General features: G+C 51.2%; 5 protein-coding genes across 11 annotated transcripts in view; 2 read left to right on the forward strand and 3 right to left on the reverse strand.

Moving 5' to 3' along the window:
• The first annotated feature begins 1,235 nt into the window (after positions 1–1,235).
• SIN3A (SIN3 transcription regulator family member A) lies at positions 1,236–33,159 on the forward strand. 2 transcript variants are annotated; one of them, XM_064668474.1, is made up of 21 exons: positions 1,236–1,262; positions 9,897–10,118; positions 11,534–11,710; positions 13,101–13,207; positions 13,701–13,983; positions 15,924–16,175; positions 16,856–17,008; positions 17,868–18,026; positions 19,290–19,379; positions 20,743–20,861; positions 22,371–22,581; positions 24,110–24,226; positions 24,939–25,177; positions 26,430–26,613; positions 26,756–27,329; positions 27,840–28,009; positions 29,061–29,234; positions 29,915–30,007; positions 30,330–30,424; positions 30,622–30,829; positions 32,223–33,159. In XM_064668474.1, exons 2-21 carry the CDS (start codon positions 9,930–9,932, stop codon positions 32,451–32,453), a joined length of 3,825 nt encoding a protein of 1,274 aa, XP_064524544.1. In that variant the 5' UTR covers positions 1,236–1,262; positions 9,897–9,929; the 3' UTR covers positions 32,454–33,159. The 2 variants fall into 2 exon arrangements, with proteins under 2 accessions (XP_064524544.1, XP_064524545.1); XM_064668475.1 differs by lacking the exon at positions 1,236–1,262 and adding an exon at positions 2,265–2,518.
• A 2,138-nt stretch (positions 33,160–35,297) lies between these two features.
• On the forward strand, positions 35,298–45,808 carry MAN2C1 (mannosidase alpha class 2C member 1). The gene is made up of 26 exons (XM_064668476.1): positions 35,298–35,478; positions 35,849–35,974; positions 36,540–36,663; positions 36,893–36,963; positions 37,099–37,276; positions 37,740–37,929; positions 38,255–38,361; positions 38,514–38,624; positions 38,987–39,079; positions 39,202–39,318; positions 39,777–39,872; positions 40,159–40,304; positions 40,763–40,886; positions 41,066–41,187; positions 41,732–41,817; positions 42,291–42,461; positions 42,745–42,827; positions 42,998–43,092; positions 43,218–43,322; positions 43,513–43,669; positions 43,973–44,116; positions 44,211–44,320; positions 44,846–44,925; positions 45,042–45,187; positions 45,365–45,468; positions 45,553–45,808. The coding sequence occupies exons 1-26, from the start codon at positions 35,387–35,389 to the stop codon at positions 45,668–45,670; spliced, it is 3,096 nt and encodes a 1,031-aa protein (XP_064524546.1). The 5' UTR covers positions 35,298–35,386; the 3' UTR covers positions 45,671–45,808.
• An 809-nt stretch (positions 45,809–46,617) lies between these two features.
• Positions 46,618–49,954, reverse strand: NEIL1 (nei like DNA glycosylase 1). Its single transcript, XM_064668482.1, has 9 exons — positions 49,499–49,954; positions 49,283–49,402; positions 49,044–49,122; positions 48,437–48,536; positions 48,167–48,291; positions 47,709–47,736; positions 47,295–47,368; positions 46,920–47,136; positions 46,618–46,758 (listed from the first exon to the last, which is right to left on the reverse strand). The coding sequence occupies exons 1-9, from the start codon at positions 49,927–49,929 to the stop codon at positions 46,739–46,741; spliced, it is 1,194 nt and encodes a 397-aa protein (XP_064524552.1). The 5' UTR covers positions 49,930–49,954; the 3' UTR covers positions 46,618–46,738.
• A 153-nt stretch (positions 49,955–50,107) lies between these two features.
• COMMD4 (COMM domain containing 4) lies at positions 50,108–52,305 on the reverse strand. 3 transcript variants are annotated; one of them, XM_064668485.1, is made up of 8 exons: positions 51,821–51,949; positions 51,672–51,743; positions 51,524–51,589; positions 51,239–51,278; positions 51,001–51,120; positions 50,681–50,761; positions 50,402–50,578; positions 50,108–50,294 (listed from the first exon to the last, which is right to left on the reverse strand). In XM_064668485.1, the coding sequence occupies exons 1-8, from the start codon at positions 51,821–51,823 to the stop codon at positions 50,254–50,256; spliced, it is 600 nt and encodes a 199-aa protein (XP_064524555.1). In that variant the 5' UTR covers positions 51,824–51,949; the 3' UTR covers positions 50,108–50,253. The 3 variants fall into 3 exon arrangements, with proteins under 3 accessions (XP_064524555.1, XP_064524557.1, XP_064524556.1); XM_064668487.1 differs by lacking the exons at positions 51,672–51,743; positions 51,821–51,949 and adding an exon at positions 52,215–52,305; XM_064668486.1 differs by lacking the exon at positions 51,672–51,743 and having other exon boundaries at positions 51,821–51,908.
• Positions 52,306–61,806: 9,501 nt separating this feature from the next.
• Positions 61,807–67,309, reverse strand: part of C12H15orf39 (chromosome 12 C15orf39 homolog) — a 9,369-nt gene continuing 3,866 nt past the window's right edge. For 2 of the 4 annotated variants that reach the window (XM_064668489.1, XM_064668490.1), the window contains exons 2-4: positions 63,923–66,979; positions 63,520–63,557; positions 61,807–63,329 (exon numbers count right to left, since the gene is read on the reverse strand). In XM_064668489.1, coding sequence (XP_064524559.1) covers positions 63,520–63,557; positions 63,923–66,932 — 3,048 coding nt within the window. In that variant the 5' untranslated portion in view covers positions 66,933–66,979 and the 3' untranslated portion in view covers positions 61,807–63,329. Of the gene's footprint in view, positions 63,330–63,519; positions 63,558–63,918; positions 66,980–67,309 lie in introns of all 4 variants that reach the window. The other 2 variants (XM_064668491.1, XM_064668492.1) reach the window with 2 other exon arrangements.

Raw genomic sequence — 67,309 nt, forward strand, 5'->3', positions numbered from 1 at the left:
GAGATCCCATCTGTGCCAGAGGCAGAGGAAAGGGTTGTAAGCCTTTTCCATGGAAGAACAACCCACAGACTCACCCCCTGTTCCTGACTATTCCCAGGGCTGTGTTTCTTGTCAAAACGAGCATTTTCAGTCCTCTTGCACAACACGAGGTTTTGTTCCATCCATTCCTTCTCCCTGTGCCAGCAGATCCTGCTCAGCACAGAAATGTGGATTTCTCTGGAAATGGTCACTTCATGCAGACAGCCATAAATTACTGGAAATAAAAGCTTTGTGTTGGTTGAAGAGCAGTGGGAAAAATGGGCTGCTGAGCACAGGCAGACTGATGCCTGCAGCATCTCCCCTTCCTGGTGTGCCCCAGGGATGGGGATCAGCCACCACTGGCAAAACTCGCAGCATGGACAATTCCAAGAATGTGAAATCCGAAGTGCTGCTCAAGTGTGGAAATGGGGATTTAAAGCCATTGCAGGGAAATCCCAAAGCGGTGCTGCCATCCCTGTGCCCACCTGTTTCATTTGGCTTTCTTAGCTGCATGCACACCTCCTCGCTAATTATGATTGCTTAAGTGCTTGTAATTTTGAGTCCTGGGAGTTTGGGAAGCGTTTAACTCCGGAGCACTTAATTTCCCAGCCCTTCTCCTTCTTTGCCTCTGGTTTCCAAGGCTCAGGCTCGATCTCCAGCGGCACAACATCCCGTGAAGGTTCAAACCCCGCTGACCAGAGCCCTTCCAGCAGCTAAACCGAGCTGCAGCTCCCGGACACATAGGAGAGATCCTCCTCTGCTGTGCCTGCTTGTCCTGGCAGCACCCGGCTGCCTGCTCCCTGACCAGGCTGAGAAAGGGAAAAAGAGATGGAAAGAAAAAAAAACCCGAGAGATTTAAACCTCGTTTGATGCCTGAAATACATATTTTAACAGAAGCGTGGAGCGTGTGTGTCCGTATTTCACCCGTCCTGAGCACGCTCTGGATGCCCAGATGAGCACCAACGGGCGGTGAGGCCTGGATCCTCCAGCCCTGGTGTGGTGAACCCGGCAACTCCCTCGACAACTTTCTAAAAGGAGAAAAACACGATAATTAAACACATTAACCCTCCACCTCGCGTCTTAGCGGAGGGGACCGCTCGCCACCCCCGCGGTGATCCGCTCCCTCACGCCGCCCCCCCCGCCCCCGCCGTGGGCGGCGCGGCCGTGACGATCGGCACGGCGGGGCCAATCCGCTCCGGGGGGAGTTCCCCCTCCATTCAGGGCTGCTCGCCTGCGCGTTGAGGGTATGTAACAGCTGCTTTCCCCACACACACTTTCCCAGTTTCCCCCTCTCCCCCTTCACGGGAATCGCTTCCCACGGGGCGGGGGGGGCCGGGAAGCCGAGGGACGAGGGACGGGAAGTGCGCGCGCGCTCCGGATCCCGCCGGCGGGAAGCGCGCGACGTATGGCGGGGGGGGGGAGCGAGTCACTGAGTGTGTGTGTGGGGGGGGGAGAGCGGCTGCCGTGCTGGCCACGCCCCCTCCCCGCCACCCCATTGGCCGCGAAGGCGGATGGTAACGCCCCTCGCGGCGCCGCGCGCGCGCCGCCCACGCCCCCCCCCCGGTGCGTGCGTGCGTGCGTGTGAGTGTGTGTATGTGTGTGTGTGTGTGTGTGAGTGAGTGTGTGTGTGCGCCGTGTCCCCCCCGCACGTGTAACCGACCCGCCCCACGTGGGGCGCCGCCATCCCGGAAGTGAAGGGGTCGGGGACAAAAGGCGGGCGCCGCGACGCCCTCCCCCTCCCCGCCTGGGCCCCGTCGCCAGCTTCCCTCTCCAGTCGCCCAACGGCTCGGCGGCGGGGCCGGAGGGAGCAGAGGTGGCGCCGCTCGCGCGGGCCGCGTCCGCGATGTAAACATTCCACAAAAGGGCTCCCCAGAGAGGGGGGCGTGGCCTTGCCCGTGGGAGGCGGGGCCAATCCCGCCGCGTGGGCGGGCTCCCCGCTGTGACGGCGGAGCTGCCCCGCTCGCCTATTAGCCGGCGCTTTCGGCCCGCAGCCAATCGGACGGCGGAGGGGGCGGGACGGGGGCGGGGCGCGCTGCTTATACGGACATTTTTCTTCGGCGGTCGTTCCCCCCCCCCCTCCGCCCTCCCTTCCTCTCCACATCCCCTTCCTGGGGGCCGCGGCCAATAGGGGAGGTCTTGGTGGGCGGGGCCAGCGCGCCCATTGGCCGAGAGGGTGACGGGCGCTCGTCTCGCCCAACGGGCGCTCGGGGCTCCCCCCCTGCGCGAGGAGGGGCGGGATTTCCCGGGGAACAGAGAAGCGGGCAGCGCTCCGCCGCGGCGGCCGACAGACGGTTACTCCATCTTACCCCCCCCCGCCGAGCCCCCCGCCCCGCCGGGGCACCGGCGCCGACCCCGCCCGCCCCCCCCCTCCGGGAGGAGGGGCGCGGGGACCTCCCCCCTCACCGCACCGGGGACAGCCCGCCCCCGCCGCCCGCCCGAGAGGGGCCCGCCGCCCCCGGACCCTGAGGGAGACTCGGCCGCTGCCAGGGCCCGCTTCGAGGTAAGGGAGAGCGGGACGGCGGGGAGGGGTGGCCGCCGGGCCCGGGGCCGGCCCCCTCCGGCGATCCATAGGGGGCGGGGCCCGTTGCCGGTGCGGCGGCGGAGCGTGGTCGGGGGGGGGCCGGTCGGTGCCCGCGGCGCGGCTCCCCGGGGAGCCCCGGCCCGCGCGGGCGGCCGCGCGTCCTCCCGCCCCGCCCCGCCCCGCCGGGGTGTCCCGGCCCCGGCATGGCGGGAGCGGCGGGCGGAGCGTGCGGCGGCCGCTGGGCGCGCTGCGAGCCGGGCGCCGCCTCCTCCCCCCGCCCCTCCGCCCGCCCTCCGCCCGGTGCCGCTCCCGGGCTGCGGCGGGACCGCCCCCGGCAGCGCTCGCCCGCATTGCACGGCCCCGGTACCGGCCGCACCGCGCGCCGGAGCCGCCAGCGGCGCTCCCGCTCGCCTGGGGGGGCGTTCCGAGGGCGGGCGCGGGGCTCCCTGGGCTCCGGTGCTCAGCCAACTTCCTGGCGGAGTTGCCATGAAAGGGCTTTGCCGGACAATAACTCCCCGCGGCGGTCCCGCGCCGCCGCCGCCGCCCGCTCCGCGCCGGCTTCGGCATCACCGAGGGTTCCCCCGTCGCTTTCCGCAGTTTTTCAGCTCCGTGCTGCAGCGATTCCTAAGAACCTGTTGGAGTGACGTGTGGATACGCGGAAACCCGAGAGCTCCTCGTGCACCCGTTAATTTTCCAGAGATTTTAATAGCGAGCTGTATCTCTCTGCACATCCTCTCCGTTCTGTGCCTCGAACTTGCCAGATGCTTGCACTTGGTATTTTATCGCCTTTTTAATTCTTCAGGCTACTGTAGATGCACAAAAAACTTCAGAGTTTTTTTTTTTTTTTGGTGGCAGGAGGCTGGTGAAGTTCAGGCAGCTTTAAAAGTATGAACGTGCTTGGTGTCTGCTTAACTGAATCCTTTTCTGCCTTTTCCTGGCCTGGGTACAGAATGAGTTTTAATAGTTGTTATTTGTGCAACTATACGTGTGTGTTCAGTGCACGGGTGGCAAGGTTACATCCCAAAAGAAATCCGTTTATTTGCACCACTGAAATAGGGCAAAACAACTTGTTTCAGCGCTATTTTAAACTAATTATCAATGGCGTCTTGAGCTGTGCCTGGATTTTCAATCTCCCACGCTGTCCAGAGGAATCTAAACCTGGGCTGTGTGCTAAAGCCTAGCTTAAGGCTGACCTAACACCTCATGTTTTTCTTCTAACTTGATACTTTCAGTTGTGCTAGAAGGTGTGGGGTCAGTAAACAAGTGAGAAATGCCCAACTTAATTCAGTACAAATCTATCTGCACTGCAATCTTCCTAACTTGCAATTATTTAAGGAAAATACAGTTTCAGAGAGGTATACATTATTCTATAGGATTAACAGTACAGTATTTTCGATTAGAACGGCATTTTATTTTAATATAGTAATTTTAAAGCACCTGTAGAAATTCCTTCATCACATAAAAGTATCTTGGCAGCCTGGTGTCAGTCTGTGCTGGACAGAAAAACACTTTTCAGGGTCTTTTTTCCCTGACCAGGTGAAGTTAGCAGTTTTTCACACTGGTGCGCTCTTTGCAAAAGGAAACTGCTTTCTCACCCCAGCGTATCTCGTCCTCATCCCTCCCACCTTCTGCTGAAGACACGTGGTCTCAGCGTTAATTTGTTTGAGTTGCTTCAATGTGATCTTTCACCGAAGCAAAATGGCTCTAATTTGCTCAAGTTTGGGGAAACTCTGGATGATTTAGGCTGCTTTTGTGAGCAGTGTGGGGAAGGGGATGCTTTCCCCCTGGCCTGAGCTGGGATTGCCGTGGGAGCCCTCTGCACAAGGCTCCTGGCACATGTGGGTCTTGGAGCTGGGAGCATCGTGTTGGAATTGGCAGGCGGATCATTTACGTTTCCAGGATTTATGAATCGTTTTCTGTCCAGATTGCTGTTCTGGTCTTCTCCAGCATTGGAAAACTTTTGTGGCTGTTAGAGCTGGAGCAGGAAGAGCCCCATAATAGTTGTCACTTCAGCCCGTGGTGTGCTTTTGGGGATGTGTTGCTCTTTTCCAACCCCATGGGATCTTGTCTCTTTTTATTTGGATGAATGAAACTGTTCTGTTCATCTTCTCTGTGCATGGGGAAGATGCAGTCAGGGAACAGGGCAAAACAATGCTCTAAGATCTGTAGAGCTCAGTTTGGATCGTGTTTGTGCGGTGGGGTATGACACCCAGGCCATTTTTTGGCAAACCACAGATCAGTGCCTTACCAACTTGTTACCCGTCTGGACAGAGGCGAGTGGGGTTTATTTGTGTCCCACCTGCCTTGTGGTGAGCACTGGCACAGCTGTCACCATGTCACCTTGCAGAACATTCTCCTAACTCCTCCAAAAGCTTCATGTAGTGCTTTTCCAGCACTTTCTTCCTGGGGATGCTTCTCATTTCGTTTTGGAATGACGCTCTGGTCGTGGTCTCTGTAGTGTGGCCAAGGGGTTATCCCCGTGGTACAGGCAGGGGATATGGGCTGTGTGGCACCGTGCAGAAAAGTACAGGAGCGATTGCTGAACAAGCTGGGTCATGTTGTGGGAGTCGTGTGGCTGGGTTAGCGCTGCCGGAACCTGAGCTGGCTGCTTTCCAGCAGGCACTGTGATGTGCTCCCATATAATCCTGCGGGTGACATGTCCTGCAAGACATCCGTGGCTGTTCCAGGCTCAGAGTTGAGACTTACACTTGCTGTTCCTGGCTTTTGAGTCCTTTCTCCTTCAAAAGGAAAGCCTTTTAAAAAGCCCTCACGTGTTAAATGCATCCTCTGCAGCTCTGTGGTTTCCGTGCCCTTTTTCAGAGGGGTCCTTGCTCCACAGGGACCAAAATCCTCTCCAGTACTCTTTTACAACTTGTTCGTGAAGATGGTGTTCATCCACAGGTGTGTTGGGGTTCCAGCAGGTGCTGAGGCAGCACACCTTCCCGTTTTGCTTTCTTCCTAGTCTCTATTTGCCTTTCTTTTTACTTTACTAGCTGATCTGTAATGCCAGAAGACCTTGCTTCAGGGGAAACCTGAAACAGAAGTAATGGAGATTTTGGGGATATTATGTGGTAAAAAGCTGTGGAGCGGAGCTGCCACTGGAAAGGCAGTTTTGTGAGGGAAGAGGGGAGTACCTGGGCTCTCGTGCCTCTGTTGCTGCCATGGAGCAGTGAGCGAGCAGTGGGAGAGCCCTGCAGTGCTCCACCAGCTGAATCCAGCATTGTCCCCGCTTTGTTCCTTCTCTTTCTGTGTCAGTACTGCCACTCCTCTCCTTTCCTCAGTACCAGAGGGAAAGGGATGTGCTCCACTTGCCTTTTGGTCCCACTGGCTTGTGTGAGGCAGATGGATGGGGAAACCCTCTGATGAAGTTGGCAGTGTAGAGTTGCATAATTCTGGAGATGTTAATGAGACCCAAAGTACATTTTCTCAATTTTTTCCTTGCTTTACCAGCCGAGGATCCTGTGTGTGTCTGCCTAATGCATCTTACCTGTAGCATGGAGCTGGTGAGCTGGGAGGTGGCACAGGTGGGAAGATCTAGGAGTGTTCCTATGCAGCATCCTTTTTCTGTGAAGGGGAACAGTAAAAACCTCAGAAAAGAAAAAAACCCTGTAGTTTTCATTCTCCCCTAGGCAGAATGTAGTGTGCTGTAAGTGGAGTTAAAAGGGAGTTTGGGTAGAAACGATGCTGGAGGAAGGAGATGCAGTTCTTTACTTTGCTCAGGTATTGCTAAGTTCTCCTACATGCCTCCTGTTAATGCTTCTAATGAAGGAAAGTCCCTGAATTTTGTGGCTTACTTTCAGTCCTTGCTGTAATCTGGGGGCTTTTTTCTTTTTTCCACCCCCAAATTAAGATCACAGATGGTGCAGTGTGAATTGGGGGCTCTCTAAATCTTCACGTCAAAGTCCATAAGGGGATGCCAGTGGTGTGTGCAGCATTTCTGATATGACAACATAAGCGAAGTACTTGTAATCTGGAGGGAAAATGCCTGATACAAGTCTCTCCTGTAGCTGGGCTTTGCCATCGTTTAGGAAGCTGAGAGAAATCAGTTGTCACAGCGAGTGGAAGTGGGCGGAACTGCCCCTTTGAGCATCAGGCTTTGGCTAAATCAGTTCAAAATTACATGTCTAGTCTTGGGTTTCATCTCCGCCTTCCTTCCTCAGCAGGCTGGTGGACTGTAGGAGGGGTAGGACTTGCTGCACAGCAGCTCTCTCCAGCTTTTGAGCAGAGGAGATCAGTGGGAGATGCCAGGTCAGAATCAGCTGGACTTCAGTGAGGAAATGAATGCACTTTGGGAACATTCAGCATTATAATTCCGTCTGCAGGGTGCAGATGAATCACTGCTCTGGTGCTGGTTTGCTTTCCCCTCTCTGTAGAGTTTGGGTGGTCGTGGATGCAGAGTTGTCATCAGTAGTCTTTGTTTAGATACAGCAGAGCTTCAAGATCATCTCTGCTCTCATTAATAAAGCCTGTCAGTTAGCAATCTTCAGTAAGTACTGGTTTGCTGTGAGCCAGTGGATGCAGACTCTTGGTAGGAGTTTAGCATGGTGTTATCTAGGAAGATTGACTAGTGCTATTGACAATTACCTGTAATATTTACTCTATATTGACTATAATACAAAACTTCACCACTGAAGTTGGTCCAATGCTTAGACAGAAGCAGAGTCCAAGCTCAGTTGGTGAAGGTGAGTGGAATTCAGTGGGAAGACAAACCTACATGTGCTATAATTTTCACTTAACAGAAGTTTTAATACCGACCATACAGTAAGCTGGGTTTTTGGAAGATGCTACACTTGGTCTGCAAGAATCAGGAGCTTCAAAAACTGATGTTCATGCTGCTGCTGTGTGTGTGGTGATGGATCCTTGGTGCTAGCGTGATTCCCACAGCCTCACAGGCTGAGAATTTTGATGGCTTCATGGGGAAAAGTCTCTTCAGGTAGCCTAGGTGGCATTTTAATCCTCAGGAGAGCACGTGAGTCTTCCAGCCATCTTCTGCCCTCAAACAGCCTGTGCTTTAGAGGTTGGTTAGTCCATCTGAAGGAAGACACGTGTAGTGTTGCTTTGGAAAGTGAGAACCCAAGGGTTGGACACTGAACAGCCACCACACCACATACACACCACATGTATCTATACATGTATCTTGAAAGTGTAAGGGGTGACCCAGCCTGGGAGATCAAAAGCAAGTGTAAGGACTGGCTGAGGGGACAGTGTTTAGGCAGAAGGGTGTCCACGTTGGTGAGTGGGTTATAAATAGCTGCCACCAAAGCTTTGCCCAGACTTTACTCATGCAGTCAGCCATTGTCATGCAAAATCTTGGCCAGCTCTGCTGGTGGGAGGCTGGTATGTGTCCAGATTTGCTCAGTTTAGTCCCAGCCTTATTAGCATAAAACTATGTTTTTGCAAAGCTAAATGTGGGCTGTGCCTGAGGGGAGTAGCTCCACGTTAACCTGCCTGGCTCTTCATTTGTCAGCAGTGACCAGTAAAAAAGACAACCAGTGCAGGTACCATTAGCAAAGTGTGCTTCTGGAGTGTGCTGCTCTGCTTGCTGAGTGTATGCTGGAGGTCAGGCCTACCTGGGGTTTTTAACTTGTAAATAAGATGCAGTTAGTGAGCTTTCCCCCTTACTTGGGGCAAGGAGTCCCCTGCCTCTGCCTGCAACCTGCCAAGTAATTTTGAGGACTCTTGAGTCCTCAAGACTTGAGGAGTAACTTCAAAAAGAAATTAAGTCATCATCTTTCTTGTCCTACTCCATCCAAGTGAAAGGAGGGACTAGTAGAGAGGGTTTAGATTGGATGCTGGGAAGAAATTCTTTCCTGTGAGGGTGGAGAGGCCCTGGCACAGGTTGCCCAGAGGAACCGTGGCTGCTTCCTCCCTGGAAGTGTTCAAGGCCAGGTTGGATGGGGCTTGAAGCAACTTGGGACAGTGGAAGGTGTCCCTTCCCCTGGCAGGGGGTTAGAACAAGATGGTCTTTAAGGTCCTTTCCAATCCAGATTTTTCCATGATCGATTTTTTTAATGCACAGAGGGGGAAACCCTTCCATGAAGGCACGTGTTCTCAAGCCCAACTTATCCATTCTGCACCTCTGTCCTCAAGCCCAGCTTGATCCATTCTGCACCTCTGTCCTGCTGGTTCCTGTTTCCATATTTGACATGCACTGAGATATTAGTAAATTATTTTTGGTGACAGATTTAGACTGTGAAGAGCTGTCCTGACTTGGTAGATGTGGTTTGGCTTAGTTGGCTGTTGTACCATTAATCTGGGGGGGAATGTCGTTCCCTGTTGTTTATCCATGTGTTTGCCTTAGCAGTGAATGTGTCTAACTGCACCAAACTGAAAAGGCCTTGGTTTGGGAAGGTCCTGAAGCAGAAGACGGGGGTGGATTTCACTGTGGTTTCTGTCCCTCAAACACCCTAATAGGCTGCCTGTGCTTTGATGAACAGGATGGCAATAACTGTTAATGGACAGAAAACAGCACTGGACTGGAATTTGCTTGCAGAAAAGAGTAGATGTGTAGTTAAGTCCAACAGAGCCAAGAATTCACGGGCCCTTTTGGAGCAGGACAGTGGCAGAATGACCTGTCAGATTTGGAGTGAAATGAAGTTGCATAAAACCAGCTCGGAGTAGGGCAGGAACATGAAGAAAAGTACTGGGGAGTAAGTGAGAGAGCTGCTGATCTGTGCTTATTGGCACCCCTGGCAGGCATGCAGGAATCCAGCCACTGTGCCTGCTAGCGCTGCTCCCCTTTACACGCCTTGGCTTGGTGCTGCTGAGTGTGGCCAGGGTGCTGGCAGGACCACAGGTGTGTGGCATGTGGTATCCAAAATACTCCTGGGGTAGTGGACCTGTGGCTTTCCCTGAAGTTGCCTGTATGTATTAAATGCAGAACTCTTTGGGGCTTTGCAAGTGACTTCAGAATCTGATTACACACCCTACTTTTTGCCTCCTTCCTCCCACGTTTGAAAGCATCTCTCACAGCTGTCTGTCATTCTATCTGGACTGTCCAGGAGGGGTTTTTTTCTGTTTTCAGTATAAAATGTGTGTAGGTAACACATCCTTCCCCAGTCTGTTGTGTTCAAACACTGCATTCATGAGGTTTGCGTTGCTCGAGGTCTGCATGTGTTTAAGATGCCCCATGTGAGCAATATCCTTTAAGTGAGACTGAAGAAATCATTAACTCTGAAAATATGACAGTAAGGCTCTACTTTTCGTGATAAGACACGATTGCATTTTTTTTTTTTTGTGCTGAAAGCTGAATCTTTAATTCCACTTTCCCATCTCAAGATATCGGTACCCGAACAGACAGAAACTCGCCCTACCCGCTCGGGTCGATTCCCTCTGCTAACTGCTCTGTTTTTAACAGGTTTTTGTAGTGCTTGCCGAGCATGAGTTCAGAATGAAGCGGCGATTGGACGAGCAGGAGTCACCTGTGTATGCGTCGCAGCAGAGGCGTATCACCAGCAGCACCGAAGCTTTCCCACACCAGCACCGCGTGCTCGCTCCGGCCCCGCCGGTCTATGAGGCGGTTTCGGAGACCATGCAGTCTGCCACGGGGATCCAGTACTCGGTAACTCCCAGCTACCAGGTGCGTGTGCTCATCCCTCAGCCGCAGAATTCTGTATTTGAGACAAAGTTTTATTTTGGTAACCAGGGTTTCCTTAAAAAAACGAATTGGGCAATGTACTCATCACACGTCTCGTTTTCAGCACTTTGGCTTCACTCACAAAAAAAGTTGGCTTTCTTGAATGCGATTCTTCCAGTGATTCTCTCACACCCTGATCTCTGAGTCCCAGAGGCAGGTTTGTGGAGGGCTTTTCCTCCGTTTTTCTTTTTTTTTTCAGCATTTTTCTTTTTTTTGTTCTTGTAATAGACATACAGTATCTTGGGTGATCTTAAGCTTAACACACTAGGTCAGCATTTAGATTGAAGACTTTCAAGAAAATTGAAATTTTTCAGAAAACATTACCCCAGAGTCATTAGGTGGCACTCTTCCCTCTCTTGCCGTCTTTGCAAGGAGCTGGCAGCTGGGAACAGGGAAAAAATTGTCCTGGTAGAGTGCACTGGAGATAGCTCTCACTGAAAGAGCATGGAAAGGCTGTTTGTGTGATATTTGTCTTTGCCATGTGTCTGGCGTGTTGCATCTTCCACACTTGTGTTGCTGGTGGGCTGCTCTCCCTGTCTGGTGCCTGATTTTACACACAGCTTCATTCCTGCTTCTGTAGAAGGGATGTTCACACTGATAGTAGCAGCCACAGAGCTAAGGAGCTACAGGCAGACCCTTGCAGGGGCTGGAACAGGGTGTGTTGATGCTGGTAATGCTTCCTAAAAAGAACTTGAATGGATCTTGTTCATGAGGACAAAATAAAGTATATCCCATCTAAAAGAGGCTTGAATGGAAAACTGGGTTTGTGAAAATGATTTTCCAGATTGAAACTTTCCTGGTTTTAGGTTTGAAGGAGACCCAAAAGCGCATGCCTTCTGTTCCTTTCCCTGTTTTTCTAGGGGAAATACCAAGCTGAGTTTTCCCTTGAGCCTGCTGATGCCAGAGAGCCAGAATTTGACTTGACTGAATGTCAAGAGTGTAGAAGCTTGTAAAGATTCATTAACTCAGATTAGTACTTGTGATGGGAAAGGAGAGAACCTTGACTCTTGTCAGATTAAAAATCACATTTTATCCTCCTTTTGCTGGCCTTTATGTCACTGGACAGCCAGTGAGTGTGCAGGCTGGGGACAACCCGTGTTTGGAACCTGCTTGCAGGAAGGGCTCTCCTGTATTTGGAGTGTAGGATGAGAGTTGTCTTGATTTGTGTTTAGGTCTCTCTGGGTCTTCATTGAGGAAAACATAGCTATGTTTCAAGCAAGGTCATTAGCAGTCATGGCTAAAGCACAAACTGACTGTCTTCTGCTGCCTTAAAATTGTATTTCTGCATCTGGGAAGCCTGACCCTGCTCTCTTGCCACAAAGCCGTAGCCATACCTGACATCCTCTTTGTCTTGCCAGGTGTCAGCCGTGCCACAGAGCTCGAGCAGCCACGGGCCGGCCATCGCCACCGTCCACAGTGGGCACCACCACCCCGCGCCGGTGCAGCCCCACGGGAGCCAGGTGGTGCAGAGCCACACACACCCCACGCCCCCAGCCGTGCCCGTGCAGGGCCAGCAGCAGTTCCAGAGGCTCAAGGTAAGGCCAAGCAGTGCTGCCTGAAGTAAGACAACCTCTCCCTAAATCATTGGGCAGCCAGGGACCTTTTTCCATCCATTTTACCCCCCTGCTGCTCACCTTCTAAAAGCTTTCTTGACTAGGAGTAGATTCTTCTCGTGTTTGGAAGTCTGTTGAGTGCAGAAATGGACTTCTCTTTCTGCTGAAACCCTGTTGTTGCAAATACCATATTAAAAAAAATGGGACTTGCTAGAAAAAGATTTGGGGCAGGAAGGAAAAGGAAAAAAGTATTGCTCAGAGTATTTGTATGAATGGGTTAAATTGCCAAAACATTTGGTGCTTTTCTGAACACATGGCATATGTGGGTGGTTGTGTGGGAGTAATTTGGGAGTAAGGAAGGCTCTATTCTCAGATTACATGCTGTAAAATCCTCAAACAAGAAGAAAAGTCCACCAAAAATAACCCTTCTAAGTAGCCACATTTGGAGAAGGCACATACATATCAATTGATGCCCGTTTCTTAGTCTCTTCCAAATACGGTTGTGAGTCTTTTCTGGTTTTGGTGGAACCCTTTTGCTGAATGTGGGACACTTCATTTCTACAGAGCTCTCAAAACAGTTTCTAAAAGAGTAGTTCTTTCTCCCAGTGAAATCCATGGAAAATCCTTTGGTAATGCAAGGTTGGGGCTATACACGAGTCTTTATTCCTTTGCTGTTGTTTCATTTCAGACATTTCATAGAGGTCCTGTGTGCAGCTGCTGAGCATGTGGGCTGGCTGGGGCACAGAGACCCAGAGCTCTCGCATTAGGATGTGACTGTTCTTTCAGTACCTCTGAAAATTTGCTGTTGGTACACGAACAGTTCATAAACTTCTTGCTGTTTGAGGTGTAAAACAATTTACCGCCCACAGTTGCCATTTTCGAAACCTTTCTATGTCGAAATGAAATGTCTGGCTTTTTGAGAGAAGTGCAAGCGTGTACCTGGCAGGCATCTACTACACTGAATATCTCATTTCCACTTTCAGCTTATTCTTAGACTTCCATAATAATTTCCACATATGAATGCAGGAAAAATACTCAGTCTAGTTCTGTTTGTCCTAGCAGTCACTTCAGTGATGGTAAATTTGGAATATGTTTTTCTCTGAGTAATTCTGCTGATATCTGTTGCTTTTTTTCCCCCCCTTTTTGTCTCTTTTTGGTACAGTTTTATCTCGTGGGCAGGAGTGGGGAGTGAGTACCTCTTACTCAAATGGTGCTGGTAGTACACTAACCAGGCTCACGAGCTTTTTGCTCCTTAATTCCTTGCCCAGGCTCAGGGCTGACAGCTGTGTTTCAAATAACACGTGTTTTGCAGAACAATGGGAGGTGAAATCAAGACTTCTCTGCTAATATAACCCATCTGGTCTGTCTCCAGGTGGAGGATGCATTATCTTACCTTGACCAGGTGAAGCTGCAGTTTGGTAGCCAGCCACAGGTCTACAATGATTTCTTGGATATTATGAAGGAATTTAAGTCTCAAAGGTAATGAGCTGCATTTTGCTTCTTCCTTCCAGGTTAGAAAGAGCGTACGTGGACATGGGAGTACAGGGCAGGAGCTAAATTCTGTCCTTTGTGTGCAGATTAATGCACCTGGACAATGATATAAAAGCAATTGTGTGCTTTATTTTCTGAAAATTAAATGCATCCCTTCATTTATACGAAATCTCTGCATAGAGTGGGAGTTCACAAGTTCAGCCTTGATAGCTGATTCATCTGGCTGTCTGGTTGTCTGCCCATTAATAATGGTCAGACTTGGAACTAGATCTTGTAGATTATAAAATGCTGGCTGGGCTAATAAAATAACGTTAATATCACTCTTCAGTTCAGCGATGTGCTTATAGGAATCAGTTTTGCATTGTTTCATAGGGTAAAGGTAATAAGGGAGAAAACCTAATGGAGAATTCCTCTGTGGAGAACTTTGTCCCACTGAAAGGTCCCAGAGGATGATGAGGTTGTTACCTTGTTCCTTCCTCAGCATCGACACTCCGGGAGTGATCAGCCGCGTATCGCAGCTCTTCAAGGGCCACCCAGACCTGATCATGGGTTTCAACACCTTCTTGCCACCTGGTTACAAGATTGAGGTGCAGACCAATGATATGGTGAACGTGACAACCCCGGGGCAGGTTCACCAGATCCCCACTCACGGCCTGCAGCCCCAGCCACAGCCCCAGCCGCAGCATCCATCGCAGCCTTCAGCGCAGTCGACCCCGACACCAGCACAGCCGGCGCCGCAGCCCACACCTGCCAAAATCAGCAAGGTGAGAGGCTTTGGGTGACCTACACTGATAGCACAGGGAACCTGCTGCCTCCAGCTGAAGCTGGTGTGGAGCTAGAGAGTGAAAAATTAACTTCCACGCTGCTTTTCCGTAGTATTTGTGAACTTCCACGCGTTCTGCTTCTGCTGTCGTATTAGTTCCTCATTTTCCAACTTCAAGATGCAGTCATAGCTAATTTGATAGCAATTCAAATAAACTTTTCCAAATATTAACGGTTTGGAAAAGCCTCATTGCTGTCAGTGGAGAACTGAAGGACACTCAGAGCATCTGGTAAATGGTACACATGTTATTCAGGAAGTGATTCAGCAACGCTGGGGAAAAGGTTCATAGTTGAAAGCACTGGGAACACATTAACTGCCTGCTTGTGTGTATGTTGTCTTAGAATAACTAAAGTCCCAAGAAATTCCTCATAAAACAGAGGTCGTGATGAAGATGTTCCTTTTGGTGTGAAAGTGTGTGTATGCTTTCAAATGGCTGGAGCAATTAAGCCTTTAGGAAACCTTGGTTTGTTATTTAGTGGCTTCTGCATTGCTTGAAATCTTGTTTTCAGATTGGATCATTTTTGTAAAGGAGTTGGACTAGACTATGATTCATACATCAGCTGGATGGGTGCAGGCAACATCTACAGGGCAAGAATTTAGGCAAGATGACCATGATGTTGACTGTTGGTATTGGTGTGTGTGCCCAAAACAGAGACCTTTCAATAACAAAGGGAATTTGACTCTGGTTTAGATGTAATCCAGATGCTACTGTCCAAAGGGTGTATTTTACATGACTGGAAACAGAATATGATAATAGGCATTCAAGGAGATTGCTCCAGATAAAATATCATGGATTTTAACCTCAAAATGCAGCAATATTTCAGAGTCTTAGGTAGGGAAAGAATCTCTTAAGTTTCAAGGGTTAATCCCCAAACTGCACAGTTAGCTAGCAGCTGGCTGGAAAACAAAAAAAAAAAAGGGGGAGAATATGCAGTTAGAAAGCAGCAGGATTTAGAGTGTGGCAGCTAGCTGATCTCTGGGCAAACATTGTGGGGACGTGCAACCTCCTGTTCAGAAATGGCAAAAAAAAAAACACGTGGTAAGAGGTTTGCAAAGTTGGAAACTGCAGATCATTTCAGAATGAACTTAACTGTGCCAGATTTCAAGTATTTTTTCCAAAGAAGTATTACATGCTCTCAGTGAAGAGCTAGCAGTCTCTTACTTATCACCATGGGATAAGTGGGTTTTCTCCCCATCAACCTGCAAAAAGTTGAACTATCTTTGCTGAAACTTTAAAATGAACCTGAGGGACAGGCTAAATAGTGAGGTAATGTCCCTACCAGGCAGGTAAAGCCGTAGGTGAGCAAGGCAGGACCTTGTAACAGGATATTTCTGGCCATCCTAAGACAGTTGTCTACACTGTCAATCCTGAAAATTCTGTGTAATACAAGTTTTGAAATTTAAAAGATAAGGGGGATAAGTACTTCCATTTTCATTTAAAATTGCCAGCTCAAAACTAAATTTCCCCTGGCTGTTTGGTGTCCAAAAGACACTGTTAGGAGTTTTCAAAAGAATTACTTGCTGTCTGCTCTTTGTGTCAAGAAATTCCAGTTTTCCCTTGCTGTTGCCTTTTTACATTCCAGAATTCTTCACTAGAGGCAAAATAACTTAGCGTTGGAGCAAGCCATACCTATACATTATGGCTCTGTTAAATTTTTGAGGTATTTTGTGTCTCTTGTCAGGTTTCAGTCCAAAGGAATTAACAAGGGAAATCAGCTTAATTACAGCAGCTTGAATGGTCCTGGTGTTTTGTCTTCCTGATGCGGTTTAGTCTTTGCTGGCCCACTAAATATTTATCTGTCCGTAAGTGGATTTAAAAGGGCCTTTATCCCAAACATAAAGCAATCTGCTAGTTTCTAACACAGTTTGTTTTCTTCTCAGCCATCACAGTTGCAGGCACATACTCCTGCCAGCCAGCAAACTCCCCCGATTCCACCGTACGCATCACCACGCTCGCCGCCGGTCCAGCCTCACACGCCCGTGACAATCTCTCTGGGAACCACACCATCCCTGCAGAACAATCAGCCCGTGGAGTTTAATCATGCCATCAACTATGTCAACAAAATCAAGAATCGGTTCCAGGGACAGCCAGACATCTACAAAGCCTTCCTGGAGATCCTCCATACGTATCAGGTGAGTGTTAAAAATACGAATTTGGGTCTACGTGTGGTTGTTTCTCTGCCTTGGGGAGGTAACTGTGTCTGTCCAAAACTTGCATTTGGGTCTTCTGCTGAATTAGCAGTGGCCAGCAAGTGATCATAGAGTGGTTTGGGTTGGAAGGGACCTTAAAGATCATCTGGTCCAACCCTTTGCCATAAACAGGGACACTTTCCACTAGATCAGGTTGCTGCAAGCCCCGTCCAGCCTGGTCTTGAATTCTGCTTAAACTAAGCAGAATCTTTGCAAGTTAAAAGATTACGTAGCAGCATGAAGTAATAGATTTGAGTTCCTAATCCTTGTTTGGAAATCTCTGAAATGCCTGTTTAAAAATTGGATTTGGTGTATTTCCATGAGTATGTGTCAGGAAGAGACAACGTGGCTGTAGCTGTATGTTAAAAGCAAAAAAAAACCCTTCCTTGATGAGTGTCCTACTAGTCCAGGGCCAGTTGGCCATTTAGTATACATTTTATAGTATATATAACTGTAGGTATTTAGAATATATAAGAATCATATAACGTAGTATAGTGGTTTAAGTAAGATGCCAAGACCTTTGTTGTTTCATTCTTTGTATCACCAGGGGTTTGTTTATTTTTTCTTTGTCACTTAAATAGTTTGTGCATCCTTTCTTCTGACACTTGTCTTTCCTCTGGCAGAAGGAGCAGCGTAATGCCAAGGAGGCAGGAGGGAACTACACGCCGGCCCTGACAGAGCAGGAGGTGTATGCACAGGTGGCTCGCCTCTTCAAGAACCAGGAGGATCTGCTCTCGGAATTTGGGCAGTTCCTGCCTGATGCTAACAGCTCTGTGGTGAGTAGTCTTGGAGATAGGCTAAAATAACTAGTGAAAACTGGTCTGTATGTAGCCAGAGTTCAGAAAAATGTGCTTTTGATGTTTGTTTCTTGGGTTCTGTTTTGGGGGTTTTTTTGGAGCAATCTTTTAGTGAATGTGGGAATGAGATCAGCAGGATAGCTGTTTTCTGGCTGTAACTTGTCTTTTAAATAACCTCTATTTTGAATGCAATTCCTTTGCCTAAAAGGATTGTTCTAAGACTGCTGTAACTGCAGTAAAATACATTGGTCATCTAGAGCTTGGAGGAGCAGCAGACCTCACCTGCAGAGCTGCATCCAGCTCTGGGGTCCCCAGCACAGGAAGGACATTGACTTGTCAGAGTGAGTCCAGAGGAGGCCACCAAGATGATTAGAGGGATGGAGCAGCCCTTCTGTGAGGAAAGGCTGAGAGAATTTGGACTGTTCAGCCTGGAAAAGAGAAGACTTAGGGATCACCTAACTGTAGCCTTCCAGTACCTGAAGGGTGCCTAAAAGAAAGATGTAGACAGACTTTTTACAAGAGGATAAGGGGAAATGGATTAAAACTAAAAGAGAGTAGGTTTAGGTTAGATATTAGAAAAGAATTCTTCCCTGTGAGGGTGGTGAGGCCCTGGCACAGGTTATCCAGAGAAGCTGTGGCTGCCCCATCCAGGGAAGTGACCAGGGTCAGGTTGAATGGTGCTCTGAGCAGCCTGGTCTAGTGAAAGGTGTCTTTGACATGGCAGGGGGCTGGAACTTGAATGATCGTTAAGATCCTTTCCCGTCCAAACCATTATGTGATTCTCTGATTTTGGGTGGAACTTGGCCCTAATGGTCTTATGGGTTTGTCTCTGAACAAGCTGTTGAGTAAGACAACTGCAGAGAAAGTGGAATCTGTCAGGAATGATCATGGGGGCACAGTGAAGAAGCCACAGCTCAACAACAAGCAGCAAAGACCCAACCAGAACGGCTGTCAGATCCGACGGCACCCAGGGACTGGAGCGACCCCTCCCGTGAAGGTAAGAGTGTGTGCTTCTCCTTCAGCATCCATCTGTTTGTCCCAAGAGGCTGTGGCAGAGCAAGATGTGTTTTCCAAGTCCTTGTGATTTTTGTGGTGTAGGCTGCAGTTTGAGAACTTGGAAACTAATGCTTGTCTTTTAAAGGAAGCTTTTGCAAGTCCTTGTTTCCAAGCACAAGCCTTTGCCTCTGATTTTTGCAATCTGGTGGTTGTTACCTGTGCCTGAGGGTGGGAATAGTTACTTTAATGGCTTGAGAAAATAGGGCTTTCACCACTTTATTAGGAATACATACTTCTATTAGCAGTGTTTAATTAGGGGGAGTTGTGGTATGTGGAGACAAGTGTCAGTAACACCACAAAATAAACTTGTCCAAAATTTGTAGCAAATGTTCCTAAGGCATGTAGGAAAAGAACAGCTGAGGAAAAGATAAAAGTGTGCCTGAAAGCTTTGTTGTAGTAGAACTTGGAGCAGATGCAGTGGAATCATGATTGCTCATCTTTCCAGTGATAAACCTTTTAATACAATGATGAATGATTATTCTCTCAGCAGAGTTTGCCCTTTTCAAATGACACACGATTTGTGAGAGCAGTGAGGCTTTGTAGTGTAACAAAAATGGTCCTGTGGCCAGGTGGCTTCGTGTTTATGCATGAAGGATAAGTTTGCCTGCTTTATTTGAGGGCAGTATATCTTGCTTTGTGATGAAAAACATTAGCAGGCATAATTGTATCATTTAAATCCAGTGATTTACGTCCCCTTCTGTCCTTTCTCCTCCTCTTCAAATCAAGAGCAGCAAAACAAAACATGTTTTGGGGGCAGCTTTCTGAGGATGGAGAGGGCAGGGCTGGTATAGGGAAAATAAAGGATCTTGAAGTGGAATGCGAGAGAGAAAAACATTATAATAATTCTGTGGAGGTGTAAGACTTACAGAACTGGATGAGAGATAGGAAAAAACATTTATTCTGGTAGTTTTGCAAACTAGGTAGAAAAATAAGATATGGTGTAGTGTGATTGTTTCAATCAGCTAGTTACAGAAAAGAGTGCAACAGAATATTACAAATATTTGGAGTTGCATGCTACTTATTAGTAACTTGTAGCACAAGTTTTAATAGTTGTTTCCTTCCAAAAAAAGCAAGCTTTCTTTTATTTGAAAGCACATGATGGGGTCAGGAAGCTAACACCCATTTGTGATAGATAATCAAATGATCTCAACTTGCTGAACACCCCTTTTATTTTTTTTCTTGCCCTTCTTTTTTGTCTTAACAGAAGAAACCGAAGCTGCTTGGTTTAAAAGACCAGTCTCTGGCAGAAGCCAGCAAGCATGGTGTGGGGACAGAATCTCTCTTCTTTGAGAAGGTGACAAATGGGGTACAGAGGTTGCATGTCATTGGTGTATGTCCTTTGTTTGTATACATCTGGATTTTTATCACAGTGAAGTATGTGAGGTTTACACCACCCTGATAACATTTCTCAGCTTGACCTCAGATGTATCCTGTGACCTCTAAGTCAATTTTTAAAAACTGATGGAATTTTTTACATGTGTCTTTTCCCCAGAGCTCCTTCTCCAGCTTTCCACCCGCTGCTGCTGCAGTTTCTTTGCAGGAATGGGAATTTTTTTACTGTAACCCACACTCCAAATTGTTTTCCCCTTTATGAAATCGCTGTACAGTTGATGATGTGCATGGCTTGTCTTACTGTGTTGGCACAGCTTGTACCCATCCACAACCACCTGCCTGCAGTGGGGGAGCTCAGTTTACAAAGCAGCTAATTCACATTTACATTGGGTTGGGGTTTTTTTCCCCTGAGATATTAATCTAATTAATTGCACAGTTGTTACCTGTTGCTGACTTAGCACACAGAACAAGTGAAGGAAACATGGGATGTTTCCAACTGGTACCTTGGTGTCTTCTCTAAGATGTCCATACATTTCCTTATAGCTCAGAGGGGAGTACAGAATGATCTTAAAACAATCTTTTAAGGTAACAGTCTTGGTTGCTCCCTGATGATGTGGTGAATTTTGCAGTGTACTGGAGACTAGGTAGTGGTAACCTGGAACAAATTTATTGCCTGGAGGATGTGTAGGTGTTAACATGAGTAAACCTAGAAAGCCATGCTGTGGAATTATAACCGTAATGATGAATCCCTTAATAATGATAGATCTCAGTCTGATGCATAGATCCAGCTGTTCCCATGGGAAAGGTAATGGTGTCGGGATGGATAGTTTGGTTTCCTCATTCTGTGAAGATCAGGGTTACAGAAGCAGGATTGTCTGTGATAACCCAAGCTGGAAGCAGGCAGAGGCTGGAGAGGTTGTTACCCAGGGCACAGGTCTCATACCTCTGCTCCCTACTTGAAATGTTCTCTGGAGTTTAAAGGCAGCCTGGGTGGGTTTGTGATGCTGCAGTTGTGACTGATGTTGTCCACAATTTTGTCATCCAGCTGTTAGGAGTTCTTTGAAGGACTTAATTCTTCACTTGCAACTCCTTTCTTAGAGTAATGCCCCAGAGCTGACGTTGCAGGGGATCCCCAGCATGGGAGCAGCTCTCATCAGTCCCAGTTCATCTGGCCCTATTTGCAGGGCAAGTTCTCTATGTTTAGCTCACTTAAAGCTTTGTGTGCAACAGTGAGAAGCACAGTGTAAAATCCAGGTCTCCTGCTTCTCACCCTGTTTGATCTCACCCTGACAGCTACTCTTTTTCTCTTTTCCCCTCTCCATTAGGTCCGCAAAGCTCTGCGTAGCACAGAAGCATATGAAAACTTCCTCCGCTGCCTGGTTATTTTCAACCAGGAGGTTATCTCCAGGACTGAGCTCGTGCAGTTGGTTTCCCCGTTCCTCGGGTAAGTCCAACCCCTTTCCCTACACAAGGCAAGAAGGTTAATCTCCTTGGTCTGTTTCTGTTGTGGAGCCAGGAAAGAAACACTGACTTCCATGGTCTTCTGCGCTGCCCTTTCGTATTCCTTATCTGAGAGAGAGGGATTCCCAGCTGTGTCTTGACAGGCAGCATGCAAGAGAAGTTGCTTGCTGTGTTTCTTCCTTTTCAAGAAGAACCAAAAAAATTATTCAGCAGCCTGTTATTGCAGTTTCTTCCTCTGGAATTACGGATTATGTCATTTGAGAAAAGACTGACTACTTAATTATATTGGAAATATCCCTCAAAAAAACCAGAGTGCTGATGTAAACTCACTGAAGTTTCCAAAAAGTGGCTGAATTCTGTTGTGAAGCCAAAAATGTTAAGGAACACAATGGTTTAAATAGGAACTATGACTTCCATGATTGTCAATACTGTACAGAACAACTCTTACTAATCGTCCAAAACCAACTGATATCCTCTCATCAACTTTGGGCAGCAGGATTAATGTTCCTTCTGCCTGTGAATTGAGTTCCTGGTTCCAAGGGAGAAGGCAGTAGCAACATAAATTGGGTTCAGGACCCTATTACAGTGGCTGCTGTGCAAAGAAACTGCCCCAAGATGCTTCCACTTGCTCCGTACCTCCACTGGAGTTAGTCAGGCATCAGCAGGATATTACCTTTAGGTAAGGTGCAGTATTTGACAAAAAAAGGTAAATCTGTATTTCTCCCATCTACTGCCTGTGCTCCTAACTCTAGGGATGAATATTTGCATTGGGGAAGGTATAATACAGCTTTTTTTATTCTGGAGTTGGACATTATCTTTTGCAATGGATAAGCAGTGATTCAATTAGCCTCAGGAACAGGTTCAATTCCTTGTATCGCTGGAGCTTTGCATGAGTGGATTTGAACAAATGCAGTATTTTAGACTAATAAACTCTTCAGGAAACTTTACAAACAGGCGAACTTGGGCCTTGCAGATAAAGGCTTCTCCATGATTTGTGCTTCTCTGTGTAGTCTGGTTGAAGCAATTGCTCAGCACTGAAACCTTTTGCTGTGTAGGTACAGAATCTCTTTTCAGTTGTTTCTTGCTGCTTTTGGAAAGGAATGGTCTGGTTTAAGGTCCAAACCATTGGCAAACAACTAGGCATCTGGCATAAGTTCACTACAGGGGTAGTTTGGGAGACCCAGATGTGACCCTGCCATGAGTGCACTCCTTGCAGCGAAAGCTCTGGCTGCTTTTCCTTGCTTGACACTAATCCTAAAGCACCCTAGTTGCACCAAGAGAGCAGTCCACCACCTGATCAACAACAGGTTCCTGCTTCCCACCTGGTCAGGCTCTGTGGAAGTGGGATTGAGCAGAGAGAGTCCTCTCTCACCGTATTGATAATTCAGAAGGGTGTCTTGGGCGCTGTCTGTAGCAATCAGTTCAGCATCACAGCTCAGCACTGTTTGATTTCTACTCAGCTAATTTTTCACTTCGTTCCTCTTATTTTTAGGAAATTCCCAGAATTGTTCACTTGGTTTAAAAACTTCCTGGGGTATAAAGAGTCTGTTCACATGGAGACATATCCAAAGGAACGGGCTACTGAGGGGATTGCCATGGAGATAGACTATGCCTCCTGTAAGAGGCTGGGCTCCAGCTACCGAGCCTTGCCCAAGAGCTACCAGCAACCCAAGTGCACGGGGCGGACTCCGCTGTGTAAAGAGGTAAGGTGGGAATTGTGTGGCAGAGGAAGGCTCTTGGCAGCCTTTTCAAAGGGTTGGAGCAAGGGCGAGCAAAATGGAACAGGACGGGGGGGGTTATTTTGTATCCCTGCGCAGTGTTGAAAAGGTTCTTGGGGATGTTAGGGCGTCTGGTGGTGCTGGGCATGGAGCTGGGGCCAGGCTTAGCACTGATCCAGCACTGATCCATGCTGCTCCTGCACCCAGGTGTGTGTGGGCAACACCATCCTGGCTCAGGATCATCATGGTGCGTGTCAGAGCCCGAGGTGAGCACACCCAAGGTATTCCTAGTGTCACTCCTCCAAATATCTGGATCATATCCAGAACCTGTTGCACAGGGCGAGGCGTCAGTCTAGGAATTGGGTTATGCTGGAAGCTGGCTGGGAGTTGGGATACCCACGTGGCTTTGATGGTTGGCATCAGCTCCTCTCCAGTGGTGTTTGTGAAAGGGTTGCATGGAGCATTGATAAGCAGCTGGGAAAAAACCCACTAAATAGTTATGATGTTTAATTACTGACCTAATGCTTCCACATTTTATTTATGATGTTTTACATAGTACAACCTGTGAAAGGAACATTAAGATTACAAACTCAAACACTCCAAGTAGGAAATGATAGAATTAGTTTTCTGTGTGGTCTTCATGTGATCTCAGGGATCCTTTACAAGATAGCATGTAATTCAAGATTATTGCTACCTTTTCCCCTAAATTCCCACTTAATCTGCTTTCAGAGTTGTCTCTAGGCCAGCTTTAAAATAAAATCACGTTTTCCATAGACAGATTCTCCCATGTATTCCCTCACATGCCTCTTTGTTTCTCCCTGAAATGTTGAGGTTTTAATTTAAGTCCTGACACATCTCTCAAAAACATCTTGTGTGATGCAATTACAAACTTTCCTTCCTGTGAGAATCTAATGACTCAGTTGTTCAGGCTTCGGGTTTATGAAAACTGGGCCTGGCTTTCAAGACTGCCTGCCAAAATCGTCATTTCTTTGTCCTTAGCATCTCTGAGGTTGGGGTTTTTTTTAATTTATTTTTTAATGTTCTGTTCCTATATTGAAAGCTGCAAGTGCTCAGCTGCTTCGTTATGAAAGGTGATGCTGGGGTATGTTTTATACTCCCAATTAGCCTTATTTGGAGGCAGCAACAGAATCCTGTCTGTCAGGTCTGCTGTGGTGACCACCCAGTGCTGGCAGTGGTGAATAACACACGAGAAACCAGCTGGTTGTGCTTGACTAATCCAAAGTAGCAGAAAAGCTCCTTTCACCTCTATTTTTCTTTTCCCTTGCAAGTTTTTTCCTAACAGCTCCACGTAGTGAGTTTTTCAGACTGCCTGGATGTTTGGGTTCTGGCTGTTTGGGGTTGCTCTGTGAATGCTGGGCTTTGGAAGGGGCACACGGTTTTTCCAGCTGGGGAATTAGATCGTCCCATCAGAAAACTGAGCTTGGACCTGGCTGAGCATGGCTCCCTTGGAACACTGACCATGACTCTTGTTCTCCCTCTGTCTCCCTCAAAGGTTTTGAATGACACCTGGGTCTCCTTCCCATCCTGGTCTGAAGACTCCACATTTGTGAGCTCCAAGAAGACACAATACGAAGAGCACATCTACAGGTGTGAGGATGAACGTTTTGAGGTAAATTGTTTTCTCCTTGACTGATGTCTCAGAAAGCTCTGTTCTGTGAACAGCTAATGAGCTTGATGTAAGGATAGCTTTAATGCCACATCTTAGAATCTCTTTTTATTGTGTCTGTTACAATAAAAATTTTTAGGCATAACAGCTTGTGTTCCCTTAATGCAAGAAGCAGTGGCTGCATAACCACTAAGCTGCCATTGCTGCCCCTCACTTTTTCTTGGAGCTCTTGGTTCACCCCACTCCACATTAAATTGTTGAATGGCCAGCATGGAATTGCTGCATATTTTCTGTTCATCCTGCCCATGCAGTGCATGAGAACATGCATTTCCCTGTAATCATCAGAAAAACGATACATTCAGGATGTTAAATGACTGACACCTTGACTGGAAGTGGAAGTTAGCTTGGCAATTACCTGAATCCACTCGGATTTGGTACATCCTTTTGTAGACTAACTGTCAGTTGTGTTCTATTTCCAGCTGGAAAATGTAATTTCCGAACAGTATAATTCTGGTAGCCTTTAAATTCTTATGCAGTATTATCTAGGTAGCAGATAAAATATAATTGGATTATTTTAGAGCAGCTGAACACAAAAGTGCTCTAGTACACCTTGTTAAACAGCCACGGCTTCTTGTTTCATGTCACTTGAATGTTTGCCTCCGTGAAGTATCATGTTTTGTCTATTCAACGATGGCTAATGCGCTGTTCTCTCCAGCTGGATGTTGTCTTGGAGACCAACCTGGCAACCATCCGCGTTCTCGAGGCAATCCAGAAGAAACTGTCGCGCTTGTCTGCCGAGGAGCAGGCCAAATTCCGGCTGGACAACACCCTGGGGGGCACCTCGGAGGTGATCCACCGCAAGGCTCTGCAGAGGATATATGCTGACAAAGCCGCCGACATCATCGATGGGCTTCGGAAGAACCCATCCGTGGCTGTTCCCATTGTACTGAAAAGGTACTGACTGCCCTAGCACCCTGCCCCAGGTGCTCTTCCAAAGGGTGACACACCGTATGTGGTCCAAATCTATGGAAAAGTGGCTGATTTCTGCCCCTAAGGGGTGTGACCTCCACGAGGCTGTAGATTTGCCCTGAAGGGTTGTTGCTGCCCCATCCCTGGAAGTGTTCAAGGCCAGGTTGGATGGGTCTTGGAGCAACGTGGTCTAATGGAAGATGTCCCTTCCCATGGCATGGGGGTGGAATGAGATGAGCTTTCAGATCCCTCCCAACCCAAACTATTCTGTGATTCTATTATTCTATGAAATTAAGAAGTTCATATATGTTCTGGTCAGTTGGTGTATTCCATAATAATCACCCAGAAAGAGGGTTTTACCCTTCTGAAAAAAATCCTTACAGCTCAACTGGAAAGATATAAAGCTTTTGTTGTCTCCTCTTAAACCTTGTTTCTTCCCCAGTGTCAGCACCACGTGTAAGATAAGGAAACTGTACTGTGTGGAGTGTCCTAGGGCTAAACGTGATCCCTTTCCAGTCCCATGGCTGTGGGCTCAGATCATGGTGGCTGTGCTACCCTCAGATTCCCAGTCCTGTTTCTGTTGTCAACCTCCCCTTCCTCAGTTAAGAAAAGGGAGTGGATGCTGCAACTCCTTGGGGCAGCTCAAGGAGATGTGTGAGCAGTAGATACTCTTTCTCAGTCACTTTTTGTCTCTGTGGGACTGTTGGTCTTGTGTTTGGGTTCTGGAGCTGGGGGTAGCAACCTTCCTGTGATACCTAGGTCCTAGTTTTTCCACCCTACTGCAAGGACACTCTTCTTGAACTGAGTCGGGGATGCTTTGCTTGGGATACTGAGTCAATGTTTAGGAGTCCATTCCCAGGTCACTCAGGTGTCCATGCTTTGTTCATCATCCAAACTAAGCTGCTCCTGTTCCACAGCTGGAGCTACATGACTTCCTGGAGATTTCTGAGAGACCAGAACCAACTCTTTTGGCTTTTTTGTCCCTTTATCCCCTCTTCCTACTGTGGACAGCAGGGCTACTTTGTTTAGGTGGTTTTACTTGGATGTGAAAAAAAAAAACCCCAGAATTCTTTCTCCAGAGAGCATGTCCAGGTGTAAACCTCCTTTCTTTGAGATGTCTTTCATTCCTGCCTGTTTCATCAGGAGTTCAGCTCTTCTCAACACTCACCAGGAGCCACGGGCCTGGGTTTTTCTGACATGCTCACCTCTTAGCTCACCCTTGTTTTCTCAATCCAAGGTTAAAGATGAAAGAGGAAGAGTGGCGAGAAGCCCAGAGAGGATTTAATAAAGTCTGGCGAGAGCAGAATGAGAAGTATTACCTGAAATCCTTGGACCACCAGGGCATCAACTTCAAGCAGAATGATACCAAGGTCCTGAGGTCAAAGAGTCTTCTCAATGAGATTGAAAGCATCTATGATGAGGTAAGATAGTCACCAAGAGTTTCCTTCCCTCAAACTTATGTACTTTGCTAGTGCAGTTTCAGTTCCTGTTCCTCGCTGCCCGATGAGGGAGGAAGAGAGAGGTGATTTAGGCTGATTTCTGTGCTGTATTTCTCCTTTGTAGAGGCAAGAGCAGGCTTCAGAAGACAATGCTGGAGTCGCCACAGGCCCACACCTCTCGCTAGCCTACGAAGACAAGCAGATCCTGGAAGATGCTGCCTCTCTCATCATCCACCACGTGAAGCGGCAGACGGGAATCCAGAAAGAGGACAAGTACAAAATCAAGCAGATCATGTATCACTTCATTCCAGACCTGCTGTTTGCTCAGCGAGGTGAACTCTCAGATGTGGAAGAGGAGGAAGAAGAGGAAATGGATGTGGATGAAGCTACTGGGGCTGCAAAAAAGCACAACGGCGTTGGGGGCAGTCCTCCCAAAACCAAGCTGATGTTCAACAACACGACGGCCCAGAAGCTGCGGGGCATGGATGAGGTCTACAACCTCTTCTACGTTAACAGCAACTGGTACATCTTCATGAGGCTGCACCAGATCCTGTGCTTGCGGCTGCTGCGGATCTGCACCCAGGCCGAGCGGCAGATCGAGGAGGAGACGCGGGAACGGGAGTGGGAGAGGGAAGTGCTGGGCATAAAGCGAGACAAGAGTGACAGTCCTGCCATCCAGCTGCGACTGAAGGACCCCAGTGAGTGACTTCTGATGGAAGGCTGGGGGAGAAAGGTGCTTCTGTTTGTAGCGTGGTAACAGGGCTTGTTTGGTGTCTTCAGGCATGTGACGGCAGCGACCCTTAAAGATTGGGGGTTCTCTTTTCTTATCCCTGGGCAGCACTAGGAAGATGGGAAGATATGGGGAACATGGGACTTGAATAGCAGAAGGATAATATGCAGCAGTTATTTCATAAAAGCTTTCATTTTACACTTACATACCAAAAGTATCTTTCAAGCTTCCTAACTAAACTAACTTTTCTTAAAAAGTCTTTCAGAAATAAAGACCTCATGGAGGAGGCTAGAGGTAGAAAGCGAGAGATTAAGGAAAGAACTGTGGCCTTAAAAGGAGTTAATCGTGTTCATAAAAGACAAGTTTAACCCTATTCCAGTAACTCTTCAACTTGAATGGGTCACCTGAGGACCAAAGCTCAGAGCAACCCTTCTTGGGGGGGTGGTATGTTCATCTCTCCCCTTCTCTCCTGTTGCAGTGGACATTGATGTCGAGGATTATTACCCGGCCTTCCTGGACATGGTGCGCAACCTCCTGGACGGGAACATGGACTCGTCGCAGTACGAGGACTCCCTGCGCGAGATGTTCACCATCCACGCCTACATCGCCTTCACCATGGACAAGCTGATCCAGAGCATCGTTCGACAGGTGACTGCAGCAAAGCCTGGGAAGCAGGTGGGGCGGGGTGGAGGAAGCAGACAGGTTGTTCTCTGCACGCTGGAGGCAGAGTGTTGTGTGCCTAAATGGAGAATTTCAGGGGTAAGCAGGTAGATTCAGGGTGGGTTTTAACCGTCACATAGAGACATGGCAGAAGGTAATTTCTGATCCATTTAAATTATTGAGAATATCCTCCACATGTACACAGAGTTGTTCTTGTTTTCTGGATGTTTTAGGATGTCAGTATTTAAAGCATCTCCAGAGTTAATTTAGCTTTAACTTTGAAAAAAAGTTAAATGACATTTAAATAGTTCCTTTGCTTTCCATCAGTGCTGTAGGAGCAGTGTGTGCCTTTTCTAAAAACGTTTGTCTCTTTTTATCTGGCTGCTGGAGTAGCTCATTTTGGCTGTTAAACTCCAGTCCTTTTTTTTGGGCTGGTAGGAAGAATGCGTGAGCAAGGGGAAAATTCTTATTGTGTGTTTTTTGTACTACAAAGACCAAAAACAAACACAAGGGGCTGAAAGTGGAATGGCCTGAAAGGCCTTTCCTCTTTCAGGAGGGTAGAGTTGCTCTTCAGAAGCCCTTCAGTCCAGAGATTAACTGAACTCAGAAGACAGTCGGAGAGACTTTTGATTTTTAAACTTGTACAAAATATGGATTTGATCCTAAACCTCCCACCTCTTCCCTCAAACACAGCAGCAGCCTCTTGGTGAGGGGGGGATATACTGTGTCACGGCACTCTGGCCCTTCCTCCCCTGCTGCTGATCAGAGTATTCCCTGCCCGTAGTTTTTCTCTGAGTAGTTGTACTTTGCCACCTCCTCATTTTTTTAAAGCTATTATGGCTTTTTTACAGAGCAGCAGTGATCATCTGCAACCGGAAGAAGCTAAACTCATGCCTTTTCAACTTTTTTTTTTTTCCTCCTTTTGCTTGAGCTTAAACGCCCGGTTTAAGCTCACGGTTTATTTCTTTCTATTCTGTGCTGATGGTCACGTAGCAGCCTCCCCCGGCAAACACCCTGCCCCTGTTCTTCCTTTTTGCAGCTCCAGCACATAGTGAGCGACGAGATCTGCGTGCAGGTGACAGACCTTTACCTGTCGGAGAACAGCAACGGAGCCACGGGAGGTCTTCTCGCTTCCCAGTCTTCTCGTACGCTTCTGGAGGCCACGTACCAGCGCAAAGCTGAGCAGCTCATGTCCGAGGAGAACTGTTTCAAGGTAGAGCTGGGCCGGGAACCACAGTGTAAAAGCAGCACGAGCCCTTTAAGAAGGGAGAGGCACTAGTCTTTTTAAAAAAAGACCCTTGTTCAGGCAGCCAAAAACGAAGAAAATTAACCCCATCCCAGCCAAAACCGGCACGCGCGTTGCCAGCTTTTGGGACGTAGGTTAATGCTTCTGTAAGGGCCCCTCAGAAATGAGGTTTGAAGGAGGAATGTATTTCCTGGAACACCAGTCAGTATCCCCTGTGCTTCACAGCAGCTTTGGGCTGTATCATACTGACTGCTTGGCTGTCACTGGTTTTAATTTGGTAGTTCAAACTCTCCTGTTTCTCTGGTGTCTCAGATTTGTTGACTGTGGGGAGATTTGCTACTACTGCCTGGGCATTAAATCCCTGCTGCCTGCATACATTGCTAATAAACCTGTGCTAATCAAATCCATGCTTCCTTTGCCAAAGAGGCAGGAAGTGGTCAGGCCCTTTCTGAGCCTGTAAAGTACTTTGGATAAATGCCTCAGTGTATAATATCTCTTCCCTTGCCCTCAAACTTATTTTGGGGGCTCAAGAGGGTTTCCCTTAAAAGTCTGCCAACTTTCTTCATTCTCCCTTTGCCCCAGTGGGATGTGAAGGTGTTTTCTATTTCAAACATATTACTGAAGTCCCTTCTGCTCTTTCTTTATAGCTGATGTTCATTCAGAGCAGAGGTCAAGTTCAGTTAACCATTGAGCTGCTGGATACAGAAGAGGAGAACTCAGATGACCCTGTGGAAGCAGAGGTATGGATAGCTTGTCCAGAGAGCTGACTGTGAGGGTCAACATTGCACTGGACCAGTGTGTGGTGTGGTCTGTTAGCACAAGACAAAGAAACATCAAAGCATGCCATAAAGCTTTCAACGAGCAGGCAAATTCTTCTTGGCTTATTTTGTGTTAGAAAATGTTCAAAACCCTATAGAGAAACCTGCCTTTTTGGGGATAAGATGCACAGAGCCTTCAAAAGTGATCTTGTGTTCATCTGTATGACTTCCAGCTTAGCGTCCTTAACCATCCCATGTCTGGTGGGAAGGCAGTGGCTGATGTGTGCTCTGTGCTTGCTTTCAGCGCTGGTCAGACTATGTGGAGCGATATGTCAACTCCGATTCTACCTCCCCTGAGCTCCGGGAGCACCTGGCCCAGAAACCTGTCTTCCTGCCCAGGTGAGTGCCCAGGCTGAGCTGTGAAAGGACCTTAAAGACCATCTAATTCCAACTCCCTGCCATGGGCAGGGACACCTTCCACTAGGCCAGGTTGCTCCAAGCCCCATCCAACCTGACCTTGAGATCCACCAGCTACATCCAGCCTGCTAGTGCCAGAGAGTGAGCACTAATTCCAAGAGTGTTTCTCTGATTTACAGGAATCTGAGGCGGATCCGTAAGTGTCAGCGTGGTCGGGAGCAGCAGGAGAAGGAAGGGAAGGAAGGAAACAGTAAAAAGTCCATGGAGAACGTGGAGAGCTTGGACAAGCTGGAGTGTAAATTCAAACTGAACTCCTACAAGATGGTGTACGTGATCAAATCGGAGGATTACATGTACAGGAGGACCGCGCTGCTGCGAGCTCAGCAGGTAGGAGCCAGCGGGAGAACTGGGGTGGGCTGCTGGTGTTTCCTGGGACCCAGGGGAGGGGAAGGAAGCATTGCCTCTCTGGCTGCTCTGGAGCTGTAAAGATTTGGGTTTATTCAAGATGACCAGAGCTTGTGACTCTGGATTGGTGAAATTCAGGAGGATTCCGTTGGAGAAAGCTGATTTGGTCGTCTGAATGCTTTGACAACTCTCCTTTTCTCGTCCCATGGGAATATTTCCATCAACTTCAGTCATGTGTTTAGATACGTAAAACAACTACTTACCACGTTTCTTCCTGATGAGATACAAATAATGGGTTTATTTCATTGGTTTTGAAGTAATTCTGTTAAACTTTCATCCACTTCAGATGAATGTTTTATTGCGGTAGTGACTCTTTGAAATGCTGGTAGTGAGGATTTTGATTTAATTCTGTCTGTCCCATTCAACTGGCACAAACCTCAAAGAGAAGTTAAGCTCATAAACAGAGCTGAACACAGATTCTTCAGCATAAACACCTGAACACAGATTCTTGAAGTGTTAAATATATAACCTACAGCATAGCCCTTGATTACTGGAATACACTGAAGGATCTGTGGAAGTTACATTGTATTTTGGATACAAATCTATTGGATTCAGCAGTTAACACCACAAAGCAGTCAGTCTTTGGGAGAAGAACAAAACAAATAATAAAATCCATAAATTTTAATCCGGTGGCTTAATTATATTGGCTGTTTTCAATTATGACTGTAGCCATGGCTTTATACCATCTGTCTGGGATTTTACGTTCCTTAGGCAGACACTTTTACTCAAAAAAGTGCACAGTTCTTCCTCTCCTGATGTTTCTGTTAAGCCAGAGCTTCTCAAGCCTTTTAGACCTGACCCAGGTCTTAATTTTCCATAGTAGTTGTGGAAAATTACACCCCGATATGTGTAATGCATGTTCATCTTGCTCTTTCCTGAGACTGTACCCGTCTGTGGGAACTGGAGACAGACCCCAAGGGCTGGGAAGAGCAGGGCTTGCCTGGTCCTGGGTGCTGGAGGAGAAGGGAGACAGCAGCATCTTCTGGGCAATGCAGAAGGGACTCTGAGCTGGGCATGCAAGTTTCAGACTCCCGTGGGATATGTTCTGTATTGCCAGCCTGAAAGCTGCTGTACTAAACAAAGGGCATAAACCTTTTGGTATTTCTGAGCCCATTTTGCTACTAATTTTCTTGGAGAGGAGAGCTGGGGGACCTTAATCAGAGCTTTCCCTCTGTCGTTAGCCCAGTGTCTGCATTACAAATTCCCTCTGTGTTTGATCCCCTTGGTTGTGTCAACCAGTAGCCAAGCTTTGTGTAATGCTGCGGTCTGGGGGACCAAAGCTGCCTTTTTCTAACTCCTCTCCCTGTTTCTGTAGTCCCACGAAAGAGTGAGCAAGCGGCTGCACCAGCGTTTCCAGGCCTGGGTGGACAAATGGACCAAGGAGCACGTGCCCCGCGAAATGGCAACCGAGACAAACAAGTGGCTCATGGGTGAAGGGTTGGAGGGCTTGGTGCCCTGCACCACCACCTGTGACACAGAGACCCTGCACTTTGTCAGCATCAACAAGTACCGTGTCAAATACAGCACAATATTCAAGACACCCTAAAAGTCCCCCGGGGCGAGGGAAGAGCCCGGGAGATGTGTGTGTGTGTGCGCGCGCATCCAGGGAAGGAGGAAGACGCCTTTCTCCCCTCACTGTGTATCTCCGTAACACATGGCCACTTGACTAGTGCGTGGCTGGTACAACCCGTCACCAGCGGGATTCCCTGTGGGGATGTGGATCTCCGCCTAGGACCACGGGCTGCCGGCCCTTTTTGGGTGAGAAGGACCCTTCTCTGAACTGAGCCATCCCAGAGAAACACAACAAGCTCGTACACACCAGCAGCGTTGAGGCTTTGACTCCCCGGAGGCCCTAAGCGGCGAGGAAGGAGAACTGGATGCTCTCCATCACTGGACCACTTGGATGTGTCCCCAAAATCCCCAGGTGCCTGTCACCACTGGATTCTCCTCCCTTTATGGGCTCTGGCACGGGGCCATGGGGCAGCAGACCCTGGGTTTTCTCGCTCCCTCTTCTCCCTCCCAGGCTGGACTCACCCCGTGCAGATCGGTCTGTCCTTTCTAGTGCCAGTGGAACTGTTTTATTTTTATTTTGGGTTGGTTTGGTTTTTTTTTTTGTACCTGCTTGTTTACTAGACTCTCCTAGTGCCATGCACCAGCTTTTCACACACATGTACGTACACACACACAGCAGAGAACAACACGATTTTAACATGTTACCCTCCTTTTTTGTAAATAAATGTACAAATTGTCAATTTTTTGGGGGTTTTTGTTTGTTTGTTGGTTGGTTGGTTTGTTTTGCTTTGTTTTGTTTTTTTTTTTTTTAATTAAAGAAAGTATGCTCAATGTGCTAGCATAACTGTACTAGCTTCTTGTGTACCATAGTACCAGGTGGCTTGATAATTAGTACTGACAGACAGACAGACCGATGGAGACATTTATTACACTTTTTACCAAAGGGAGTTACCATTGTAGTGCTTTTGTGTGGAAACTTTTTTCTCCTTTTTTTGTAAATAAAAGAAATAATGTCTTTGTTCTTAACTGGAGGAAGACACTCACTCACCCACAGCCCTGTTCCTGGTCTGAAAGGCACTGTGCAATATACAGTTTTTGGGGTGGGGAAGGGGAGGGAAGGGAGGTGTACGAATTTTATAAGATTGGCTTAACAATCCAAGAGGAAGAAGCAGAGGTAGCATGTGTGTTTGGGGGTTAAACAACTGAGGTATAAGCAGCCTATGAGAGAGATAAATATACAGTATAAAAATTTTAATTTTTTTATTTTTGGGGGGAGGTTGGTGGGTAATTTTTATCCACCTCATCTTCCAGCTCAAAGGATCTTCGCTTTTGGGAAGTGTTGCTGAGCTACTTAGCTGGAGATGATTGTGCTGATACATTTTTCCCTTTCTGTGTTGGAGAAAACACCATGGGAAGTACCAAACCAGTATTTGATAGAGCTGCTCTGCATGTGTGTGTGTTTGTGTGTGTGCAAGAGCAGAGCGAGGGGTAGGGGGGTCTCAGAGTGTTTCACTCCTGAAATCCACATATGGGATATGTATTTTTTTAAGCAGATAAGTGTAACACCGGCAGATATTTAAAGCACGTGGGAAGATTCTGATTTTAAAAATAAAGAAGTCAGCACAGACTTTGTAAGCCACGACAGCCACAACTGCACTGTCTCCTCAAAGGGGGCAGATTTCCTTGCACAAATCCATGCTGCCAGTCCTACACACCCAGCATGGCTTCCCTGGATGGGGAGCCACGGGCAGGGCTCTTTCGCTGCTTCAACCTCTCCCATGGATTTATTGAATTCTAAGACAGCAGGTTCATCGAATCATAGAATGGCCTGGGCTGAAAGGGACCTTAAAGATCATCCAGTCCCAGGTTGTTTCCTGGCACTGGAGCTCCCTCCCTTCCACAGGGAGAGGCTGGGGAGCAGGGCCAGAGGGGGACCTGAAGCCAGGGTGAAAGCAGGTGGCCCCCCAAGGGGCCACTACTCATTGGCAGCCAATGCACAGCAGGCAGGTCTGGAACAGGAGCCTCCTATGGAGAAAGGGAAAGAGAGGGAAGAGAGCCCCCGATGGGGAATATTCACACACTGCCAGCAATAAGTCACCTGTCTCATTTCTCCTGCTTTGCTGTAACCAGCCAGGGAGGTGCTCTCGCGTGTCCTCTTCCATTCCAAAGGTGTCATGCACGCTCCCCCGCTAGTTCCCCCCTTTTTTTATCCTGTTGTATGCTCAAGATGATCCGGAAGGGAAAATTTTGGGTGATCTAGACTTTTGACCAGCTTAGAAGTTAACAGCTGGTGCTGCTTTTGGTGGGTGTCTTGTCCCAGGAGCCTGTGCCTGCCTGTCGCTGAGGCAAGGGCGGCTGGCCAGGTCCCCAGGGCACACCGCGGGGACACCTCTGCCTCCGGTGCTCCAACCAGCATCCCGGCTCTGCTCCCAGCCTGTACAATAGCAGAGGTCAGTTGTTGTTTTTTTTTTTCCCCCCATTTTATTTGGTCTCGCTTTTTGTATTCTGTAACGTGATCCTCGGCCCACGACCCACGTGATCTCTATACCAATGTTTTAAACTTGAGTGTGGCACGGTATTTCTATTAAAGCATCAGGGCTGAGCGTCGTGTGCAGATTCTTCCTTCCCTCCTGATGATACAGAGTGGCATTTTGGAGGGGGGGGGGCGATTTTGAGGCGAAGCGGGGGCGTGGAGGAGGAGAGGTGGGTGCAGGATTGCTCAGGCTGAGGGGCAGCGACGAGGCGGGTTCTGCCTCCTCACACGGGGAGCACTCGGCGGGCCCGGCCCTCCCCGGGACAGGCCCTCAGCCCCGCGGAGCACCCTCGAGGCGGACGCGGCCCGGCTGGAACCGGGATTCCGGGATTCTGGGATTCCGGGATTCTGGGATTCCGGGATCCCGGGGTTCCGGGCTCCGGGACTGCCGGGCCGCGCCTGCGCCGCGCAGGGCGGGCCCCGCCGCAGCCGCCATGGCCGCGCCCCGCCACAGGCGCACGGCGCTGGAGCGCGTCGAGAAGTTCGTCTCCGACACCTACTTCACCGACTGCAACCTGCGGGGCAGGTGGGCGGCGGGGAGGCCTCTCCGCTCCTCCTCCTCCGGGGCACCCCCGGGGCGCTGGTGGGCGGCCGGGCCAGCTCGCGTGTGTCCCCTTGGGGGGGGGGCACCCTGCCCTCGGGCGCTGCCGGGGCTCGGTGAACACACACCGAGGGAACAAATCGCACACAGAAAACACACACCCCGGACAGCCACGGCACAGCCTTCCCCGCTCCGCCAGCCTCTCTAACACGGCGCTTCGTTACTCTGTGATTTGTTAATCCTGTTGGGGGTGTTGAGTAGCAGCTGGGGAAAACAGGGTGCTCCCTGTCCCACCCCCGGGCTCGCCCTTGCGGGACTGACCATACTAATATGTCGTGGCCATCTTCGACCTCAGGCTTTTTGGGGATCGCTGTCCACCGGCATCGCTCTCCTGCTTCCAGACTCCGCGGCGCATCTCTTACGATGAGGCTGTTGTGGGGGAATTCAGGCCGGCTGAAGTGGGAGAGTCCTTCGGGCCCACGTGAGTACAGGATTTCGGTGGTGCTGTGACCCTGGTGGGGTGGGAGCTCATGTCTCCTGTGTATGTGAGTCCTCACGAGTTCTTAATGGCGAAGAAAGGAGATGATAATCCTTTTCCCCCTGGGTGCTCGAAGGTGTCTGCCCAGAAGCCCTTAGGGAGATTTCATAAGGAAACAGCCCAAGCTGTGTCAGTTTCCCAGGAGAGTGAAGAGCCCAGTTCATGGATCCTTTCTGCTGAGAGCTGTTTGTGATCATGGTTGTGTCCCTGATGCTTAGGTGGGGGATGTTTGCTTTGTCAGGTTTGGGAGAAGATTTTTATCCCAGCATTGGTCAGACAAGATGCCAGTGACTGTTTCTCTGGGGTCCCAGAGGGACATAGATTAAATGAAGTCTGTATGGACAGGTGGCATTGTTGTGTTTGAATCCCATCAAACTCATGGGCTGCCCTCACTCAGCTTTCTCCTTGGAGGCTCTAAGGAAGAGCTCAAAGGAAGCTTTCTCTAAGGAGGCTCTCCCTGGGGAGAAAGTCACACCGTGGGCTGAGGTTGCTACTTGCTCTCTTCCAGGTGGGAGACATGCTGGTTTAAGGTGGAGCTGAGCATCCCCCTGGCATGGGCAGGGCGGGAAGTGCACTTTGTCTGGGAGAGCGATGGGGAGGCCATGGTGTGGCGAGATGCCCAGCCTGTCCAGGTAAGGAGGCATGGATCAGGGGTGTGCCAGATGCCCTGCTATGTACAGAATGGTGACTTTTTACGTCCCTGCTGTGCTGTGTGGTGGTGCCTGCAGGGTTTATGTTGCTGCTGGGGCAGCAGCAGCTTCTGTGCTGATTGCTCTTGTGGGAATCATTATCCCACACCATATGGGACCAGACCCCTCCATCCAGCTGGACTTTGGTTGAATGTGCCATCTTCCTGTGCAGGGATTGACTAAGGAAGGTGAGAAGACCAGCTACATCCTGACAAGCAGCCTGAAAGAGTCAGAGCCCCACAGGTGGGTGGTCAGTCGAGCTCCTCGCCACTGGGTGAGCTTGGTATTGTTGGAAGACAGGAGGCCAGGGTGAGACATCCTCATCTGTGTCCTGGTGCTTGTGACCTGCTTGCTGATGGTTTCCTTTTGGTCCCACAGCCTGACACTGTACGTGGAGCTGGCCTGCAATGGGCTCTTTGGAGCTGGCAAGGGCAGCATGATTGCCCCTCCTGACCCAGACAGGAGGGTCACCCTGAACAAGGCTGAGCTGGTCATCTTCAACAGAGATGTCTATGACCTGCTGGTAGATCTGGAAATACTGCTGGACATGGCCCGGGTATGGGAGCTCCTTCTCTTCCCTTCTCTCACCCTTTCCATAACTTCATTGTATCTCCTCCTGCTGTTCCATGACCTAAGACCCTGAAGGAGGGTCTGCTGCTGCTCTGCTTTAGCACAATTGACTCTGTCTAGACCTGATGATCCTTGTGGGTCCCTTCTAGCTCAGCATATTCTGCAGAAGGGGAAAACTGAACAGAGGGAAGCCATAGGTGTTTTTCATCCACTTTCAGCTCTAAAGCAGGATCTGTTAACCAGAGTCCCCTGGGATGTGCATATGTATAACTTGGATTTAGAAGGCATGTGAGAAAAGGCATAAGGTCGTGTTTGTGAAGCAGGGACGTGGTGTTTACCTGGTACCACTGGCTGAGACAGATGTTGGAAGGAGGTACCAGGTTCTCCCTGAGGCAGGTCATGAGCTGATACAGTGGCCTGAGTAAAACTGTTATGCCTCCCAACCCCAGCTTCTCGGGGAGGAAAACCAGAGGAGTTTCCAGGCACTGTACACTGCCAACCAGATGGTCAATGTGTGTGATGTTACGGACCCCTCCACCTTCCCTGCTGCCCGTGACCTGGCTGCGGCCATCTTCAGCCAGAGGAACGGCGAGAGCCAGCACACCATCCATGCCATGGGGCACTGCCACATTGACTCTGGTGAGAGCAGCACACACTCCCTCTTTGCTCACATGGAGGCCAGGGCATGCTGCCCAAGGGGAGAGTGGGCTGCCCTTGGGCTTCAGGCACTGGATACCATGCCCTGAGGTACACAGCTGCTTTTTCACAGAGGCAGGGGAGTGTGGGGTGCCCTTTGGAGCACTGATGGGGCTGGGGATGAGGGATGAATTATAGACTGCTGTCTTCCATCTGTTGGGCTTCACCCCTCGATTTTTCGTCCCAGGAGGGGTTTCAGAGGGGTTCTAGCTCCAGGAGGAGCTTGTGTTGAGTAATAACTATGATAGGGCCATGCCTGTCCCTGCAGCCTGGCTGTGGCCCTATGAGGAGACCATCCGTAAGTGTGCTCGGAGCTGGGTCACCGTGGTCCGCCTGATGGAGCGCAATCCGGAGCTCACCTTTGCCTGCTCCCAGGTCAGTGATCTCTCTCTGGAGACCTCTCCTCTGCTCATGGCATGTTGCTTCTCCAGCAACAAGAGATGGGGGGATGACCAGAAGTGTTGCAGAGAGGAGGGACCTGGGTGTGGAGTGGTAGAGAGCTGAGGCTGATCTCTGTTCTCTGGCAGGCGCAGCAGTTTGAGTGGGTGCGGAGCTGGTACCCTGGGCTCTATGCACAGATTCTGGACTTCGTGGCCAAGGGGCAGTTCATTCCTGTTGGAGGCACCTGGGTGGAAATGGTGAGTAGCACGGTGAGCCTGGCTTGCCGAATCCCCTCTGTGCCATCCTTCTGGGACTGGGCCTGGCACTGGAGGGGACAGCAGAGCCTTTGCTGATCCTGTTTGGTTGGTGATGGTCTCCAAGCCTAGGAGCAGCAGCTGAAGTGTCTAACCTAGCAAAAATACAATCCTTCTCCCATATCATTCTCTGAGAAAGGATCTTTGCACTCAGTGAGCTGTGTTCCTCCGTTTTCCCTCTGCTGAGCTCTCTTCAGTTCCTCCCTGTGATCTCCAGATCAGGTGGATGGGAATGGGGGTCTTACAAGACCTCCCCTTCCCCAGTGCCTGGCTTTCCTCACAGACTCCCTGTGCCTTTCCCCCAGGACGGGAACCTGCCCAGTGGGGAGTCCATGGTGCGGCAGTTCCTCCAGGGACAGCAGTTCTTCCAGGAGCAGTTTGGCCGAATCTGCACAGAGGTGCTTGTTCTTTTCCAGCTCACCTTCCTTGCACACCATCTCCTTTCACTTCTTGCTGTGTATGAGGTTCGCCTGACTCATGTGTTTCTCTCTCCCTCTGCTCCTGTTTCTTCTCCTCCCAGTTCTGGCTGCCGGACACGTTTGGATACTCAGCCCAGCTGCCCCAGCTGATGCGTGGCTGTGGGATTCAGCGGTTCCTCACACAGAAGCTCAGCTGGAACCTTGTGAATACCTTCCCTGTGAGCTGTGCATCTCTTCTTTCCAGGGGATGGATGTGTGCATGCTGGAGTCTTCTGCAGGGCTGGACCTGTCGGTTCCACAGCCCTTCAGCTCAGCTGACACAGGCTCTGCTTCCAGAAGCCACCAGTTTTTGGTGGTAGCAATGTCCTGTCAGACATTAGGGGAGGAAAAGGTCATGGTTAGAGATTCCAGCTGGGCCCCTGGCCTGTAAATTCCTTCTGCTTCCAGGCAAGGAGCTGTGACTTTTGTGCAGGTCCAACAGTCAGCAAATCCAGCCTCTCCCTGCTGTACCCTGCCCTTGTGGCATTCCCTCTCCTTGTGCAGCTATCTCCTTACACTGATCCATCAGGACATTCTGCAGCTTCATGGAGAGAAACTAAAGGCCCAGTTTTAATCCTCAGGAGGCTCTGGAATGTCTGTTCCCTGTGTACCACATTGTCCTTTCGCTCCCCTCCAGTATCACACCTTCTTCTGGGAAGGCATTGACGGTTCCCGAGTCCTGACCCATTTCCCTCCTGGTGACTCCTATGGGATGCATGGGCTTGTGGAGGAGGTGAGTGAGACCTGCATGTGAAGTTGCCAGCCCCTTGGAGCCTCCTGGGAGAGGAGGGGGATAGCTGGGAAGGGAGCGGGGTAGCTGGCAGTATTGTTGGACAAAGGCCATTTGGGTGCCTGGCAGTTGATTGCCTGGTTCCGAGATGTGCCTGTGCCTGATTTTGGCAGTTTGGGCTGGGGAGAAGGGGCAGGACTGGGCTTTGCACCCTAAAGGCTGACCTGGCTTTCTTGTGGGAGCTGGGGATGGGCACCAGGGGATTGCAGCTGCCCAAAAATCCCTCCAGGTGCTGAAGACAGTGAAGAACAACAAGGACAAAGGATGTGTGAACCACAGCGCGTTCCTCTTTGGCTTTGGAGATGGAGGAGGGGGCCCCACACAGAAAATGCTGGATAGAATGAAGAGAATGAGTGACACAGATGGACTGCCAAGGTGAGAGGAAAGCTCCTCTCTCCTGGCAGGACCACTGGCTTTGAGCCAGCCCCGGCCTTCAGCAGTGCCAAAAGAAAGAGAGCAGGGCAGAGAGACAGGCAAGCAGAGGGCTGGGAAGGATTTTCATGGGTCTCTGTATCATCAAGAGCTGTAAGAACAGGTACACAGGGCAGGCCTGGACTGCTTATGAGCCCTCAGTAGAGTCATGGGTTGAGTGTCCAGCACAGCAGCTGTGCCTGGCAGTCAGTCCCTGTCTGGAGAATGTCCACAGGAGAGGTTCAAGGGTCCCAGGAGAGCAGGAGGGGGGTAGGAGAAGGGTGAGGGGAATACTGTGTGTAGTTGTATTGAAGTTTCTGAGGCCTTGGTTCCAGGAGCGTCAACTTTCCAGATGGGATGCAACATTAGCCATGTCCCAGGCTTCTCCCTGGCTCATCACTGTACCTGTGTCTCTCCCACAGGGTGCAGATCTCAACTCCTGACCAGCTCTTTTCTGTCCTGGAGAAGGAGTCATCACAGCTGTGCACCTGGGTGGGAGAGCTCTTCCTCGAGCTGCACAATGGCACGTACACCACCCAGGCCCAGGTGAGGGTCCCCACGCCCAGGCCATGCAAATTCGTGACACCTACAAGTAACCAACCTTCCTGCACTGGAGCTGGGTTTCTGCTGCTGATGTGAGAGATCTACTCCCAGCTACCCATTTCCTGACGCTCAAGAAATACATATATTTATATATATAAGAATATATATATTCTTTATACCAGATAAAGAAAGGGAATCGAGAGTGTGAGAGGATACTCCATGACGTCGAAGTGCTCAGCACCCTGGCTGTGGCACAGGACAATGTGTTCCAGTACCCTGCCAGCCAGCTGCAGCGGCTCTGGAGGTGAGGGAGTGAGTACAGGGGCATTGCTGGTGCTGGGAGAGGATTCAGTACTGCAGCACTCTACGTAGCCTACCTACCACTGTCTGTAACCCCTTCCATAAACTGATCAGGGATCCACCTGGAAAGCGTTCGGTGGCTTACTTGATTCTCCCATTGGAAGATAACTTCAAACCCTCACTACTCTGCTGTTTGAAAGCTTCATTTCCAACCTAAGCTTGTTCCTCCCCAGTTTTGACATGTCTGAACTTGTACAACAACATATCTGGTAGCCTTAGGGGATAAAAAGAAATAGCTCGTACTCCCCGTGGTTGTGCTTTACTGTAAAGATGACAGTTGACAAGCCCTAACATAAAGGGATTTAAAGGATGCTATGGAAAAAATCCTTTTCTCTGAAGTGTTGGCTAATGGGAGTATAAGGAACAGTTATTAAGTTAGTCTGGCTTGCAAACAGGGCTCTTGTTTGAGAGAAGAACTTTCTGGTTTGTTCTAAGCCAGAACAAATACGGTGCTCTCGCATCCTCTCCTGGGTTCTGCTCTCTTTTAGGTTATTGCTACTCAACCAGTTCCATGATGTCCTGCCAGGCAGCTGTATCCAGCTCGTGGTTGAGGATGCCCTGCAATACTACACAGGTGAGCAGAAATTTGGCTAGGAGGGCACTTACTTGCCAGAGCACACTGGGTCCTGCCTGGTGGGGCTGCAGTGGTTTCAATCTTGGACTGCCAGGGCAAGCCTGTGCAGATATGTGTCTGAAATAGTGTTAAATTAGCAGGGGAGCCAAGGGATTGAAAACCATCCCAATTTATTGACTTCTCTGCTTGCTGTTGGCATGCCAGGGTAGACCTCCATGAAGGTTTGCTCCTGCCTGCTCATGGGTGCTTGCAGGAGCTTAGTTAACCAGAATTTTCCAGCTGAGCTGGCATAGCTCGTCGTAATCTTGTAATAACAAAGTTAAGAATAATTATACACTTGAAATACCCACTAATAGATAATAATAATTAATGATAATTAGTAATTGTAGCTTGGCAGGCGATAAAGTGTGTGTACACTGCACAGGAGCGCCAGAAGCTCTCTCAGATCCAACTTAGGCCCTTTTGTTGTACAGAGATCCGCAGGATTGGTGCTGAGCTGCAGGAGGAGGCTGTGCAGTCCCTGTGCAGGGATCTGCTGCAGCCCAAGGCAGGGAGCACCGAAAGCACCCTTGTGTTGAACACTTTGCCCTGGGAACGCACCGAGGTGATCTCCAGGCCTGGGCCAGATGGAACAGAGACTTTGGGTATGTCTGACCTGGGATAACTCTTGTATCAGAATTTCTTACAGGGGCAGAGTCAGCTAACAAGGGAATACTCTGCCTCTCCCTGCCCTGGGGAGGGCTTTACTGGCTGTTCAAACTCTTCCTTGGACAACTTGAAATGGAATAAAGTCCCCTGAAGTATGGAGGAAGAAGAGGAGGGTATGAGAGGAGGTAGTAGGTCTGATGTGAGAGCGCTAGGGCAGCACAGTGTGACTTAGGTTTCAGTCTGGGGCTGATGTTGGAATAGAACCTCTTTGCTTTCCAGCTCTCGTGACAGTACCCAGCATGGGCTATGCTCTAGTGAGGGAGCCATTGCTGCCCTCTCAGCCTGTGTCAGTGAGGAAGCAGGTAAGCACAAGGCAGTTTGCTTCAGAACCATGTTCCCTGTGTCAAAGGTTGATTGGGGAGAAATCTAAGGAATCCAGCATCCAGCAAATCCACATAGTAAATTTGCAACTGAGGCACTCAGCTCCTGCAGTTGTGGGTCTGTGACACCTGTTTTCTGTCCTTTTTCCAAGGTGGATGGCTCCATTACCATGGAGAATGGGGTGATTGCTGTCTGCCTGGACATGATGGGACACCTGACCTCACTTCGGCTGCTGGACTCCGAGAGGTCTGTGTCACTCAGTCACTGGCCCTGGGCTCCTCAAACCTCTCCCAGGATGACTTCTCATTGTACACTCTTGTCCACTGCCAGCCCTTCTGATGCTGCTGTTTCTCTGTTCCACTTTGTTTCAGAGAGTCAATCCCAGAGGGCTGCTATGCGAACCAGTTTGCACTCTTTGATGATGTTCCCCTCTACTGGGATGCCTGGGATGTGATGGATTATCACTTGGAAACCAGGTAGAGGAGCAGTGCAGGCAGCACTTGGGTTTTGGCTTTGCCCTAAGATTCTTGCCTCCCTGTCAGTCCTAGCTGTAAGAGAGCATTCACTCTGGAGAAGTGAGTGCCTCCTATGTGGGAGGCTGGACTGGGATTTGGGAACCTGGATCTACTAGGCTGAGACTATCTCTACCTTCATTCCTTTGTCTAGGAAGCCAGTGACCACGCTGCTGAAGCCTCTGGAAATCACCCTGGCTGGGGGCCTGCGGGGAAGTGTGAGGTTCTCCCTGCAGGTCGGGAAAAGCAGCACCTTAACCCAGGAGATCATCCTGGACGCCACGTGCCCATACCTCCGCTTCCTGACCCAGGTTTGGCCCGTGGCTGCTGCATGATACCAACATCCTGTGTGGCAGGAATTACATTCCCCCTCCTGTATTCTTCCTTGGACCCCCCCCCACTGCCTGTCCTCCTCTGCCTTAAGGAAAGGCAGCCTGAGGGTGGGGGGAGGTCCCGAGGGACAAGAAGAATTCATCCTGGTGTTGAGACTCTGGTGTGGTTTTATTGTAGCTTATGTTGGCTGTGTGCAAGCCAGCTGCTGCACACCAGGGAAGGAAAAGTGCAGCTTCTGCCTGTCAGACCCCATGGTGATGCCCTTCTGCTCCTACATTTAGGTTGAGTGGAAGGAGGCTCACAAGTTCCTGAAGGTGGAGTTCCCTGTGCAGGTCCGGAGCACAAACGCCACCTACGAGATCCAGTTTGGACACGTGCAGCGGCCAACACACTGGAACACGTCCTGGGACTGGGCTCGGTTCGAGGTGAGAGGGATGGTGGCCTGGTCCCAGCACCAAGCTGCTCCTGCTCCTGGCAGTGGCTCTCTGTAGTGAGCCCATCCCTTGGTACCTGCTGCAGGTGTGGGCTCACAAGTGGATGGATCTCTCTGAGCACGGCTTTGGGGTGGCTCTGCTGAACGACTGCAAATATGGGGCATCAGCCCACAGGAACGTCCTCAGCCTCTCTCTGTGAGTTACAGATGGATGAGGGGGGAGCTGCTGCAGGTACTTTGTCTTATGAGGTGTCTCTTGGAAGTCGAGGCAACACCTGATCCTAAATGACCTTAGTTAATAAATAGTCTGTTGTCTGAGAATTTGGCTGACTTACATTATAACTAATTCCTGTGAGCTATGCTCACAGATAATTCAGGAGAGATCAGATTTTTCTGTTGCTGGCCAGAACATACCCCAGGAGGGAAGGCTTAATGAGAGGGAAGGAACAGCAGTGTTAATGTTACAAGTGCATACCAAGCTACAATAAACTGTATATTTCAGTTTGACTCTTATCAGCCACAATTTTCACAGGAAGACACCCAAGCTTTTTAAGCTTCTGGAACTGTCCAGGGTCTGTTTGCTGTTGCATGTTTGCTTCCACCCCTGGGCCCAGCCTCAAGGTAGCGAGGGGAGCAGTTGTCACAGTGCTCCTCTGGCTCTACTCCGTGTGGCAGTGGGTGCTGCCAAGACACCAGTCTCACTAACATCTCGTTGCCTTAGGCTGAGAGCACCCAAGTCCCCTGATTCCACAGCAGACATTGGGCACCACCAGTTCACCTACGCTGTGATGCCTCACCGGGGTGAGTGACAGGCCCCATGGGAACACGCAGGGTGGGGGATGCACCAGTGAACCTTGGGGTGAGCGTGTCTCTGACTGTGCACGTGCCGAGGCTGGACAGAGGTTCTTGTGATGCAGGTTCCTTCCAGGAGGCTGGTGTGATTCAGCGTGCCTACAACTTGAATTTCCCCCTCCACGTGGTCCCGGCCAGCTCTGCCCAGTGCCCAGCCTGGAGTGCCTTTTCTGTCAGCTCACCTGCCATCGTGCTGGAGACCGTCAAGCAGGCAGGTGCCAGGGCAGAGGTGGGGAGGGCAGAGGGGGTTAAGGTGCTGTTGACAAGCATGGCTTGCTCTTTCCTCCACACTGAGTGGCGGTTAGGCTCAGCTGAGCAGAACAACGTGGGTTGGAGAGGCTGTGCCTGTCTCATTTGTCTGAACTCCCACCTGCACTGTCCCCCAAAGGCTGAGGGCAGACCTGAATCCGTGGTGGTTCGGCTCTACGAGGCGTATGGCAGCACCGTGACTGCCTGGCTCCAGACCTCCCTCCCCGTTAAAGAGGCAATGCTGTAAGTCCATGGTCCATGCCAAAGGGCTGGGTGTGCATGGGGATGGAGATCAGTGCCTTCAGCCTCATGTGCTTTCCTCCTCAGCTGCGACCTCCTGGAGCGGCCAGCTGCACAGGGCACCCTGCCCCTGGGGCAGCAGGGCTTGAGGCTCTCCTTCACACCCTTCTGCGTGCTCTCTGTCCTCTTGGTCTTGAGCCAGTGACACCATCCACTGCTCTGGCTGGTGCTGCAGCAACCTGGACCAACACTGTGAGCTCAAATCACAGCCTGAGCCTTCCTCGATCCCAAGAGCTGTACAAGACAGCAGTTCCAGAGCAGGGCAGTGTCCCCGTGTCCCACACCCAGCCATCAGAGAGCAGCACTTGAGAACAACCGCGTTCCTCAGGGAAGGAGGACAGTTGCCCACTGCCCAACCAGGGTTGGTGGGCTTGAGTGCTGAGCTCGCTGAAGTGTGGATAAGGGTGTGGACAGGCTGGTGGCCCTGCATGGGCTCTGCTCCAGCCCCAGGGCCTTGGGGAGTAGCAGTTTCCACAGTGGCTCCTGTGTCTGAGCCTTAATCTTGTCTAGCAGTGACTATAAAAAACACACTCTACTCCTTCCTCCCTTCCTCTGCCTGCCCCTTGCACTGCCCTTGAAGATGGAGAGCACAAATAAATAAGAGAATTACATCAAGCTCAGCCTGTTTTCTTAACTTTTTTCCAGGTAACTGCACTGACCTGCCTCCTCCCAGGTGCTTTGTTGTAGCTGCTGCTCCCTTAGTGTCCTCCTCAGCAGGATCTCACTACTCATGGAACTGGGGAGGCAGAGCTTATCTTTACTTTAGGGGAGGTGAGGTGGAGGGGAAGCCTGCTACAGCCCCTTGGGGAAGAGGCCGGGCACAGAGGGGTTATCCTTAGCATGAAAAGGCGTGCACAGTGATTTCTACACAAAATATTTAATTATTTACTCAGCTAAAAACAGTGATTGGAGCAGCAGCCAGAAAGGGAAGAGAGAACCCAGTTTTAGGCAGAGGGAAGAGTCAGAGTCCAGCACAATGTAAGGTCTTGGCTCTTCTTCCCCTCTAATGCCTCTGGACAGCAGGAAAATACCCCACCACCAAGCCCAGCTTCTCCCTCATGCACTGGCAGGATGCAACAGTAGCAAGCAGCTGTGAGCACAGGTACAGAGAAGCTCCATTTCCCCCATCACTAACGGACGTCCCTGGCCAAGCCCTCCCTGAGCTTCTCCTGGGCCACTAAATGCCCCTCAGGAGGTGGGCAGTGGGCAGCACTCACATGACAGGGACTGCACCTGAAAAACAGAGAGGGAAAGGAGGAGTCAGAGGGCGAGGGAGTGTCTGGCTCTGCCCCACTGGCTCCTCTCCTGCCATGTGGCATCCGTCAGTCCCTACAACTGAGCACTCCCACAGCCCCCACCTGTGCACCTGAAAGCCGCAGGGGCTGCAGCCTCACCTCTGCCCCTGCGTGCAGACATCCGGTGGCTTCTTCTGGTTTTGAGAAGCACCTCTGGCTCAGGCAAGGCTGGAGCAGGGGTCCCTCTCCTCCTCCGGCGAGCACGTCCTTTCCTCGGCCCATCAGCCTCCTCCTCCTCCTCCCCTTCCTCCTTCTCATCTGACTTTTGGGGGGTTGCTGCAGCCCTGGGGCGCCTTTTCAAGGCGCGTGAGGTGACCTGGGGGGACATCAGAGCTGCGGCTTAGCAGGAGAAGCGTGCTTGGAGCACCATAGAGGATGAGAACCTCCATATGGGATCACCACCATGAATTCAGGAGCAGCCTGAGCAAGGTTAAGGGGAACAGGACAGCCAGACACAACCACAAAGCTGCTTACCTTAGGGGTCAGTGCCTCAGGGTCTGCCTTCAGCTGAGCGCGCTTTTTGCGGGGCATCTTCTGGTGCTTCTGCCCTGCATGAGAGGACATGCCCAGGTCAGGGGGAGTGGGGGACACGCTTGCAGGGATGCTGTCCTGGGTGATGTGAGCTGAGCACTGAGGAACTGCAGGACGAAAAACCATCCTGCCAGTGCAACAGCTGTGCCCAAGCAGGTTGGGATGCTGGTAGGAAGCCCTGGGGAAAATGGGCTCTGTCCCTTGGTGCCAACGGCTGTCACAGGCCTGTCAGCACCCCAGGGAGAGGGGCTTTGCTCCTGCCTGTGCCCTTGTGCTATACAGAAAAGACAGGGCTGCCCAGTGTCCAGCCCTCCCAGAGCAAGAGTGGGTCCCACGGGCGGGAGAGAGGACACTCACCTGTGGGAGCCATGGGACCAGGCTCTCCCTGCAAGGAAGGGACAGAGCATTGACTGGGGTGCAGTCATTCTGCAGGCAGCAGCAGCAGAATCCCTGCCCCTTCTCCCTCTCGCACTGATAGGGAAAGAGCCACATTTCTCTGGGAAGCCAGGAGAATCAGGCTTGCTCTGCCTGCCCTGTGCACTGGGGACTCTCCTGTCAGTCCTGTTCCTGCAAGGCCACAGACACAGGGCACAGGAGGGAGGAACAGGGCTCCAGACCTCATTCCCTCCATCTGCTCCAGACTGCCCACCATCCCTTGGCCAGCTGGCCGGAGGGTCCTGGTCACCTCCATGCCCAGCAGCTTGGTGCAGAGGGAGATCTCCAGCCACACAGTGTAATGTTCGGGAGTCTCAGCAAGCAGAAAATGGGCTAGAGGGGTGGTTTGGGAGCCCCAGGGAGTGACCCCAGGCACCTACCTGGAACCATATGGTCCTGCCGTTGCGGTCACGCAGGGAGCTCATGCCAGGCACCAAGTAACACTGCAGCCAGTTCTTGAAGGTGGTGTAGTTATCCGAGTGCTCAGGGTCCAAAAGGTGCTTCTCTGGGAAGGGAGAAAGGACAGAATTAGAGCAGAAGCCATGATCATGGTGTCGGGATGCCCTCCCCAACCTCCTGATGCCGGAAATGCAAAGCCCCAGCCTCCCCCAACTGTCCCTGCTCCCCAGCATCCTGTCCTGTCGCCTCACCTGCCGTGATGACCTCCATGGGCACGGTGTGGCACAGCTCCAGGAGATCTGGGTTCTTCCTCATCAGCTTCACCTTCTTGCTCAGTGTCAGGGAAGGATCCTGCAAGGGTGGAGAAGGGGAGGAAAGTCACCTGCCAGCTACTTCTGCCTCCTCGGGGTCTCTCCTCTCCAACAGCACCCAAATTCTTTCTCTTTTGCCCTCCTGAGGATGAGTTGCCACACTTTCCATACATGCCAGCCCTGAGCTCACCCCACTGTGGGCTTCCAGTTTAGCTACAAAGACATGAAAGAGGGCTAACACACACAAACATCAGCAATTTTAAAAACACCCCTCAGGTCATGTAGTTTGTCTTCAGGCTTCTTTAAAATAGTCACTTTAAAAGGCCATGAGAACAGCCTTGGGCTTTACTACAGCCTTCTTGGAGATGTTAAGCTTGCAAGGTGTTTGTTTCACTCATCTCTTCCTCTTCACCCACCCCAAAAATATTCACAGACTTCTTGAAGGCAGAAGCTGAGCACAGCTCGTCCTGCAGGGCCACAGGCAACCAAACCCCTGGTACGACATCTGCCACCTTCTGATCCTGTGAAAGCACCTGGTATTCCTCACCTTCTTCCTCCTCTCCTGCTTCTGATCCTTCAGGGCCTCCAGCACAGTCCGAGCCTTTTCAAAGGGAGGGATCTTCAACCTGAAAGAGTTACACACAAGCCTGAGCCCTTGGTTCTGGCACTGTCCACATCTACCAGGTGAGGAGGCACAGCCAACTTAGCCAAAGAGCCATCGAGCTCCAGCAAACTCTTGGAGACCAAACCTCCGTGGCAGGTCAGCGGATGCTCAACCCACTTTACCTGTACAGGATCTCAGCACGCAGGTAATTCCCAATTCCATTGAAATACTTCTGGTTTAAGAGGGCTTCACAGATGGGCTTGTCAAAAGCCTTGTCATCCAGATTCCTCAGCACGTTCTCCCTGCAACAGAGCACGGGGCAACAAGAGTCACCGGGGCATGTCCGTGCAGGAAAAGCAGTCAAACCCAACCAGGGGGCATTCCTCCAGGGCGCTCACCTGAAAGCCTGGTACTCGGAGACGACGCAGGGCCCGCGGTCCTGCTGCCAGGCGTCCCCCAGGCGCCAGGACCCGAACCGGCGGGAATCCACGAAGCAGAGGGCCCGCGGGGGGCTCTCGCGGGTGAGGAAGCGGAGGTGGGCATGGCGGGGCAGCTCGGTGGCTGGGCACAGCCGGAACGACCCCGACATGCCGAAACGAAACACGAGGTCCTGCGGCGGGGGGGCGGCGGCGGCGGGGTCCAGCGCGCTCAGCGTCAGCCGCAGCTCCTTGCCCCGGGCGAGGGCCGAGATGCGGTAGGCCTCGCTGCGGAACGGCACCTCGGGGCCGCGGCCCACCGCCGAGCGCTCCACGCCGCCCGCGAACACCAGCCCGCCGCACACGCCGTTGATGAAGCAGCCGGCGAGGTGCAGCTCCGGGCACTCGGGCATCGCCGCGACCGCGCTGCCGCCGGCAGCTCCCACTGCGCCCGCCCGCCCCCATTGGCTGCGCGCGCTCCCATTGGCTGCGCGGCGGGCGGCGCGCGCTCCCATTGGCTGCGCGGTGATGCCGGAGCTTGTAGTCCTGCCGGGCGGCCCCGCCGCGGGGAGACACAGAACGACACAGCTCGGCTTTGTCACCGGGACTTTATTGAAGCTACCCCGAGGGTCCCCAGAAGCCAGGAGAGCAAGGAAATATCCCCCTTCCCAGCCAGAAGCACCAGATCCGACCCAGCAACTCGGTGTCCGTGACTCCCACCATGGGAGGCTGGCTCCTCAGAGAAGGGTGTTCATCAGGGTCTGGGCTTGCTTCAGCTCTGCAGAGGATGGAGCTGTGGTGGAGCCGCTACATCCCCAGCAGCATCCCTCCCAGCATCCCCCACAGCCCTGGAGGTCCTTGCTGCCACCCATCCTCCAGCCTCACCTGCCAGCAGCACTCGGAACTTGTCAGCCGAGAGGGTCACAGAGACAGCCGTCGTTCTCCCGCACTCCCTGTTCTGCACGTTGAACGTCAAATGCACCAGGGGCTCGTTGACCTCCTGCAGCTCGCTGGAGCTGAGGGTGTAATCCACCCGCCAGCGCACCAAGCCCAGCTGGCTCACTGGGGTGGGTAGTGGGGGTGGTGTCAGCACCCTGGCTCACTCCAGCAGGGTGACTGCCACCAACACCCAAAACCCTGTTAAGATCCAACCATCCCACTCACATCGAAGGCTACAGGCCCTGAGGCTGTCCTGGAGAGAGCTCTGCTTCTCCTCGTAGGAACGACACAAGCCGCTGGCATGCTCTGCTCATGAGGAGAGACAGGACAAGAACCCCCCTGCTCACATCAGCCCTGCAGTTACCAAACCCCATCAAAGCACCCGAGGAGCCCCTGGGGATGGATGGCGCAGCAGGGAGGTGATGGAGAACAGCACAGTTTCCAGCCTGCCCTGCATCTGAGCATGAAGGCAGCAGCGCTGGGAACTGCGTTGGGCACATCCCACCAGGTCTGGCCCCTGGTGCCACCCTGAGGGTCCCCCTTACCTTTGGGCAGCCCCAGCTGCTGCAGCTCACTTGACAGGGACTCGCTGTCTACATTGTGCTTGGCTGCACTGGAGAGAATGAAGCCGAGGACAGCGATGGTCGCCTTCACATCCCCTGACTCTGTGGATGGGATGGAGGGTGAGCTCTGCCACCTTGGGAAGGCAACTCCAACCGAATTGCTGCCCAGCCCCAGAGTGGGGCTCCATGGGGGGATCCCAGTAAGGACAGCAGTGCTCACCTAACTTTGCGTCTGAGGTCAGCTTCAGGATCTTCTCATACTGTGGGAGAGCAGAGCATCACGGTAAACACCAGGTAACACACTCACTACCAACATTAATACTCATAATTCTTACCTTAATATTAATACTAATAATATTTAATATGCAGAGTATTGCTACTAGCAGTGGCTGGTAGCATTCTTATTGCAGAGGCCGCATGAAGAATATGAAATTAATTAATATTGCTGATTATGCCACTGCAGTGTTGAAACACTTGGCCTCCACAGCGGTAGCCCCGCACTCACCTCCATGGGCTCCCCCAGGAGGTCCCGCAGCACCTGGGCACAGATCAGCTTCAGCTTCACCGAGGACTGCGGGGAATAAGGAGGGTGAGCAGCGGGCCCGGATGGGAAGGGGGCGGGCAGGGGAACGCGGGGGGCGCGGGCACTTAACGATTTTAGCCAGGGTGCTGATCTCGGCCAGCACCCAGTCGGGGCAGTCCAGGTCCCCGCAGAAGCGGAACCGCTGCGGGGGGAGAGGCGGTCAGAGCCCGCCGCGGGGCCGCTGCGCCTCCCCCCTCTCCCCGCCGACCCCCTCCCCACCATGTCGCCGCCGTCCCGCGGTGCCGGTTCCTCCGCAGATCCCGCCTTCCCGACCCGGAACCGCTCCCGGGCGGGAGAACGCTCCGCCCTTCCCGCCCCGGGGCCCGCGGGGGCTCCGCGAGTGGCTCCGCGGGGCCTTGGGGAGGGGACCCCGAGAGCGCGGCGAGACCCCGGGGCGGGGCAGGGGACGGAGCTCCGGGAACGGGACCCGAGGCGGCGGTGGATCCGCGGGAAGGGCCCCTTTGACACGCCCCTCGCCCCCTTTGACAGCGGGAGCACCTCCCGCTCCCCACGGCCGCAGCCCCGCTCAGTGGTGGGGTTCAGTTTTGGGTCCTGACTCCGTGAGACCGAAGGTTGTGATGGTTCGCAGAGCTGAGAAGGAAAGCATAGATACCGGGGCTGTGGTGCAGTTCAATGGATGCAGCTGAAGGTGGAGCCAGCAGCAGCTTTCTCATCTGGCGCTTTTCCGAGAGTTATTTTTGCCAGATGTTTGCATTTTTTTGTTGCTGGATTCTGCAAAAGGGAAAAAATATATTAGCGCATATAATTAGGAAGGAGTGCGTGTTGCCACTCGAGCGTGGTGCAAGTAAAAGTTTGCACGTGAACGGGGAAGGACATTTTTTTGTACGAGAAGTGGATGGACCTTTCAAACTCCATGAGACCGAAAAGTGCACAATGTCTACGTATAGCGGAGATGGAAATTGTGTGCAGTTTTCAGGCTGCAAGGAAAACCAGCTGCCACTTGATTGTTGTGCAAATACAAGTCTGCAAATGGAAGGGACGGTCAGCGAAGTCTTTCTGATTTCTGGCACGATTTCTTTGAGAGCAGTAGAGGACGTTTTGAACTTTTGGATCTTCGCACTCGTCGGTTTTTGAGGTAACCACGGTCCATTTACGCCTTTTTCTCGTGCACGGGGCCATCTAGTGGACGTTCCCCCCGTATCGCCGTTTAACAGCTCCTGTAGATGGCCCTGTGTACGCACAAACCAGCCCAAAGTGCCGCTCCAAAGGTGACAACGTCCCGTCAGTGGTCTCAGACTAAATGTGTCAGGACAAAAAGGTTTTGGCTGACCTTCCCCGTTCATGTGCAAACTCTTATTTGCACCACGCACTCCTTCCCAATTATGTGTGCTAATACATTTTTTCCACTCTCTCAGAATCCAGCAACAAAATCAAAAATGTCCAGCAAAAACACAACTCACAAAAATGCCAGGAGAGAAAGCTCTTGCTGTCTCCACCTTCAACTGCACCCACTGAACTGCACCTCACACGCCGGTATCTGCACCTTCTATGTACCCTCATAATCCTTCAGTGTCACGGAGTCAGGATCCAAAACTGAACCCCACCACTAAGTGCTCAGACACTAAAAGGACCAGGACAAAAAGCCCAACAGCTTGGCTTTTACATTCCCATTCTAGGGATTTAACAGCTCTGACTGGTAGCACTGTATATTAGGAAAAGCAATTAAATTCACCAAGCCCACCAAATGTGAGGATCCAAAAATCGTTTCTGTGCCACAGAGAGCAACTAAGACCCCACATCTCAGAAGAAATGTGACCCCCCCACCTCAAAATAGAAACCATCCAGGGACTGATCCCATATGAAGGTACCAGAACACCATTACTGGGCATTACCTCCCCAGTGCAGTATATCATCTATACATCAAGGCTGGAAATAGCTTTATGTGGCCCAAAATAAAAGGACTGCCAAATATTACAGAGATCACCTCTGAAATGTGGAGACTACCTGACATTGTGAGGTTGCTCCCACACAAAAGATGCCAGACAGAAAACCTGTGGCTGTTTCTTTCATTCCCTGGACACCCAATTATTATTGCAGGACGATGTGCTTTCATTCTTAAGGAAGAACACTGTTATCCTTTTTCAGAAGGTTAGTTCCAAAAATTTGATACCACCTCCATAATGGCAAGTGTCAGGGGATTGCTCCCACACAAAATGTGCTAGGACAACAAGCTGCTCCTGGCTGCTGCAACCTGTCATCTGCCCCTGAAGCATTGAGCCTACCTGCCTTCCTCCCCAACCTTGCCTTTTTTTTGCTATGCCTGACTATCCCTAGCACTGCATTGCCTTGCCTACCCTTCCCTTGCCTGGCTTTGAATAGCCTATACCTCCCTTGCCTTGCCTTCCAGACCCATCTCTTGCCTTGCCCACAAATCCCTTGCATTGTCTTGCCCTGACTACCCCTCCCTTGGCTGGCATTGCCTTGCACACCAATCTATTCCTTGACTTGCCTACCCCTTTCTTGCCTGGCTTTGCCTTGTCTTCCTCTCCTCTGACTTGCATTGCCTTGCCTTACCAACTGCTCCGTGTCCTTCCTTTCATTTCCCACCCCTCCTTCACCTCACCCTACCTTGCCTACCCCTCTCTTGCCTTGCCTTTCATTGCCTACTTCTCACCTACCTTGCCTTGCCCTGACTACCACTCCTTTGCTTGCACTGCTTTCCATACCTATCCCCTTCCTTCACTTGCCTGCCCCTTTCTTGCCTGGCCTTGCCTTGCCTTGCTTACACCTCCCTCCCCCTGCCTTGCCTACTCATCTCTCCACTTGACTTGCCTTCTTCTCTCCTGCCTTGTTTACCCATCCTACTGCTTCCTGACCTTCCCTTACCTACCACTCCCTTCCCTTTTCTTGCCTTCCCCTCACTGGTCTTGCTTTGCCTTGCCTACCCCTCCCTTACCTTGCTGTGAGGAGGAAGGGCTTGAAAGCGGAAGATCTGACGAGGAGCTGTTTTTCTTTAGTTGTTTTCGCCCAAGATAAGTTTGCAGCTGCAGATGCTAAGAATATTGTTTCAGTGTGGGAATTTTCACACCGTTTCCTTTGGGTTGTTTTATGTCTGTTGAGAGAAACGTAATTCTCTCAAGGAAGATAACAGTGTTGTTACAAACTCAGCATTCTTTCCTGCAGGCTTTGGGGGAAGGAATACAAGAGAGAAAGTTGTGAACTGTAAAAACAGCTGGGTGACCCGTGGCTACGGGGAAAGCTGGGGACTGGGGAGGTCATGATGGTCACTCCCCACATTTTGGGGTGGCCCAGCCCTGAGCACTGGAGCCCTGTGGCTGCTTTCCTAGCCATGGTGGCTCCACCGGAGTTACGGATCGAAATGGATGATGCAGCAGCGGTTGCTTCACAGACAATTGAATCATCTGTGCGTGAATTACTGTGGAAAGAGGCACGTAAATCTGCTCCCAAGTTAGTGGGGAGGTGTGCTGGTGTTGCCCGTAACAAAAACACAAACCAACAGAGTGCCGGTTTATGTGGTGCTTTATTCAGGGCCCGGGAACCTGCGGACTAGTGTCCCAAGTCAGGATTCCAATAGACCCTCATTCTCAGTTCAGCTTTTATACTTTTACACAAACAAGTTTACGTGCAGTTTCCACAGAAAACAGTTACATTCAGTTACAAATAAGATCATACTTCATGCTGATAACAATTGATAATCATCTAATCATAAATCTGCTTAGGTTGTCTTACTCCTAGAAACTGTTTAACAGACCCTTACCACATCCAAGGTAACAAATCGTTATATACATGCTTGACTAAATCCTTTGATTATTGTTTCCACTTCTTCAGCACATTCCATGCTCACAAACAAGGTTGCTAACTTACTACTTTGGAGTGTTGCTTTCTAGGCCTACTCTCTTACTAAGCCTTAGCCATTCTACTACTAAATTTAAATTGCTCTGTAACACTGGTTTAAAGGAAACAGGCAGGAGAAATGAACCCAACTCAAGAGAGATTACAAGTCAGAGTTATGATTTACTAAAAAGATTACAATAAATCCAATGATACAGAGAAAAAAATGGTTATAACCCCCAAAGACAGATGTATAACCCCACACCCTGGGACAAGAACAGAAGGGTGTTCATTAGCCCCTGTGCTGAGCACCACGTGGCCCCCCTGGGTGCAAAGCAACAGGAAAGGAAACCTGTTGGTCCAGATGATGGTCACAGTCCTGTTGGAGTGATGGTCACAGTCTTGTCCAGAGTGGCAGTGGCAGTCCTGGTGGAGTTCTGGTCCTCCTCTGGATCCGAGGAGTGGTGGTAGAAGTCCCATGGTGTGAGGGAAGGAGATCCTTCATCTTCTAGTTGTGGAGGCTTTGAGGGCTATGGTGGCTGTGAGGGCTATGGGACTGTGAGGGCTGCAGGGGCTCTAAGGGGTGAGGGCTGTGAGAGCTATAGGGGCTTTGAGGGGCTGTGAGAGCTGTGGGGGCTTTTAGACGTTATGAGGGCTACGTAGATTGTGAGGGCTATAGGAGATATGTAGGCTATGGGACTTGTGAGGGCTATGGGATTTTTGATGGCTGGGAGGGCTATAGGGGTTATGGGGGCTGTGAGGAGTATGGGGGCTTTGAGGTCTTTGAGATCTGGGGGAATATGGGGTGTGTGAGGGATATAGGGGATATTAAGGACTGTGAGGACTACTTGTTCTGTGATGGCTATTAAGGCTGTGAGGGCTATGGGGGCTGTGAGGACTATCGTTGTAGCAGGATGCTCTGCCTTGGAATGTGGTCAAGCAACTTGAACAATACCCTATTTGCAAGACTATCAGTGGTGGACTGAGAGAGGGCATCACGTGCTGGTTTTTGTTGTTGAATTATGCTAAAACTAGTCTGGCTCATCAACTCCAAATTAACATCCTGATAGTGAGGCAAAGATTTGGCAGACAAGCTTCTAAACTGACCTGGAGACATACGACTGACAGTCAATCACTTTATACTGTTTCTATAGTCCAGTCCACTTTCATACAGTAGGTTCTTCTAACATAACCCTTCTTGGAGTCATGTTAGAGTGTGGAGATTTTCCCCTTGAGTAGAGGATGCTCCTCGAGGTTACTCCTCAAGGCTGACTGAAAGAGATATGCCCACGGTCATTGGTATGGGTGAGTTACATCAATCTCCACTTAATAATAATTTCTCTTTTTTTTTTGCTAGCTTTAATATCATTGCTTTAATATAATTGCTTTGATATAGTGCACCATATCCTATCCTGTATTATACTAGTAGTTTTAGCTTCTATACTGTTCAGTAAATAATTCGGATTAAGATCTTTTGTCTAATCATTTTTCATAATAAATAATTCATTTTATATAAATATATCTGATTTAACATCTTTAATCCTGGGGAACAGAGTTGTACAAAGGTTCCATCACACCTCTATAATTCTTTAGACTTAAATGGTTGACAGAGTCTGGGGCTAAACTGGATTCAGCTGCACCCAGGCTCTTCTCTGAGAAGGAGTTTAGAAAGCAACGGGGTCCTTTCTGCATCTCGTGACTCAAGGGGAGGGCTTCTCTAACAAACACGGACTGAAGTTCCCACTCCAGCATGGGTCTGTGAGAGCTACGGAGTCACAGAATATGCTGATTTGGAAGGGACCCCCAAGGATCGAGTCCAACTCTTAGCTCTCCACAGGACATCCCCAAGAGTCGCAGCATGTGCCTGAGAGCATTATTCAAATGCTTTTTGAGCTGTCAGGCTACTGCTCACTACTACCAGCTACTGAGTCTGTTCCCTGCCTCTGTTGTCTGCTCTCAGGTGGTCAGAGAGGAGTCCTTGCTCACCCCACCTGCTTGCCCTGCTTGTGCAAACTGTCTGTGCCATGCCCTCGGTGCTGTGCCACACCCCTGTTTGCCCACTTCTGTTTGCTCGCTCCAGTTCATCGCATTCCCTAGAGCTGTTTACATCTCCTTCGGATGTCACTGGCACAGCCCCCTCCTCGCCTGGTTCGCTGCCAAGGTTTTCTGGGTCCTGTGAGACTCGGGGATGCTGCTCGGGTGTACCTGAGCTCAGGAACCCCCAGATACAGCTCAATCTAATCCCCACCCCCGGACTTACCCCAGTCATTGCTGCCACCACTGCCGCCTCAGAGACTGGTCTGTGAGGGCTGTAGGTCTGTGAGGGCTGATAGGGCAATGGGGATGATGAGGGCTAGGGCACTTGTGAGGACTGAGACGACTGTGGGGGCTGTGCCCTCAAAGCTCTCGAGGCCCCTGAAGACCTCACAGACCCCATAGCCCTCACAGACCTCACAGCCCCAACTGATCCCATAGTCCCCACAGCCCTCACAGATCACATAGTTCTCATAGACCTCACATCCCCCATGGCCCCCAGAAGTCACATCATCCTCACAGCCCCCACAGCTCTCACAGCCCTTAAAATCCCCCTCGCCCTCAGACCTCACAGACTTCAGTCACTGAGGCAGCAGCAGCAACGACTGAGGTAGGTCTGGGGTTTGAGGGCTAGATCGAGCTTTGCAGGGGGGTTCCTGAGCTCAGGGACACTCAAGCAGCAGCCCTGACCCTCCTCAGGACGTGGAAGCTCTCTGAGCAGCCAACCAGGAGAGGAAGGAGCGGCGCAGGAGCTTCCGAGGGAGATTTAAACAATTCTAGGGAGTGTGATGAACAGCAGGCAAACAGAAGCAGGCAAACTGGGGCATAACATAGCATTAAGGGTATGGCAGTTTGCCCAGCAGTTGGTGCAGGCAGGGCAAGCAGTTGGGGCGAGCAGGAAGTGCTCTTCTCTACCACCTGGGAGCAGACAACAGGGGCAGCAAACAGACTCAGTAGCTGGTAGTTGTAGGCAGTAGCCTGACAGAGTTCAAGAAGTGTTTGGGCAATGCTCTCAGGCACATGGTGTGTGTCTTGGGGATGGTCCTGTGCAGGGCTAAGAATTGGACTCAATGATCCTTGTGGGTCCCTTCCAAATCAGCATGTTCTATGATTCTGTGACCCCATAGCCCTCCCACACTCCTTAGCCCTCAGAGCCCCCACAGCTCTCCCTTATCTCACAGTCCTCACAAACCCCATAGCTCTCACAGCCCCCTTAACCCTTAGAGTCACTATCAAAGCCCTATTGTCCATATTTCAGCCCCACAGCCCCTGTCCTACCTCCACAGTCACTATCCAAGCCTTACAGTCCCTAATCCAGCCCTACAATGATTTAGGTTCTAGCTCCACAGTCCCTATCCCAACTGCAAAGTTCCTATCCCAGCCACAGTGAATTCAGCTCCAGCCCTACAGTCACCCTCCCAGCATAAAGCCCCTATCCCAGCTCCAGTAGCTATCCCAACCCCACAGACACTATCCCAACACCACAGTGATTCCATCTCCAGCCCCACAAGCTTTATCTCACCGCCAGCTCTGCTTCAGCTCCAGATCTGCATCTTCCCACCACCAGGTGAAGCTGCTCCACAGTGGGATGGGGTGGGCACATCCAGCCTCCCAGAGGTTCCAGCTGCTTCAAATGTGGTCTCCAGCATCCTTAAAATGGCTTTACACAGATCAGGATGTTGGGTGAAGGTAGAGCCTGGAATCCAAACTGGGCAGGTTTTGCCTTTGATAGAAGTACAGGGAGGGCACTCGGCAGCAACAGCTCTGCTGTGGGAAAACCTTCACAGCTTTCCACTGGACTGGACAGACTGGGGCTCTAGTTCCAGCTGAAGATGCTCCTTCCCCTACCGGTCCCTGATGACTGTCCAGATGAGATGGGAGTTAGTGGGAGCAGGAACATCCCCCAGAACAGAACCTCCCCTTGCACAACCACTGAGCCATTCCTTTGAGGGAGACAGTGGGCAGCCCACCTTCCTTCTGGGAGTAGCTCTAAAGCCCCACCATCCTCACATCACCACCTCAAGAGAGGTCTTGAGTGGCTTCATCCAGAGCTTCAGACACTTTCAGACAGGCATCCCTTGGGATGATGATCCCAGGGAGGGAGTGTAGCCCCTCACAAGACCCATCTGGAGCATTTTCCTGGGCAAACCCTTCCCTCCAAACCAAACCTGCCCCTTCCTATCAGCTGCACACTCACATGAACTCAAGGATGTTTGCCTGCAAGAAGGTCTGGACGGCATCTGATTTAGCTGGAAGAAAGAAGAACCTGGTAACTGAGCAGCTTTTCCAAGCTTCCCCATGTGAAGGGGAAACATACCAGGAGGTGGGCAATAAATAGAAGAGAATCAGCTCAGTTTGCCCAGGGAAGGCCATGCTGGTACTCCAGGGAGTGCCAGCCCTCTGGGGGTGCCCATGGATGAGCTGGGATACCTAGAGCACCCATCCACATAGGAATAGCACCTGGGAGGAAATACCCCAGCACCAACACAGCATGCCACGGCCCTGCTGGCTGCCAGAGGTCAGGGGAGCCCAGTCCCACCTCAAACCAAGTTCTGGTGGAGCAGTGCCAGGGATTTACCCATCTCCACCATGCTCGGGTGGCAATAGACCTAGCAAGGGCTGATGCAGCCCACAGGCTTCTCACCCCAGCAGGGCTTGGGTCCTGCAGCAGCTTCCCTGTACCCCAAAATGCCAATCTCTCTCCCAACCAGCTCCAGCACTCGCCACCAGTCTCATGTTTCCCTCCAGCTCCCTGTAGCTCTCCAAATTCCTGCTGCCCAGAGCTGGGGTGGGACCGATGCCCAGCAATCAGAATTGCAACAGCAGCACGTGCATGGGCTGTGTGGGAGATGGGAGCCTGAAGGGGTAGGACACAGGGGTTTTCATCCCTGTGGAGGCAGGTTTGCCCATCATCATCATCAGCTTGACTGAAGGCCTCCCCAGTGGCTGCAGGGAGATCTGGGGCTATAGAGGGGAGCTGGGAGGTGATGGAGCCACTGGACATGGACAGGGTGTCAAGGGTCACTCCTGTGGGCTGAGCCAGGGTCTGGGAGCTGAGCTGGGAGCTGGCTACACGTCCAGCTCCAGCAGAACTTGGCAGGTAGGATGGAGATGGCACACTGGTGGTGCCCAGCTTCGGAGTGATGCTCCGGAGCAGGGTTTGTGGAACTGGGGGGAGGCACAGAGCCTGGGCTGCCATGGGTGGGCTCTGGAGGTCCTGCTGGAATGGGTCCCTCAGACTGATGCTGTCCTGGACTTGCTGTGCCTGGATTCTTCTGCGGGGCAGCAGTGCCCAGAGGGTTTGGTAGTCCAACCCCTTGGCTCATCTTGAGAGCAGCCATGTGGAGAGGTGCAGCAGATTTAGGCTGGGTCCCTCCAGCTCCCCCCTGACAGCCCATCCCAGTGACTGCCCCATTCCCAGAGCAACCCACATACCAGAGCCAGGGCACCTTATTAAAATATCTTCCTTCTCTCCAGCAGCTTCCTAGCTCAGGAAAGCCTGTGCCAAGCCCTGGCATCTCCCAGGAGGCTCCCGGGGCAGAGTAGGGTTGTAACCAGCCCTGGACTCAGACATTATCTCATTCCCTGCCCCAAACATCCACCTTGCTGCAATCAGCCTCCCCAAGGACAAACAAACTCACCAACCCACACACACCTGACAGCACCCAAGCCCTGGCTTTTATCTGATTTCCCAGGGGGAAGATGTGCCTCCATTCCAGCTGCTCCCAATTAACACACAAACTCATTTGCAATCCCCCAGGTGAAGCTGGAGGGCTCTCAGCTTCCTTCTGCTCCTCATTAAGTCCTTGGCAGAGGAAGGAGGGTGTGTGCCTGCTCCTTTAGGCAGGATCATCCCGAAACCCTGATGATGCACCCCAAAACACCCTGTCTGGGGGGAGTGGGTTGTGGCAGTGGTGTTCCCCTGCTGAGCTCCAGTAATTTGGGCTGAAAAACGTGGTTGGGGCACCTGGCTTTTGGGATCAGGTAGATTCCATGCCTGAAGGAGGCTCACAAAGGGTAAGGTGTCTTGGGGGTCCCCACTGGATCAGCCCAGGGTGCATCCTTGAGGACCCCATGCTTTCCTTCCCAGTTTCTGGTGCTCAGACACTTCCACCAGCATCCTCTCCCCAGGCTGTCACCCTAGTTCTGTATGTCCCGCTCCCCTGGGTGACCTGTGATGGCACACTGGACACTGAATCCAGCCCCCTGATGATGGCACAGGGGGACTGGGCACATCCCTTGTGGCTTCATGCAGGGAGAAGCAGGCAAGAGCATCAGGGTGGGGATTTGGGGACCCTCCATCCCCAGAAAGGTCCTGTTGTGCCCACACTGGGAAGCAGAGACGGAATCACGGCATGTCTGGAAATGAGCCAAACTCTTTTAATCAGGTGAAGAACCTCTTAGAATTGACATTCTTACAAAAAAAATTAAATAAGGGGAAGGAACTTTCTCTTCCCTGCAATAAAAAGGTATAAAAATGACGTTATTAACAAATGCTGCTTTCCCAATCGCTGTGCACAGCCACGGTGTGGTGAGGGAGAGTGAGGAGAACAGCAGCATCCCCCCTTCCCTGTCCCATCCACAGCAAGTCCATCCCAATGGAAAACCACAAAAGGCACACACAGAAATCCCCCAACAGCAAACACACCTTTTGGCTAAGTACAGTTTGGGTAGGTTTTTTTCTCAGTTCAAAATAAATATTCCCTGTAGTGAAATAAAAAAATCCTAAGAATCCTTGTTTTGTTCCTCCATGCCCTGCAGCAGAGCTGGAGAAACACCTGAGTGATGAGTTGGTAAGGCCTCTGCTGTGCACCCTCCTGCAGCCCCCCAGGACGAGGGATGTTTGTATGTTCTGGTATGCCCATCTACCCTCTGGGATGGAAAGGATCCCTGCTTCCAAGGCCTGGGATGGAAAGGATCCCTGCTTCCAAGGCCTGGCAGCATGGCTCCCCTCTATGCTCCTATGATCACCACATCTCCATTAAGGTGATCACTAAACGTGCATCTCCCGTGTTCTCCACTAGAAGAGCATCTGGGATGTAAAGTAGTTTGGCTTTTCTTTAGGAGTCTTCAAATCTTTCTTGCAGCTTTTTATTTGAAATAAAAAGACAAGTATAAATTACTGTATTTAAAGAAAAAAACCACCCAAAACACATGACCTGAAGGCAGCAGCTCCTTATAAAGGTAAATCCAGAACATTTGTAAAATGTCTTCATTTAAAACAAAAAAAATTAGTCCCGGGACTACAGAAGTCACGATTCCCTTGTGCTGATGTTGTGTAAGGTCTCTGTAGTACTTTAAAGATGAAAAACCAGAAGGAAGGTACATTTCTTGGGAATGGCATGGATAAAGCAGGAGAGGGGATTTAGAGGAGAGAGGAGGTAGGTAGGATGTTGTCCTTGCAGTAGCCAGCCTTTTTCCAAGGCTGGGGATGGTGCTATGACCGTTTCCATGCTCCTCTTGCTCCAGATCCACTGGAACTCCAGCCAATTCCTCCCAGCTCACCAAGTCAGTCATGGATGGAGGTGGGAGATGCACCAAGAGATGATGTGTTCAAAGAAAAGTAGCTCCAGCTGCCAAGAGGGGCTTGAGCCCATCCCTGCGTGCCCAGACACCACGCCAGCGTGTGGTCCTGCATCACTAAGCTGTTCTCCACCCTGAGAACTGTCCTTGGAGGGTCCCCTGATGCTGGTGGGAACTGAGCACCTCCCTGTAGGGCTGCTGGTGATCTCAATATCCACAGCTCTGGAGACGAGGGACCTTCCTGTTCCCATTCTCATTTAGCTGTTGTCCTTAGCACATTCCTTAGTGCCTCCTTTTTCTCTGGTCTATCCATGGCTGTTCCTTTGCCATCAGCTTTCAGCGTCTGAGCCAGGGCTACCTGGGAGAGGAAGGAGTGGTTAGGGAGGGTGGGATCTTCACCTTCACATCCCAAACATTCCCCGCTCCAACCTGACCCAGGGAGTGGAGCCTCCTCAGCCAGCTCAAATCCACAAAAATGTACCTCCACCTCCACAAAATGACATATAAATCCCATAAATTCCTATAAAGCCACATGGAAGAGGAATTACCTACTTGGAAGGACGCTGGCTAGCTTGCGACCTCAAACCTGCAAGAAATAAAGTTGTTGGTAATGGCCTTGAGCAGCAGCAGAAGGGTATCTGGGTAGAGCAAAGAGGCCACCAGTTTGATGGGACAACCATAGGTGGCAGGTCTGGCACACTGCCCTTGGCTGGGCAGAGGTGGCCTGGAGGTGACTGACACCTCCTCGATATCCCCAGGATGACTTTTCTCCCTCCCAGCTCAAGCTTTTTCCCTCCACAACCTACAGGGAAAAGGTGGGCAGAATACACGGTAGGACAGGGATGCTGAGGCACCGGGTGAGTGACAGATGCTCCAAAAAAACAGCAGCATCTGAAAGGCAGGTGCAGCTGGAGCATCCTTGGGATTCACAGGAGATGCTGGGCTACCTACCGAGCTGCTGCCGGATGGCGTTGTGCCAGTGGAGGTTGAGCAGGTCTGGATAGATTTCAGGGAGCTGCTTGAGCGCCAGGAGCTTCAGCATGCGGGAGGTGCAGCTCTTCAGCTCCAGGTCCCTCAGGTGCCTCTCCTCTGAGAGCGTGGTGGGACGCAGCTCCACCTTGTGCTTCTGCAGCACTAGGTCAACCGAGGTCCCAGGGAGCTTCGGGAAGAGCTTCTCCTTCACCACGTGGATGGGGATGAAGATGGCTCCTGCCCGGACGACGTGGGGGAAAGGGCAAGCGAACATGAAGGTCTCCAGCTGGGAGAGCAGGTTGGCAAGGAGCGTGGCCACGTCCTGGAAAGCCAGCCAGATCTCCTTGCCTTTCATGGGCTTCTGAGGAGTGGGAGCCTTGGAATTGTTCTTGGACTTGGGCAGGGACTTGGGCATCTCTCCCAGGTCTTCTGCCAGCTCTGCCTTCTTCAGCCACTGCTGCAGGAGCTCTGGGGATGACTGTGACACTGACCCAGAAATCGTGTCACAGAGCCAGGTGTGCAGGGTGGCAAAGTACTGCCCAGAGGGGGTGTCTGGTGGGGGACTGACAAACTTCCTGGCCAGTGAGATCCCCTCCTCCCCTGGGGTGAAGGGGGCTTCGGGAAGTGGAGGCTGGGGAGGGTTTGGGCCTGAGATGGTGCTGGGCTGGGGGCCAGGTGGTGGGACTGGGGGGCTGCTGGATGGTGAGGAGGCTGGTGGGTTCGGTGTGAGGGTGCTGCTGGGTGGGCTGGGCTGGGGGGCTTGGGGGCTGCCATCCTGCTGGGGGGGCTCTGTGCTGGGCGTGAGGGAGTGCAGGAGCTTGTATTTTTTGAACATGAAGGTGGCTGAGCTCTGGAAGTTGCTCCTGTCCCCAGAGCCCACGTCAAGCAGCTGGGGCTGGGCCCCCTCTCCCATTCCCACCTTGCCCCCAGTAGCCTCTTTCTCCTCCTCCTCCACATCCTCCTGGTCCAGCGTCCCCTCCACACAGCCAGTGAGTCCCTGGGTCTCCATGGCTTCCACTGGTCTCTTCTTCAAGCTGAGGTCCAGCACCTTATCCTCACTGAGCAGCTCCCCAGCGCCCACCCCATCGGGGCTGCCCTCCTGAGACCCCAGCTCTTGGGACACAGGCTTTGGCTTTCTGGGGGCCCTCTTGTGACATCTTTCCCCTTGGCTCTGCACCACCCCGCTGTCCGATCTCAGGCTGGACACCACCAAGGTGTCTCTGAGGGAAGCAGGCTCCTGGCTGGGGCTCCTGTTTTGAGGTGGGGGGTCCCCCCACAGATGGTCCCTGCAGAAGAGGACATGGGCTGAGCCCTTGGCCCTCTCCAGGTACTCCTGGTAAGGTGCCAGGCTGAAGACATTGTGGATCACTGGCATCGGTGGAGAGGAAGAAAAAACTTTGGTGTCCCTCAGGTCTTCCACCCCCTTTGGGGGGGTCATGGATGAAGAAGGGGGGGCAAGCTCCTTGGTTGGATCCTTGACCTTGCAGTCATTTCCTTTCCCTGTGATGACAGGAGACACTGGTCCCCCACACGGGGTGTCCTGTGGGGCTGGGCTGGTGTTCCTCCTCCCCAAGTATGGAGGCTCCTGCTCCCCTTGCCTGGGTTTCTCCCAGCTCCCTTCTCTTTTGGGAAATGTCTCCGTGAGCCCACTGGAGCCCCTGGAGAGCTTCTCAGGGGTGCAGACAGGTTGGAAGGCGCTGCTGTGCCTTGGTGCCGCTCGCCACCGTGGACTTTCCGCCTCGTGCTGCTCACACCCCGGCTCTGGGGTGGCAAAGGAGGTGTGGAACACGGATTCATCGCCAGAGCTGAAGGTAAAACCAGGGTACCCGGGCAGCTGGACATCCCTTGGCAGCTCAGCATCCCTCAGCACCACCACCGGCTTGGAGGGACCAGCACCTGCTGTCCTCAGCACGTAGGGGTCCAAGGGGCTGGCAAAGTAGCTCCCCGGGGCTTGGGGTCTGAGGTAAGAGCCAGGAAAGGGCTTCCTGCTTTCCACAAAGCTGGAGCTGGGCAGGGCACTGGCCTCCCCCGCAGGGGGAGCCGGAGAGTGATAGAGGGGAGCAGCTCTGTGAGGAGACAGTGGGTAGGGGGGGGGTGGGTAGCACATTTCTGGCCTCTCCGGGTTTGTCAGGCCAGCATCAGACAGCTGGAGCTTGGGACAGGAGTCCGGGATGAGGCTGGGGACCTCTGGCACCTTATTCTGGCTGTGGGCAGTGGGACAGCTTGCTTCCAAGACCGGGGTGCTTGGGGGGGGCCTGTATTTATCAAAGGGGACATAGTAGTGGGATAAGGCAGCGGGGGAGCCCAACTGCTCCTTGGCGGGCAGCACCAGGCTGGAGGGCAGCGGTGGGATGCTGGGGTCAGAGCAGGGACCCCTCCTGTGGGGCTCGCCAAGGTGGAGAGGGTGGGTGGCAGGGGGCAGAGCCCAGTTTGCCTCCCTTGGTGTCTGCTGCAGGCTCTCCACTCGTGTTCCCAGCGGCAGAGCCATCCTGGGGGCCAGGAATCGGGCAGGGGCTCTGTACACCGGCTTAGGGACTGCGAGTGGGGCCGCCTTGTTCACCGCCACCGGCTTCTTCACTGGTAAGGGGCATCTTGGGCTGTCCAACTTTTTCCTAGCCATCAGCTGCTCCTGCATCAGTCTGTCCTTGCCCTTCGGGGCGCCCAGGCTCTCCGATGGGTACAGCAGGAAGCCCACCAGAGACCCCTCGGCAGGCGCTGGCTGGCTCATGGCACCAGGGCCGTAGTGTAGGTAGGTGGGCGCTGGGCTCCAGCGGGCCAGGGGCTGCTCAGGACCCTTGGAGCTCTGCAGTGGGCAGGAGAAGTAGGAGCCCTTGTAGTTGAAATGGTTTTCGGAACCAAGGCTGGGCACAGGGCTGGATTTTCTTTGGATTCTGCTGGGTGGAAAGCTGGTGGTGGCCTCTGTCTCCAGCCGAGGTTGCTTGTTGAAAATCACGGGGTCTGCAGAGTCCAAGAAATGTTTTGAGGCCATTTATACCTTGCTGCAGGTGTCATGACAGGAGAGGTGAGCTGGCCTGCCTGAACAAGAGAGAGAATAAACCATGAGCAAATCAAGTCCCCACAGCCAGCACCCTGTGGTGGCACGGGATGACAGAATCCTTCAGGAGCCCTCCAAAAGTCACCTTGCCTCCGTGCTGGCTGGAGAAAGAATGTTGGTTTTCATATGCACCCCATTTGTGATACTCAGGATCACACTGGAAAGCTAAAGCAGAGGAGGGGAGGTGTGGAAAACCTTGCTTGTCTCACAGCCAGCCTCTGCCAAGGGCAACAGCTATTGCTTCCCTTTTCCCATCCTCCCAATACCTGGCAGAGATCCTAAAAAAACCCACCCAACCCCAACTGAGATGC

The sequence above is a fragment of the Pseudopipra pipra genome, chromosome 12, assembly GCF_036250125.1.
Source record: "Pseudopipra pipra isolate bDixPip1 chromosome 12, bDixPip1.hap1, whole genome shotgun sequence".
In the NCBI taxonomy this organism is placed as follows: domain Eukaryota; kingdom Metazoa; phylum Chordata; class Aves; order Passeriformes; family Pipridae; genus Pseudopipra; species Pseudopipra pipra.

Excerpts from the sequence above, each read along its gene's own strand:
- MAN2C1 (XM_064668476.1), top strand. The coding sequence starts at position 35,387 with ATGGCCGCGCCCCGCCACAGGCGCACGGCGCTGGAGCGCGTCGAGAAG. Across the intron at positions 37,277-37,739 it reads TACTGCTGGACATGGCCCGG|CTTCTCGGGGAGGAAAACCA; the intron begins GTATGGGAGCTC and ends TCCCAACCCCAG. Across the intron at positions 41,188-41,731 it reads CAGCTGCAGCGGCTCTGGAG|GTTATTGCTACTCAACCAGT; the intron begins GTGAGGGAGTGA and ends GCTCTCTTTTAG.
- NEIL1 (XM_064668482.1), bottom strand. The coding sequence starts at position 49,929 with ATGCCCGAGTGCCCGGAGCTGCACCTCGCCGGCTGCTTCATCAACGGC. Across the intron at positions 49,403-49,498 it reads TCCGAGTACCAGGCTTTCAG|GGAGAACGTGCTGAGGAATC; the intron begins GTGAGCGCCCTG and ends GCTCTGTTGCAG. Across the intron at positions 47,737-48,166 it reads GCAGGACCATATGGTTCCAG|GGAGAGCCTGGTCCCATGGC; the intron begins GTAGGTGCCTGG and ends CCTTCCTTGCAG.
- COMMD4 (XM_064668485.1), bottom strand. Across the intron at positions 51,121-51,238 it reads GACCTCAGACGCAAAGTTAG|AGTCAGGGGATGTGAAGGCG; the intron begins GTGAGCACTGCT and ends TCCCATCCACAG. Across the intron at positions 50,762-51,000 it reads GCAGCTGGGGCTGCCCAAAG|AGCATGCCAGCGGCTTGTGT; the intron begins GTAAGGGGGACC and ends CCTCATGAGCAG.
- SIN3A (XM_064668474.1), top strand. The coding sequence starts at position 9,930 with ATGAAGCGGCGATTGGACGAGCAGGAGTCACCTGTGTATGCGTCGCAG. Across the intron at positions 17,009-17,867 it reads CTGATGCTAACAGCTCTGTG|CTGTTGAGTAAGACAACTGC; the intron begins GTGAGTAGTCTT and ends TCTCTGAACAAG. Across the intron at positions 19,380-20,742 it reads AATCTCTCTTCTTTGAGAAG|GTCCGCAAAGCTCTGCGTAG; the intron begins GTGACAAATGGG and ends CCTCTCCATTAG.